The sequence below is a fragment of the Pieris brassicae genome, chromosome 2, assembly GCF_905147105.1.
Source record: "Pieris brassicae chromosome 2, ilPieBrab1.1, whole genome shotgun sequence".
Lineage (NCBI taxonomy): Eukaryota > Metazoa > Arthropoda > Insecta > Lepidoptera > Pieridae > Pieris > Pieris brassicae.
The window spans coordinates 15,874,064-15,946,152 of record NC_059666.1 but is presented as its reverse complement, the minus strand read 5'-3'; the positions used below and the strand labels follow the sequence as shown (position 1 = coordinate 15,946,152).

Sequence of the window (72,089 nt, the reverse complement as noted above, 5' to 3'; positions counted from 1 at the left end):
TTCTTACCTGCTGATTTTTTTCGCTCTCCCGATATTTTTCAACGTAATTTATTGAAGACACGTGACTCTGCACCTTTTATGCTTGTTTGTATGTATTAATATTATGAAAAATCGTAAATTTATCATTTCGTTTTTACATCTGTGCTCATTATCATACATTTCTCATTACTGTTAAATTATCTACATTTTAGGTTAAGAATAATATCACATATCATAGTGTAACAAAACTGGTAAATTTGTTCTTCTGTAATATCTATGTATACTTATTAATTACATACAATATAAGCATCGAACACATTTTTTTTCTATGTGTGGCCTTGTAAGTGTGGATATAAATAAATAAATTACACGAACTTACAAGCGTAAGTAAAACAAATCGACCTTTTTAAAACTAAACAACAATTAACTAACTGATTGTTAATATGTAAACGTAATAACAATAGGTTGCACGCACACATGCATACTCGATTTTAACTACAATCTCAAGTTTTTGTATAACTCGGCTCGGAACAAGTTCCTTAATTATAGGATTATATATGTGGAATTAATAATTTATTTGTATTAATAGATAATTTCTACATTATAATCAACGTTGTAACCTGTTTTCACATTGTATACAAGGTTTAATTACACAAGCGAACCTTAAGAAAGTGCACGCCAAGATGCGTACTTCAAAGTTGGCGGATGTAGGCTCGGAACTCTTTCTACCAGCACAGACTAATTAGTTCCTCTGACTGTCAATAGCGATTTTTAATTAGCCAATGTGAAACCTTGTTGAATAGCAACCTCTTTGAAACTGCAATTTTATGGTTATGTTTGTGTTTTAACTTTTTACGAAAGGTTTGTTTAAAATTGAGAACAATTAGAATCCTAAAAGTAAACAACGAATACAAGGAATCATTTTTTCGCTTTTTTAAAGGGAATTTTTTGGTTATGAAATTACGTCCGTTATTATTTAATTAATAAATATTGTGTAAAGATGTTCGTAATTCATGTAGGAAGAAATGCCGTGAAAACTAACTTGCATAAAAACCAAGTATCGCAACTCAATACTTCTATTAATTAGGAAAGAAAGGAAAGGAAATTTCAGAATTTTCGAGTGAAGATATTAAAAAACTTTAACCATACAAAACATCCGGTAGTCAAGCCTTTTTAACATCAGGAGGAAGCCTTGTCAATTGTTACACCAACCTAAAGAATCCTCGACCAGTCCACCGACTGGCCTGAAGTCCCCAGTGGCTAAAGCCGAGATGTTCATATTATTGGCCGGAATAACTCTGTTAGCGCGTTTCAGGATATGACGTCATCTCAGTGATTGTCGTAGATTGCAGGTGTCGCTACACGTGTAACATCGTATAAACTTTCGCATGTAAATCCAAAACGTAACATAAAACTTGTACAATACGTCATGTCGCTAGACTAAAGCGACATTAATAGAAGTCGTTAGTAAGTCGCTAAGACACGGAGCTGCGAACTTGAGCTAATAATAAACCTGCATAAGCTGCAAAACTCCATTTAAACGTGTTACAAGTGTCACAAGTGTTACAGAAATTGCACAGAAGTTATACATTCGGTACAGTCGGCTTGTCACAAAAACTTAGACGTAGAAACTTGCTAGTTTGCCGCGAAATTCGAACGGAGGTCTATTCCGATGTAGCGAACTTTCGGATACTGACAATGAAGGCTGCGAATTGGTTTCGTTGTAGTAGAACATGAACCGCAAAATGTGTAGGCGTTTTTGTAACGTTTCTATCAATATCTGATCTGATTAGGCTTCTTATTTATATTAAGTGCTATGCTTAGATGTTAGTTTTGTAACATCATTAATTTATATAAATATATAGTATTTACACTATTCTTTAGCTAGGAAGTAATGATAATTAAAATGGATACAAAGAAAGATTTAGTTAGTTAATTTAAAAGCATATAATACATAAAGCTACCGAAATGAGAACTTATACGTTATACACCGCAATTTAATCGTATAATAATACATTTTCTCTGTGTCCTAAATTATTCAACTAGCTATATTATTAATTATAGTATAATTAGTAGCCCTAAAACAATCACTTATTTTCTCTTCTTACTACAATAGATATCATAAAATGAAATATATATCGTTTACTTAAGGAATAGCCACCTAATACAGACTAATGTTACAAACTATTTGAACTAAACTGCTATTAGTGAAATCGCTGAAGACCTCTGTATAGGAATTTTAAACTTGGTATGAATGAGCGATAATTAGAGAAAACACCGTGCTCAGGGTCTTACATTAATTTGCTCTAATGAAAGTTAATTATTATTTAAAAAGACACAGTTATGAAATACATACTTATAGAGAACACATGACATACAAAAACATAATACGTATGTGAGCCATGACTCGCGAATATCAAAATCCAATACATTTTTGATGTACAGGTATGTCAACAACGAACGTCAGGATTTCATCACATTTTGATTTTATTACCGCAAGTAGTATAGTGACAAAATTGGCATACAGGGTCTAACGGCTTCTGAGTTACTGAGTTTTTTTTCAATTTACTTATTTACAGTCAGTTACAGAATAACAATCTAAATCGTGATCAAACATTTCAAAATGACTGTAGTTTGTTTTTTTTTATCGAATTTCTTAATCTTGACGTACAGGACTGTCGTAGATACATCTCCTAATATTCCTAATATATTTAAATATATTTGTATTCCTATTTATTATTCACATATATATATAACGTATTAGGTGCTTTTATATAAAATTAACCACTAATATCTCCTCTTTGGTTAGGAATTCCAATTTTATTTTTTACAGCTATTTGCTCGTGCATTTGTTTTTTGAAAATAATGATTCATTTCATTTTCCCTTTTTAAACTTGCCCCCCCGACCTTGCTTCAACAGATTACCATTTTTATGCCTTCAGAGATTCTACCAACCTACATTATACTTTGAGTAATTAAATTTATTCTAATTTTAGAAGATCTACTTTTTGTTCATTCTATACAAAACGTAAGTATAAAAGTAACAACGAGAATTTACAACAATTTAATTACTTAAATCAATTCGCATAAATTTTTCGAACAATATTGTTAACGTAATAAAATTCCCCACGAAAAGGAATAATTTTTATTTTAATATCCCTTTATACCCACTCATTAAGTTTTAACGAAGCGTCCCGTGTAATGTGAGAGTCATTAAGTTATTTCCTCAACCGCTCCAATATACAAGTTAAATTTCATTATTTTCATATTATTCGTTAATTTGTACAGAATTGTCCTTTAATATGTTTATTGCGAACGCTTTTTAATTTCAGGCGGTAACGGTTGTTAAATAATTCTTTAATATTGGTTTTTAACGGCTAACGGCGTACTCTATGCTTTCAGAAAATGGTATCCGAAATCAATTGTCCCTATAAAAATACCTAATGAAATATGACTATACAGTTACGCACAACCAAATGGGTATCTAAGTGCGGAAACTGAGCCCACACTACATGTGTACATACATACATAATTTATTTACGTTCTCATATAAATACAATTCAAAATAATTGGCAGTGGTTAAGCGTGACGCCCTTGTGTCATACGTTCAAACCCTGGCTGTGGCATGAATATATAAGTCATATATAGCTTAGTGACAGTAAAAGAGAAGAGAAAAGAGAGAACCACCACGATTAAGACCCATAAATAGACGTCTGTCAGGCACAGAAGGCAGATTATACAGTAAGCATGCCTTTACGACGAGATGTTTGATGTAGTTAAATTTAAGTATATAGGTCTGTTCCAGTAATTCAACAACACAAGTTCCGACGTATCTGTTTCGTTATCATTTGTTTTTTTCTAATAGTAATAGTAGCTGATCTTATTATCCCTTATTATTATCTCTTATATATCCAACAAACGCCTTCTATTTTTGGGATCTTCCATGCCGGATTCCCCGTGCGGTGCCTAACACACATTAAATACACACATAAAAAATTCCGTTGGTGCAAAGCATCCAATCGACCTCCAGGGAAGACCAGTGAAGCGAATCGCACGCTAAATTGCTTAGGCCAACACTGCTCAGTACTCGCATATATCAACTATAGAAGAAAGTTTATTAACATCCAAATGCACTTAAAATCATTACCAACCTGCAACAATAAACACATAACTTAGAAATAGACATAAAATTTATTGCATAGCTGTTTGAAAAACTTTGAAAAATACTTTGATAAATATTTGAAAAGGTACAAACAAGTATTTCAGGTGAGCGAGTAAACATAGGCGGTAAATCACCAAGTTTAGATATATTGTTACAACACAGTTGCAAACTGAGATACCGATATGTGCACATTATATTCACCGTATGAATTTATATGGATATATACGTGTAACTCTAACGGACAATGTCCAATGCTTGTTTTTTATTCTAAAGGTTCATCTACTCCTTTACATTGCACAGCATGGAGTGCATGCATTTCATATTTGGTTTGTGTTCTGGGAGCAAGTCACACAGCATCCATAACCAAGGTATAACATGACGTAAAGCCCAGAATCCTTAATATTACATATAATATATAATTATTTCCAATAAATACGGTATGAAACAGAAAGCATTCTTATAACTGAGGGAAACCTCAGTTCACTTGCCAGACAAAGAGTCTCGATCGTATCTTCTGGAGTTTCTATGTGGGGTGTCAAAAGATGCTGCAAGCTGAAATTGTGTCATGTGTAACTGTGTTTGGCTAATTAAGATCTGCGGAGAAAAACAAAATTAAACAAATGAAGATAAAGTTTGTTAATGCCTTACTGCTAAAAGTAGTTTCTTCCAGACAACCCAAACATAAATATTATTTACATTAAACATTAAATACAAGACAGCAGTTAAAACTAAACTAACCAACTCAGAATAAAATAACGTATACAATGTTGTTAGTTGTTTCTTTAATGTAAATTTAGTCTGCGAGGTCTGCACGGCTACAGACAGCATTCCATAATCGAACGGCAGTATATGGACAAAGAACTATACGATCAAGATGTTTGCCGTCTACGCTATAAAGAGAACTGAGTTTCTACAACCTTTTACCAAATATTATGCGTATTTTTTTAACAATTACAAAAGGTCAGGTAGAACTTACGGAATAGCATATATTTACTATAAATGAAAGAGCCTACTATATTTCAGTTTCATTTCATTTTCGGTTTCACTCAACGCATATTTTTTCTTTTTAAAATTAATAATTAACGAATTGAAAGTGCTTTGTTTTTGTATTAATTTGCTTTGACTTTGGTATATATATATCGTATGGTTCATTTCCTTTTGTCGTACCCTTTCCACCACTCTATTAGTCATGTTTTAAGTAAAACAAACGTGTAAATTCACGCAATGTTACCAAACAGTGTACAGTTTTGGCACAGAAGCCGGTACAAGTAGCAATCTCAACTAAATGCTGCCATTAAACCAACTTGCCGCGATTTCAAACTGAATTAAAACGATGCTTGTTTCAGCGAAATTGGCTAAAGAGGTGTTTTTAAATATTTTGTTTGTGAAACAATTATATATTTATACATAAGTTACCAACTGACTTAGCTTTGTGTGTACTTAAACACACGTAGATCATGAACACAACATTATTATTATTTTAAATCGAGAAAATTTAACAAAGATTTCAATTTTAAAAACGTGTAGTATGGATAGAATATTTGTGTATATAAAAACCATTTTATATTTCAGCGATTCATGTTTATGGCGAATTAAATGTTAATAACATGTTAATTTTTTATTATTAATTTTGTTAATATGGCAGCAAAACTATAAACCGTTTTGTATTGAATCGTTACAACCACGGAGGAGTATCTGGACTCACAACTCAGGGACCAGCTTAAATTATTAATCAACAAGTTCAGACTGGAATAGACTTTAGAATATTGTATATTTGAGAAGTCAGAATGAAAATCTAAATCTTGTTTTTTTTTCAATTCAGTAGTTTCTAAGATCGTTTGAATTTTATAGCAAATTCAAGTAGGCTCTTCGCGCAATATTTTCACAGTTCAATATATTATGATATAAAGGCAGCTGAATGAAAATTTACACGTCTCTATATTGTTGTTTATGGCACTCTCTGGTCTAACAGTGATCTGTAGCCCGCGGGCGTGATCATAATATTCTAAACAATATTTAATAGACTGCAAAAATGGAAGGCTGGATTTTTCTACAGAAATAATAGTCATATATATGAATATGACGTGACAGCATTTCTAGCAGCAACATATCCGTATAAAAATGATGGATCCTAATATATTTCTATGTGTGCACGCAGTTTCTGTATACTGAAATAATATTTCATGTTATTGCGGTACGACGTGAAGATATAGCCACAATCATTTCAAAATATACCTATTTTTTTATTTTATATTAAGTAAATATTTCTAAATTCTAAAACGCAAGTCAGAGAGTAGCCTGAAGGACCTTCCCTATAGCTGGGGTCTGTAAGTGTAATGTAAACATGCCTAGGGGTATAAAACTAAATTTGATTTTAATTCTAACCTCCCGTCGAGACGCTGTAAAATAAACAGATTCTCAGATAACTGGCAACGTTTTACTGCCAATAACATGTTTAATAAGTTCGCCAGTAAAACGTTTTTATGTGAAAAGGTTCGCCATGGAGGCATTAAGCGATACATTCGTTCCTATTTGTCAATGTGTTTTTTCTTTTATGGCTGCTCAATGAAACATTCCAGTATTGTATATAGCAAGATTAGTTGCTCGCAGCATCACTCCCCTTTTTTGTGCACTTCGTTTTGCGTTCGAAACCTGTGGCAACAATTAAATTATTATGAATTTTTATTTATAGATTAGGTATAGAGTGTGACTCAAAAATTTGACGGTGCGTATCAAACCATCTATCTGATCATCTACTTGCCATTCAACAAAAAATATAAAGAAAGCAAGTACAGAAAGACCGCTGGTATAGCTGTGCCCATATCACAATGCTCTTTAGAACTTACACCAGTCTATAATTTATGCCAAAACAATTCTTAATTTATCTATAACTGTAATATTTCATTCTCCCCAATAAAACGCCTAATTAAATGTCTAGGATAGAACAATTTTGCGAGCCGTAACCATTTCGCCACAAACAATATAAAAATATTATTTGGCAACTACGCCGACGCCTGTGATAGTTGCTATGATTTAATATAAAGTATTTAAGTTCGTCCATTCAAAAAAGCAGAAATTTAAAAGGAAACGCCGCTCATAACTTTGATCAGGAGCCAAGAATAATCCGTACCTGAAAGGTTCCCAATTCACATCTTTTGGCACGAATTCTTAAACTGTCCCGAGTGAGGTTATAACGTATATACGGTATGCTGCGGCGTCTTACTAACTTTTCTTGGTACTGTTGGAACTCGAACCAAATGTATTCCTGGGCTTGTATACCCAAAGCCATTGACAATACATATATACATCGGATGATAAATGTAGCCCGGGTCGCTTTTTAGTAACATACACGTAAAGTGTTTTTCTTCTGGCGCGTGTATACAAATACCAGAACTTTAGTGCGTTGGCCTTCCAGACGCTTCGATCGACCGTTATATTCTGACTGAAGGAATAGAAACGGGACTTGTGTATATCCATACACTTGTGGACTGTACGTACATGCTACTCTAAAATCGAGAATTAAATCTACTAAACTATTAATGTATCATTCATTGCTTTATAAGACTTAAAATAATATAGTCGTAAAATTAGACTTTAATTCTAGCATATAACATGAACTAGAATTCGATAAATATAATATACGTAGATATCAAAAACAACATTGTATGTAATACCAAGGCTCGAGTTTTCATAGTAATAGTTTTTCAAAGGAATAATGTACTGGAAATTTTGCCTACAAGTCTGCCGTCAGGTAGGCGCTCAGGCACACGTTAGCAAGCGAAGTAATTAGTCGGCCGAGACTTCACTGCCGTAAATAAATTACACCTAAGAAATCGTTTTACGTCTAAGAGATTTAACGGTTGTAAGAACCTTTGAAAATGAATCGTGGCTTACGTTTTGGTAAGCATTATTTGAGCCCCAATTTCAATTCTAAAGCGCGTTTAAATTTTTAGGTTATTGCGAGGGACTTGCGAGGGGTGAGTGAATGAATGAAAATTTTAATATATCTTTGTTTGAGTTTCAACGTGTCGAACGTTTAATAATATATAAATTATGTTTATATTGCGTAAAATTTTCAAGTTTTTTTTCTTCTATTGTGATCATGCGTAACAACAGTTAAATTAGAGAGAGGGTTAAGAGTTTTACGCCACGCATCAAACATGACCTTGTTTGTATTGTTGTAGTCTTTATTCGATTTCCGCTGCTACTGTCATAGAAGAAACAGCAGGCACCCCATGCCTCATTGAGGGTTCATATTATTTGGAACAAAGCTATGCTGCACAGTAAAGTTTGAATAGATTAAAACAAAAAATATTTTCTGAGAATATGTTATTAGAAGAATAATTATTTTTATTTATTTTGAAATTGGATTCCTAAAGTGTATTTAAATTTTCAAACAATTGGTACTAACAAGACTTTCGCTTCTTTTTAATTTATTATACAATGATAAAATAAATATGAGCTGTACATTTTACTTTAACTTTAAATTACTCGTCTAGATATATAAAAGCTTTCATAAAGGATTCTAAATGCTTTAAAATTCAGAACCTTTAGTTATCCGTTTTTTACCGCCCTCACTCTGCCAATAAGAACTGGAGTTATGTCATCAACTGATTGATCGAAGACTCATGTAACGAAGCCAAACATTTGCTTTGAACTATTATTTTATATCACAACTTAGACAAAATATATTTATCATGTCCCCGAGCCACTGTACATGATAACAAATAATGCTCGCAAAAATATGAGGGTATAAACAAACACGACGCAGTATTTGGTTCTAGTTGTTATAATGATGGGGACTTCTTTCATCCAAACCAGCCACGAAGATCGAAAGACGCGTCACTGTCACACAAATTCAAACTATTGCTAGAGATGCCTGGATGATACTGTAAGAATTTGGTATATTGGAATTTTATTGTATTTAATTTTCTACATCTCTTTTGTTTAATTATTAATTAACTTAGTAAATTATCCAGCTCTTTCTTTCTGTTTTTATTTGTTTTGTTGGCCTCCTAGCAGCGTGAGTGTCCAACGTGGTCGACGGTATAACTAACATCAGGTAAGCCTCTTTCCCGCTTGCTCCCTGTTCTATAAAAAGGCCCAATACCAAATGAAAATCATTACATTTCAGTTCTAAGATACGTAAATATATTTATAGACAACCCATCACATGTGTTTGACGTTGTAATCTATTGTAATGATACACGTTTACCACTATCATCGAATCCGTGTGATCCCATGGGATGTAAGCTAATCAATCTAACCGGCCATTACAAACCAGCTATTAATCTAAGCCAGCATTGACTGAACGCAAGTTATACCGACATTTATTGCTAAGTATCGACGGATTTTGTGGTAGACAATTTGTGTTAGTGTATGTAGTGATAACAAATGGAAGAAAATGAGCGATCGTAGCTAGCATACAATCTTTTTTACACTAATGCTATAATGTATATGACAAACTTAACCTTATAATAGGATGAAGGTGCTACTGGATATCATAGGACACTTTAAGCACTCAGCCAAACTTTTTTGCCAACTGAGGCTTGGCAGAGCCCGGCCGTATGGTCACCTGCCAAGTCATAATTGCTGCCTGGAAACTGAGCCGGCTTTATTGACAGTTTCTTGGCAAGAGCCAATTTAATTACGTGCCAATTTTTATAGTCACCGCAAGTCTGGCCAAGTAGGAACTTGGAAACTTTTTCAGTGATATAAACAAAAAGACACAGCGCTGAGTATAACCTTGTAAATATAACATTAGATTAGACTGCTTAGATAGGGGTCCTACTTTCTGAGAGTCAGGCATGGAAGACCCTTTAATAAACTCAAAATAACTTTATTCATATAGGTAAACAAGTACACTTATGAACGTCAGAAAAGAAGTTAAATTCATTGTAAATTAACATTTACTACCAGTTCGCAAATCAAGCGGGCATGAAGAAATCACAAGAAACGTTTTGCCATAATAATAATAGTACATATTATCTATACTAAAATCTCAAATAGTTTAATCTTCTGCAAAGTAACAAATGTACTAAAACATTATTTATTAGGCAAATAGTACATATTTATTGGTTAATGAACGAGAATGAAATCAAGAAAAAATAATTCAATGCTGGCAATGAGAAAGAGTATTTATACATCTATACTCCAAAATATTAAGTATATAAATGGAACAAAAACATTGTATGGAACAGTATTGGCCCAGTAGTCTTAGGTTTGAAAACGGGCTGTGCACCAATGGACTGTCTCTGTGCGCATTTAACATTTGCTCGTACGGTGAAGGAAAGCATGCCTTAGACCCAAAAAGTCATCGGCGTGTGTCAGAAAGCCTGATTAGAACAACGCAATTACGAAACAGATACAGAAATCTAAAGCCCTGACCTAATAGCGCGTTGCAGCGCCACTGGTTTTCAAAACGTGAAACGATAAAAAATTGAACAAGTCCACTGCAAATTTGTTTCTGCGATAAACTTAAAAAACGCGACTCGGTTGCGTTAATTTAACATAAAGAGATTGTAAGTATACGCGCGATATAATATTTTTACACAGGGCTATATGATAAGCGCCAAAGCGGAGAATACAGTTTATCGCGCGGCTTTGTCCGAAGTTGTGGGGTTGATACGAGTTTTATGACATAGTCGCGGTTCTGCATGGTACACAACGCTAACTAAATTAGCAAACATATTGATTGATTTTTCTGAACCATGCTAGATAAATGATATATGCATGTGTCTTTAAGGTAAGCAGCAGTATGCATTTACTTATACTTACCATAACATTGCAGTGATTGATTTAACATTTGCAAATAATTGGAAGGAGAAGATGCCGTATTTACGGAACAAACGGAGTGGACGTCCCCAGGCTTTAGTCATGCATAAAATTTAATACCTTAATCTGGACTTGTTGTACTATAGTATGTGTTAATCAAGATCCGGTTCTCGTGAAGAAAGTTTTCATAAGTTATTTAAGAGTAAAACGGTACTAAACGGTTATGCACTCTAAAGAATAATTTACAAGTATTATATATGTGAATGAAATACAAAAGGTGTATGTTAACCAATATATTAAGCATGCTATTCCCAATTACATAATAAATGAAAATATGGTTATTTGTTATAAGTAAATTTTCATTATGTTTCAAAAAAGGTATGGTATATTAAATAATAAAACAGCCCAGCTCTTCAACAACAGTTTGATATTACGGAAATCAATAATTTAATCCGAAGATAGTTTAGTTCCCAATTAAATTTTCGAAATCTTGTGCAATCCAATTTTGGAATACTCTATCATTTTGCTATACGCTCGTAGCGTCTGTATGTATCACCCCGCCTTCCGCTGCACACGCTTTAGGTACGACGACAATGTATGTTACATCCCAAACATGCTTATATTAATGAAACGTTTATCAAAGTTTATATTGTCTGCTCTAAATTGCTTTTACAATGTACATAAAGATGAAATGATGGCTTAATCTCCCAGCACGTACAAGGATAGAAGTGATGAGTCGTTTATATATCAAGTATAAGTTACCACTAACACTACAATTGCTACAACTATTTGAGTCTGGGTCTTAGATTTATGTATTTATTTCGTGATCAATTGTTTTTTCTAATAGGCATGTGATCAAGCTACTGTGCCACACGTCGACGACCCTTTGGAACTAAGACATGGCGGTCTCCTCACGATGTTTTCCTTGACAGTACGAGCGAGTGTTGATTGCACTTAGACAGAAATATCATTAGTGCACAGGCGAGGGTCGAACCTACAACGGATGAGAGTCGCACGCCAAAGCCACTGGACCACACTGCTCTACAAAATTAACATAAAACATGATATTGAAGATGATCAAAATGGTCTTCATGTAAAATCGAAACAAGGGATTTATTATAAATTTGACTTTATATTATATTTGACTCAATTAAAATATATGTATAATACTTAGATACATGTTAAAAAAATTACCCTTGAATTAAAATCAAATAACATTTCATTTAATAAAAAAATCTTTAATATTTGTGTAAGGGCTGTAACCCTTCCTAACGATTTTCTTGTAAGTCAAAAGACCTAAAGAGTGTAGGTGAGATAAGAAGATATAGTGATAGTTTCTAGTTCATTCACCCTACTTCTGGGTAAAATCCTTGGTCCTATTACATCAATAGTCCTATCCCACTCCGTCATATATTATTATATAATATAGTTATTTCTGCCACATAAGTTATTAATTACAAATTATTAATATTAAATTTGATATATTTTTATAATAATGCCAGACACAATATATCTGAAAAGGTTCTATTGTTGTGTTTTTAAGACACTTCTTTCGGACCCAGGATCTCCGTAAACCGTCTAATTAAAATCATCGTGGTTATGTAACACCGATAAATTTTAATTGTAAATGGCTTATATCATATTTTGAAACTAAGCGAACACTTCTGCAGGCTTTAGAATTAGTACAAACTTATTATCAGAGCACCTTGATATGTCTCGTATAATGCTAAACAAAATGTTTTGAAACATTATTATTTATTTCAGCGAGTTATTTATGAGATATGCAAACTCAACATCTGTGGGATTTCAAAAGTATCATAAAATACACTAAACAGAAAACGTATTCATAAAAATTAGGGATGTGGACGTCTTCCTGTATATCGATAATTGAATTCTAAGTCGTTCTTCGACTTCGAGACTCGAGCACTTTATATACTTTGATTAGACGGTCTTTCATTACCCATATGTATACTTCGTTAGTCACGGTTGTATAATTAAAAAACCGATAAAAAGTGACATCATTCCTTTAAAGTTTAAAGGTTCCTGTAAAATGCCAACACCAATATTGATCGCCAAGATATTGGCGACTTTGTCGTGCAAGAATATCGTGAACGAACATCACTAATAGTAGAAAAATTCAAAGATACGTTTTCGCAGCGTCTGCGGCAAACGACAGCTAAATATGTTAAGGACGGGACGCTCGAAGACACCAGTGATGCTATACTTTGCATCTAGAGTGGCCAGTAATGTAAGCTAGACGAGATATAGTTGAGCTTGCAAATATTCATGAGTAACTGATTTGTACGTCCCAAAATTTGTTTAAAGAATTTTATGAAGTGAACCTTCTTAATCGGCGTTGGAAAAAATTTACCGTCACATTGTTCGGTTACGCGTCACATTTTTCCGTTACGCGCCATCTTTTTATTGTCCCTACCATGGTTGATTCGAAGAGATTCGAAGCCATTAATAACAAAAATATATAATAACGATAGCAATTATAGTAATAGTTCTATTACAATTAATGAAATTCTGGAATAGTCTTAGTATTAATGACTATGATAATAAAAGCCTTTTGTTCAACTTAACCTAATTTAACTTCATTTAACCAATCTCTGTAAAGTTGCATATAGTAGATCATTCTTCGAAAAATAAGGTCATAAAGAAGTTTCACTTCTTACGTGTGTACACTAGTACACGCATGCATTTTTTTTACAAAGGATACAATATTTAAGCGAATTCAGCCTTTGTTGGGTTTAACTTAGTCAATATTAGAAATGCCGTCATCGAAGGCTGACTTCGCTTAAATGTTGTATCCTTTGTAAAAAAAGTTGCTTCGATACAGTACTCTCAATATCTAAAGATATCGCTTATGATGCAAACATGAAAAAAATGCGATACGGAAACCTTATATTTACTAATAAGGATCACTACTAGATCACATGGTAGCTTTACGTGTTGAGGAACGCGGTAATAATAAAATTACAGACGTAATAAAAAAATAAAATACAGTTATTATTTCTATTACAGAACTTGTGTTCTCAAGATCTAAATAAATACGAATACGATATTCTTTCTTCAGCAAGTAAGTGAATAATATTTTATTTGTTGCTTAAACTAAATAGCTATTACAAGCTATAGTTTACAAAATTGTTAAAATAATAAAGTTTTAAGATGACCCGTTTTATTTGGTTTCATTAGATATGTAAAAACCATACACAAATATTCAAATATTGTCAAAATCAATTTATAGAAGACAAAAAATATCATAAAAGTGAAACCATTATGTAGAGATAGCCTAACCAATTCTCGACACGATTCGTATAGCAATAGCGATCGGGAATCCATTGAAATTCCAACAATAATGATAACATGATCCCCGTATCCGCGGATAAGATTCTGGAGCCGAGCCACACGTCCCTAACGTACGAACAGGAAACATTCGCCACCGTGACCGGAAACACAAATCGAACTTGTCACTACTGCTAAGACGCTTATGTCATACGTCTTGCAGAAATATCTATGGATTGTCTTTGTTCGGATATTATTATATTTGTTTAATTTAATTAACAATTTTAAAGCCAGCAATTTGTTTTATATTAAATTAATTACAAACTCAAGAAAAATTACTTTCTTCGAAATGTTTATCCACCTTATTTCATTTAACTTGTTATTGTTAATGTCTCGTGAAAATCTTTAGTCACCAAAGCAAACTAATGGGGAAAGTCGGCTTTAGCTAGAATAAAATATTAATATACTTTCAAGTTGCGATTTCTTCGAGGTAGGTATTAACTTTCAGGAGAGAATAAATAAAATTGCATTTGAATCTAACCATATTTTAGCGGAAAGCATTTCAAAATGGCATCCGCTCTGGCATAATCTTCTTTATATTCGTTCATCGTGCCAGAGACGGGCTGGACGGGGAAATGAATGCACTGTCATCGTGTGCTGCGGTGAAAAATGCTAGACTATTAGCAACGTGCCATGGCACTGTCTGGGGTATCTCTCTAATAGTACTATTATGTGGGGAGAATGTGAATGATATTATATTTTTCTTTAAGGCTCTTAGACAATATAATGGGACTCTGTACGTTACCATAAGTTGTGTGTCGTACTTACCTTTGTAGTTTGGATATTTCTAATGACATTTACTCATTTTTATTATGTAAATCTTGCTTTTACCGTATGTCGTCCTTATACCATGGCGTGTAACTGAACTGTGAACACAGTGAGACCATTTCTAATACTTTTTTTTCTAACATAATTTCTAATTTGGACTGTGAAAACACGCCCGAAAAACAAATCTGTACACGACAATTAAGTCGAAACAGCAACAATTCTCAAATTCTCGCGGCAATTACTGACTTTTTCAGCGTCGAGTGCCAAGTGGCGATGTAGGTGGTGTACATGCTGTAATTAAATCCTCGCTTGCCAACTGACTCTAGACGATAATATTAGTACGGGCTTATAAGTGACATATTTTATGGAAAGTGGTGTTCCAAAATTAAAAATTTGCTTAAAACAAAATATAAAAAAAACTTTGGTATCCTTTATTAGATACTATCAATGTTATCATCAAATTCCATAAGGTTACATGAAAAAGTTTGAATTGTAATAATTTTGCTATCGTAACAAAAGTATTCTTACATTTTCTAATTTTCTGCGCAACTATCTTAATTTCTAAGAACCTTCTCCTTACAATAATAAACACATCAAAAAAAGAATTAGCGAAATTGGTCCAGCCGTTCACGCGTGATGCCGTGACCAAAGGAAATAGGAATTTATTTTCATATGTATAGATGTTTTATCTTTATGTTTAAATGTGCTATCCGTTTTAAGCTTTTGTGTATAATGTAATTGTTTAGTTATTGTATAATAAGTAGCTGTATGAATGCTCAAAAGCAAATAAATAAATAATTTGGGCCGTTATTAATAAAAATTCACAAGTATCTAAAATACAGACAAGCGTCAAAAACAATATGTTACTTTGACAAGCAAATTGCATTCTTTGTATATAACTTAAAACGACTGTGTAATTTAAGTAATATTAGTTCACGATTTATTTTAAACCCCGGCACGCAAAGACCAAAGAGCACGTAATAAAACGTTACTTTAAAGAATCCAATTTAACTCAACAACAATACGTGTGATAAATAACTCTTTTAATTAAACTCATAACATCTTATTGCTCTGTGCACATTGCTGTGTTCTGGACAAGCGAAACAGATTAAAAATATAAATTTAAAGTAAAGCACGGACGTTATTAGAAATTAAGGTATTGTTCCACTACCATACACTACACAAAATAACAAGAGTTATGTAAGAGACACACACAATGAAAGGAGTGGAGTCTTATAAGTGTTCTCTTCCATATAATTAGTTTTAGGGGAAATTTTAATTTATAAAAAACAGATAATATCACATATTGTGTGCGGGCAGCGCGTGTCATGAGTCCCTTTAAGTCAATTCTTTGGTATTCCTATTCCTTTTGAATTGACAATTTAGTCAATATCATTTTCAACATGAGTAAATATAAGTTCGCGTTTTAGTAGTAATTTTTTTCGATTTACGCCACATTTATTCAATTCAAAACAGTATGGTAAACGGAACATTATAAGTTTTCTATTGTACTGTTTACATGAAACATGTTTGAGCATACAGAGTAATACATACAATACAATACTCTTTATAATATGTCTTCTTGGAATTGTTTTATAAAATAATTTGCATAAATACCAATATTACTAATAAAATATTGAAAATATATAGTGCGATCGGTGCATATAACGTATATAGGTAAAACATTTGGTATGCTTCTATGAGTGTGATTTCTATCATTAGTAAATGACAGGACATTTCCCCTCTGTTTAGTTATATAAACTGTGGCAATACCGAAACTAATTAAGAGACAATATCTGTACCTCATTAATCAAGGCAGTCCATTAAAGAACAAAAGAGTTGAACCGATCAATTTTGTATTCGAATCGCTGCGGAATTTCACTTCTTTTACTCAAGTCCAAACAAATTTGTTCATGAACTTTTTCACTTAATTGTCTAACTTCTCAATTATTGTCCTCATTGCAAAATGTAATGCGTGATTAAAGCTTTAAAATTCACTCGATGGGTGTAATGTTAACACACACTACGGCACTTGCTTTGTTGTTATTTATTGTTTTAAACAAAAAACCTAATATAATATATAGCCCTTCAACCCAAAATATTTATTCTAGCTATCAAATCCATGAGCTCTGGTCAAATTCATAAAAATATAACGTCGTAATCAAGGACGTAGTAAACACTTTATTCGCACATATACGAATACATTTTATATTGTATTGATGGTAAATCCTTACACTGCCATTGACCAAAAGGTCCAAAAGGACCAAAGGCAACTCATGAGTGGGACCATTGAGGAATTAATATTTATTGTTCAATTAATTCATTTTTTTATACATATCTTTACTAAGACATCGTGGAACACTACGATCTAGCCTAGCTTAAAAGTAGTAAGTCATTTAAATCTAACCTAATTTACTAATAAGGATATTTAACATAAGTGTCCAATAAGACTGCTTACAGTCTCTATTAAAGGGAAGACACTAAGTTCTTGTGTTATATTTTTTTCATTCATTAATAAAAATTTATAGTAAGACTAAGGTAGTGCTAATTTAATGTTTTGGAAAGGTTTATGTTGGTAAAAAAGAAAAACGTTTACATATAGATTTATTTTAAAAACTCATGAAAATGCCTAAAACAAAAATACTACATACATTGTAACTAAAATTAAACGGAATGTTGTTACCAGCTTCTTTTTAATACATATAGATCACAAACCTTGGCTTTAACTACTCATAAAATATATTTATTATAAACAACAAATTATTTACAAAATTTTACAACTTAGTTTAAACCTGTCAGAAATACAATAAAACAATTTGGACTCTTATTAAGACAACTTTTGTACTATATACAATATACATACAGAATATGCGAAAGAGTTACGGACGCATTTTTAAATTAACAACACGAATTATATGTTGGCGGATTTGTCATCTATTTAGAATTATCCATAAGGAAAAAAATATTCACTCACAAAATGTGTATTGGCCTAACAGGAACTTACCACAAAGTTGATTGAAATGGAGAAACAAATTTATTTTTAAATACAATTAACATAAAACGCTTTATATTTACACGTCCTACATTTACTATGCTACAAACAGCAAAATTCACACCCACATATTTATCTTTAAAATTCTATCACAAAAAACGTCGAAAAAATTTAGATTCCATATAAAACTGGCAACGAATATAATTACGGGGTAACTTGCCATCTACATAGTATTGAGAACCATTTTCTTCTCAGTGGCTGTAAAATGTAATACCGCAGTAATTGCATTTAACATATGCTTACGACCGGCGTCATCTGTGGACATGAGGTACGCTAACACAACATTCTTGAGATATTCTAGATTAGCGCCCTCTCGCGATTGGATGCGACGTAATCTGAAATTAAATTACGAGAACACTTATTTAAAAATTACACAACACATACCTACAAATTAAATAGCATAAAATTTACAAGAGTGTGCAACATAGCGAATACAACAGTGACCGAATAAAGTAAAATAACAATAGTATCTATACCTTATGCAAAACAAAAAAATAATAATACAAAATTATGTCTAGTATGTAAATATATTTGAAGTGAAACTTCTTAATCGGCGTTGTAAAAAAAATTACCGTCACATTTTTCGGTTACGCGTCACATTTTTCCGTTACACGATTTCTTGTCCCTACCATGGTTGATTCGAAGAGATACGAAGCCATTGATAGCATAAATATATAATAACGATAACAATGATAGTAATAAATCTATTACAATTAATGAAATTCTGTAGTAATAAGGTAAAATGAAATAATTGTATTATTTGTATTCATGTCTATGATAATAAAAGCCTTTCGTTAAACTTTATCTAATTTAACTTTATTTAATCAATTTCTGTAAAGTTTTATATGTAGATCATTTTTCGAAAAATAAGGTCATAAAGAAGTTTCACTTCTCACTAGCACGCACTGTACACTAGCACGCACTGTACACTAGCACGCACATATTTTTTATATATAAATATTATGTGTTTTTAGTTCAATTTCTTCTAAACGGCAATTTGAAGTGTTTATTTATTTAATTCGTGTTTGCAGGACAACCTCTGTCGGTTCCGCTAGTTAATGTATGTAATATGTATATAATAATAAACTATAGATGATGTTACTGTGAAATACGCAGTTAGGTAAAACAATTGGTGGCAAACAAAATTCCTGACATTTTCTGATTGTTTGTATATTACAATTAATGAGAAAATGACCATAAATTTAATTCAAACAGCATGCAATGATTATTAAACAATTTTCAACCAATTAATGAAAAGTGAGCTACTGAGGCGATACAAATTACATTTTATACTGTCAATATTTTTGTCAAAATGAAAATTACGTATTGCCAATTTATGTTAAACAACCGACATTTGCGTCTTATTTGGTCCGAATGGATTCATAAACCGTTAGTCGGTAACATTAAGACCATTCTTTTATGCAACATTTGGCGTCGTGTTGCGGACAAAAATGAAAACTAGATGGCGCTAGTTGTGTGGTAGCTATTATCATGTCTTTTTTTCTTGAAATATATATCAAAATATCAACACAATGGACACAATTCGTAGCTTTTTTTTTGAATGCGTATCAATTTTATTCTTTAATACCTATCAATTTCCTCCTTTAGGGTCCTTATAACCTCCTTGAATCGTTCCTTGTCTATTGTCGCATCCCGTTGACACTCCCTATACTGTCCCTCGAGGTGATGTTTTTCACGCCGTAATTGGGTAATATCAAGGTCCTTACGGGCTAATTCGTGAGCGTAATGCAGCATGTGTGGTAAGGCGGTTTTATCCTGCTGGTAAAATTAAATTTTATTCAACGACACACAGCATATATAGTTGATCTTTATCGGCAACATCTCACAACATATATTTTAAATATAGTCCATAGTCGAGTAACTAAATTGTTAATAAATTGAGACATAAAACATTAAAATAAGCGGAAATGTATGTACGGGATCCATTTTATGAGACTGTAATCTATTCAACTAACACCGTTATTTTTAATGTGTTCTTACAGTTAAAACATGGCCATCCTTCCATCCTTCCTCCGAGCTAACCTTCCGGGATCTATCTCCTCTCGACCTGATCAAGTTGTCTGTCTCTTCTAGCAAAGTGGAGTATCGCTCACGTTGGGTCTGAACGTGCTTTTCGAGATTTTGTATGCGGTTACGCAAATCAGTTACTATCTCCGTGTGGTAATCCTTTTCACTTTTTAATTTCTGATAAAATATACATAAACACAATATATTAACATTAATAGTTACGAACGAACGAATATGACAAATTTAGCCAAGTAAAAATATGTAAAAATATTTTGACAAGAAAAATTATTAATTTTAAATTTTGCATTATAATTACATTGCAAAAACCTAATAAACATTCAAATTTATCTACAATTTTAAAAGAATTAAAAAAAAAGTATTTCCCGTACCGGGAATCGAACCCGAGCCTCCTGGGTGAAAGCCAGGTATCCTAGCCACTAGACCATACGGGAGATAATGAACATAACGAAATTAGTGTTTGGAATATTGTTTTTAATTGTGACTGCATATATGTAAAATCAAAATACATATGTAGGCCTATTTTCGTTAACCAAAAATCCATATAATGTTACAAATTTAAAGAATTTTAGACAAATTTTCTTAGTGATAGAAAATAATTTATTGTGAAAAATTATTACTACTTACTACTTTTCCCACAATAACGCATTTTATTGTGATTATTTTACGTTCCTAATTGTTTAAAGTGAAACTCTTTAAAATAACCTATTTAGATAAACAAAGAAATGTTAGAAAAATCATTAAACATTAAAATCAAACTAATCATTTTGGCTATAAGTATTAACAAAATAACTTCCATAACAAACCTCTTCTTGCAACTTAAGTGAATCCATCTTATCCTGTTGTTCTTGCTCTAACATCAGCTTATATGTCTCTACCTTATCATTTAATACAGCTATCTCACTTTTCAATGTTGCTATTTCACTCTCCCGATCCCCATTTACACTACTCTTCACACTTACTCTATAGTTTTCAAACTCTTTTCGTAATAATTCATAATCCTTCTTACATTTTGAGTGCACATGCTCAAATGCCTCTATATTTAAAACGGTAGTCAAATCTATGGGATTCCCTTGTTTATCGTTTTCGGATATTAGTTCCTTTTTCAAAATGTGTATCTTGTCTATGAGTGTTTGTAGATACTCTGTGTCTGCTAGCTTATCGTTGTCTGTTTCGCTTACTGAAGAGTCATCTGTAAATATTGAGAAAAATATACAAATCTGTTTCCATATATTTGCATAAATTTGAAAAATAATGAAAATGGATTTCAGATTTAATCTAACAATAACAGCTAGTTAATTCGGTACAGAGTGTACTTACTTATATTATGACATATAACAACATACCTTATGTTTATAGTGTTAAATTTTAAGTAATTTTATATACAAATAATTAAGCATAACATATTGTTAACTGACATAGATTAAAAACATTTTGACACGTGCTAGGCATACGATCGATAAGGGAATTGGTGAAAGGTTTAGCAGAAGCTTGCCTTAGGACTCCCAAGGGCCACTCCAGTGATTTTACCTTACGAAAGCATATCGAGCAAGGAGTTCATACGCCCGATTCCTTCTTCTTTAATGACGGTACATGGAATATATGGCATACCAAATATTACGTTTCAAGTAATTTGCAAGTTAAATAGGCCTTTAATACTACATGTAAAGGGCCTATTTGGGCACATCAATTAGTGTTATTTTATCTGATTCTGTTGTAAGAACTAAGCCATGTTAGCCTTGTGGCTTCAGCGTGCGACTCTCATACTTAAGGTCCGTAGGCTTCAATTCCTGTGCACCAATGGACTGTCTATGTGGGCAATTTAACACTCGCTTTTTTTTTGTAAAAACTAACCTTCCAATCTACTAGTCATTCTCTCTAACAATCTCCCATTTACAGAGTCCCGGAGCTGTCGAATGGTGTGCTGGTCTCTTCGTCGTTGAAGATCGTATTCTCCTATTGTGTGTGAGAGTTCCGCAAGTTTTCCCTCTAAAAGAGCGACCCTCTCTTCTTGTCGAGCGCAGATTTTTCGTGCTGACTCCTCAGCGCGCTTAACTTTAATTTGCTCCTGGAATTGGAGTTTAAAAATAACATCCTGTACTCGAATCCCTTTGGTTTTAAGTTTAACAACTGTTTCTAGGATGTACTATTTATTATGATTCTTTTTTTTATTTTTCCTACAGTATACCTCCTCGTTACCTCGCTACCTCGTTTATGCATAACATTATAGTTGTTACAAAAGTAACATTCATATAATTAATAGCAGTTTTGCATCGTTACCATAAAAATGGCAGCTAATTTTTTATACTCCAGTAAAACAAAACTTTGTAAAAACTAACACTATTTTTTTCCTTATCGGTTGAACGGAAGACGCAGGAATCATTGGCATTGAACTACTGACCGTATTACAAGAGCTCAGCGTCATAACAATTTAAATTTGGAACTGTGTTTCCGCTTGTGCCTAAGTATTTTATGAAAAAGTAAATTGAACAACACACACGGCTTTGATGAAGAAGTTTTTTACTGGAGAGTATAGAAAGAAAAATAAACTTAAATACCTCTCGTATTGCAACAGAGTGTGACTGTTCCAGTAAGGTCAGTTTCTGCTGGAGTCGCACAAGAGAGGCCGGAGTCTCTCCAGAGCGGGACTCAGCTCGCGCCAAGCGACGTTGGTTAGCTTCCAAAGCACTGCTCAAGTCACGAACTCGCTTTTCGAGCTCTGCTTGAGACGCTGAAATGTCATAGATTTTTTTTTAACAAAAATTATAGTTGACTCCAAAATGCACCAAAAAGGATTAAATAAAAATATTGTTTATTTGTATTGATTGTATGAAAAACTTAAATGTATAGTTTTAATTAGTTCATTTATATTAAAGTGGAATATTAGGCTATTTTCTAGATGTCAGAATAAGTTAAGTTTGACTTAACTTATTCTACATACCTAGGGCTTCCAAACAAGACAAGTTGATTGTAATCAATTACAGATTTTTTTCAAGTAAGTTTCAAGTAAGGACTAAAGTCCTTTGATCCTGATTGGTAAGAAGATAAGATTTTTTTTCAAGTGAATTGGTTTCAAGGTTCCAGGAAATTTATTATAATTAGTTAATAATGATTATTATCAACATGGCAGATATTATTTATTCAATAATATAAATAAGTCAAAAACTAGCACTAATAATTTATAATAAAATTACGTATAACCACCTTGTGACTCACTTGTTGTAACTACTTTGTCTTCTAATTTTTCTTTATATTTCCTTTCTTCATTGAATTTCACATGAAGTTCTCTGAAAGTTGGGGAAATAATAGTCAGCTACATTATATTATTTATGTACTATAATATTATGTATGTATTATTTCTGTTAAGTTAAAAATTACATTTAATATTATATTGTAACTTATATAACATATGAATATATAAAACCGTTTTTGGTAATGTAAGTATAATTTTTTGTTAATGTTTAATATGTTTCATGTGACATGTGTAGTCATCACTCGCTGCACTCATTGAGATAAGTACTGATATCCATGCAACAATAAAATTTTATTTTTACACACTTACTTCAACATTGCCAAATGGTCTGTCCTCTCTTTCTCCCGTTCTTGAATTTCATATGCAATTTTTGCTTTTAAATTATTAACTTCAGTTAGGTGTTGCTGTACCAATGTTTTTGTCTCTTCTCTCATAGATGCTATTATGTTCTCATACTGCAAAAATGAAAAATATATAAATAGGAACAAGCGATTCCTAGCTGTGAACTGTTAGGGGCACTCAAATCAATTACTTACCTAACCCAAATCCTATGGAAAATACTACTAATCATATTTTTAATATTTGTTCTTTATAATATTGTTATTTAATCAATTATTTAAAACACATTACTTTCAAATAAGTATATGTCCCCATATAATTGTAAAAACTGTTCGGTTGTAATCTATCTCACGAGATTGTGAACGTAATTTGACGGTTTCACTTTCGGATGGTAAATTAATTGTAGCTATTAGAGCTACACAACACCAAACGCTGGAGATATGCATGAATGCAAAGATAAGTTCACTTCCAATTCCATAACTTTTGATACTATAATTTATGCATCACAGAAAAGAATCAAAGCTAGTTTTTATAATAAAGTCTTAACTTGTAATGTTCAACATACCTTTTCCCGGGTAACTTTTTTATCAGACTGAAAAGCCTCTTCCATACGTGATTTTTCTGTAGTAAGTGTAGACAATGATAATGTAAGTGCGGCCACAGACTCATTTGTTGAAACTGGAATAGAAATATCAATAAAATACAATTTGTGTACCACATGTTCACCCTACTCAAAACATTCAAATGATTTAATTTAATGTATTTAATGTATTTCTACAGTTTTCCTTAAGCACATTAAATGTGAAAATACTATTAAATGTATAAAACCTTTATTTCAATTTCATGCTTGTTTTAAGTGTAAAAAGAAATTATGTCTTGATTCTTTACCTGTAATACTTTAAAACTTTGTTTACATATATGTACATACCATCATTATTATCAGATTTATTTAAAGCCTTTAGGCTTATATCTAACGCCTCTTTCTCCTTTACAAGGCCCTTATATGCAGCAACAACATCTGGAACGGTTGAAGAAACAGCTGTTATTCAGTCAGTGTAAAAAAATTATATTTAATTTGGAAAGTAAAAAAATGCTGTAACTATTGTAACTTGTAAATATAACTTACCTCTAAGTCGGGCTTCATATCGTTTTATTTGATCAGCCTGTTTAGTTATTGTGGAAATCAATTCATTCTTTGATAACGACTCCATAGCTTGTAACAAATATCGCAATTCGTTCAATTAACTGCTGTAGCCGTACGATACCTGACATTAAGCCATTTTCGTGTGTATAAAGTGTTATAATTAAAAATATATACAATTATTATCAATTAATATTATGCTTTGAACTATTGGAGATATGACAGATTTATTATTAGGTAGATAGCGTATAATTTATAAATATAACAGCTGACATTTGTCCACAGACTAATAAGAGAATGAAGAATGTATGTGCACAGATATATAATATGACAGCATTCTCTCGACTAACGGTTACTTAAACTTCTTTGAAGGTTTTATACCTTACTCATGGTTTAAAGTTAATAATATACTAAAATTCGTCAAGAGTTTTATTAACTCTTAACAAATTTCAAAAATAATAATATGTCGTGAGCGGGAGGAAAGAAAAACGTCTATGTCTGCGATTTATAGTTGTACAAAAAATGGCGTCGAATTGTAATATATATATTTGAGTTTTTCGCGGTTATTTGCTACGTCCTTTTGTTTTGACATAGACATATACGACAGTCAAAAACTTAAAATAAATTCTATAAAAAATAGAACCAACTCCATGAAATTAAACATGTTAAACGATAATTATTTATATACAGATAATGATTATCCTATTAGGTTTATTTTGGATTACGATGCTTTTATTAGCCCAGTAGGATCTTTATAATTTTAGACCAATGAATACAAATATATTTTCGCGTCGGTTCTAATTTTGTTAACAATTTCTACAATAGTCGTAGACGTTATTACTAGTATTCGAGTATTAAGGTCCCTTTACTATGAATTAAGTCTATATCATTCGTAACAAAAACTGTTCAGTCACCGCAGTATTCGAATTCGAAGATATATTAGAGGGTAACAATTTAATAATTATCATATTTTACACACGCCCCGAGGATAAAGCGTTATTTTCTATCCATTAGTACCTATACCCATGTAATTTTATGATTTTAAAAGCACTTTCAATTGTTTTTTTAGTGTCTCCGTTACTAGCACCAAATAATGTCAAGTATATATTATATAATGAAGTTGCATTATAATGAGGATTTAAAAAAAATTAAGCATATCACTAGGGAAACGATCATGAGACAACAAATCTGGCACATTGATCCTCCCCGTTGTATACGCAATGTATCAAGTTCAATGAACTCGTGGGGTGAATTCACCCCTCGACAATATTCCTTTAATAAAATTGGGCCGCCGAATATCATGTGTTATTTTCGCTTCTGAATTTTTGTACAAGTCCAGAAATATTGTTATTTTAAAATCAGTTTCTGTAGTATTAACTCTTTAAAATTATAAAACATTCAAGACATTTGCAGTTTCATTTGCTTTTGGCTAAGTTTTGGACTGAAATTAAATTTACAAAATAATAAGCGAGCTAAGTAAAACTACATATTTGATTTGACGCATTGATACAAATTAGTATCGTTCGAGTATATCTATAGAAAAGGCTAAGGGCTACAAAATAAAAGAATATTTAAATACATTATTGCTAATGTCAATATTTAATGTCTATATCAATATTAATTTCTACATCAGATTACATTCGTTGACATTTCAATAATTAAGTAAGCCAATTAAAACCAACGCATTACATACCGACGATTTGTACTGTTACTTATTCTAGCTAACCTAGGCCAAACCTTACTGTACCCAAACCTGCCCGGAAATGAATTAAATAAATCTGGTTAAATATAAATAGTTAGAATACATAAACACTAAGGTAAAAACACTAAAACAAAAATAATTAGCACAAAATACTAAATCAGAACGAAATTATAATTTGGACAGGTCACAGGTGTTAGGAATCATCGATCGCCATTTGCAGAGCTTTCCCCGCAACCGTGCAAGCGAGTCTTGAAATCCATGAATACAACACAGAATTGAAATTCTATCTTATAGGTAGAGGCAGTACTTGATAATGGGGCGAATACTTAAAATATTAGGTGGGATACATTATAAATTATTATTTATTAGCAATTGTAGAATTTGAATAAAATTTGAATTTCATAGATATTAATGTGAGCAATTAAATGTAGTTTTAAAAACCTTTTGTTTCTAAGGACTCTGTCATCATGATACTTTTGAATCAAAGACTCGCTCGACGTAAACGATAACGATATCAAGGAAACCTGCCGACAGATCTTAATATAAAAATTAAATTCGACATTATCATAGATATTAATATAGCCTCGATAACAGTCTTTTAACGTCTTCTTGGGGCAGGCTTCCTTTTTAAGATTTTGAAACCTTGTAACTAAATGAGCCAGCATATAGTTCTACCCCGTCGGAATTTTTAACCTTACTACTTAGGTACATTTTTATCAGGTGGTAAGTATTAACGGACGACACAATGCATACAAATTACGAGCAAGGCTGTTATGAATTTTTTAGACTGTAACTGTAATAGTAAAGAATGAATATATATAGAAGAAGGTAAATGAAGGAATTTTATGATGCTAACTAAAGTATATAATATCTGAATCAAATGTAGTAATATGAAATTTCTTATAGAGTTTCTTTACATAATATGATTCAGTATTCTTAAACAGAATGAAAGTTATGAAACTAAAAAATTCAAAACAGTTTCACAAACATAACGGATACAATTATTTAAACCTGTGACTAGTTTATACACACCATTTGTTCCTGTTTGTGTATTTTTTTAGACTAATATTAAAGAAACACCACACCAACATAGTTTAAATTCAAATCCTAACCAAATATTAAGTTACAGAACACAGAAATTCAACTAAGTAAATACTTAAGTTTAGATAGGTACTTAGCTTAACCATTGCAAAAATTATATAACTGACTAGTTTCGTGTTGTTAAGTATTTAAATAAATAATAATCATAAACCTTAATGAAAAAATTATCCCTATCAGTAGAACTTCAAAAAAAATATGTAGTCCAAATGCATTTTACAAGCCCCACATAATATATTATAAGATAATTAGAACAGCTCTTTACTTAAAACTTATATTAATAAACCAAAATATATGTGGCAGTTAGTTTGCAATGTTTTAAGTAAGTAAGTTTATAAAACCAATTGGAATTATTGTAAAAATGGTTTATTAATATAAGATCTTTAAATACATTATGATATGCGTTCACATTTATCTATAATTTCTCTAAAAAGTGAAAGATACTACACACATGTATAGTCTGGATTAAATACAGTCACAAATTTATAACATCAAGTTGTTGAGTAAATTTATAAGAACTAATTTCAAACTTACACTTATGAGATATAATATTATGAAAAGAAATCTATGATAATAGATCTATCAACTAGAATAAATTATTAATTATACATTACTTAAATGTAATAATAAATAGTGATTATACAAATTAATAAGAGAGACAATATCATATGGATAATTTTCAATATGCATTAAAAGCCGAGGCTTCAGCTTGTGTTCTATGCAATAAATTTTAAATTTAGTTTAATATTATGTATTGCTAATCAGTTTCTTCTGAAAAAGTATTCTATATAATCAATGTGATTTTTTCATTAATTTAGTCAATAGAAATTATTAATAAAATGTTGATCAATCATTAATACACTGATTGTCATGGTGTCCAAATTTCTTGATCTAGTCAAAGTCTCATTTGAAATGAAATGGCAAAATATTACTAGGTACTTTTTACAATTAAACAATTTTTTATTAGACCTTTATCTAATGATTTTGTGCATGAGTCAATTTCAAGACTATAATAAATACTTTTTATTAATTAGATATCTATAAACGGACAATCCCTACTGTTATAAAAAATTTAATGGAAGATATTTTGCTAGCCATTATAAGTAAATTTTATCTAGCATTCTGTTGTCTTTGGTAATGGGTATGTAATTGAGATTTATTATATTACTTATGCTTTTTAATAGATATTGCCGTATTTTGAATATAAATAAGTGTATAACTGCACATTATACATAATATATTTTTGCGTCTGTATAAGTTTACTTATAGTAAATTTTAATATTGCACTGTCAATTAGGTTTGTAAAAATAGAAAATATATTGCTTATATTTTGTGTCATTTCCATAAAAATCTTGGTAAATATAAACCTTAATTTAAATGTAAATAGGTTGATCTTGATCTATCAATGGTGTTAATTTTTAAAATTTTGATAATTATGCCACTATGAAATTACCAGTATTAAATTTTTACAGAAATTTGTTAGCAATCATTGGTTGAAAAGAGAACTTTTCAGCAATCCTACACAAGATATTCAGTTTTCATGTCTTTTTTATATATAACTCATTGTTATAAAGATACCTATTGAGATGATAAAGATGGTGGTTTGTACATATTATTGTGAATACTGGTTAACTGTCATGTCATGATTTGTTACTTATTGCATAAGTACTATAGTAATTGAATATGTGACAACAAACCATGACAGTTATGATCAACATTTTTGCATTAGCTACAATTTATTGACTAGGTTTTGAAAACACTTAGGATTTACTCTTGTTCGTTTTGAAGCTGACCTGCAGAACTTGGCCATTAAGTGAATAACCATTCAGTGACTGAATTGCAACAACAGCCTCATCATAGTTGGTCATAGTAACAAAACCGTAACCTTTACATTTGTTGGTGGCTGGATCTCTGATGATTTTAACACTCTGTACTGCACCAAAGGGGCCAAAAAGCTGCCACAGGATGCTCTCCTCAGTGTCAGCACCAATGTTGTAAACGAAAATGCACCAGCCAGAACCACCTAGGGCATTACCTTGTATGAGAGGGTCAGCTAGGGGTGAGTATCTTTGAAGACCTTTATTAATAGCTAGCAAAGCCTTACCAGCAGGGCCAATGAAGCGACGAGCAGATGCAGGAGCCAGGTATGCTGCCAATGGAGCTAGGGCCTTGTTTTGATTGCTTGGATTGTTTGCACATTTAACAGTCATGGGCCCAGTTCCTCCAGGTGGAACAGTGCCATTTAGTTCACGAATAGCTGCTTCTGCTTCACACCTCTGGTCATATCGTATAAATGCAACTCCTCTTGAAGGTCCCTGTAAGCCTCCTTGATCTTCTAAGCCTGCTTGCATAAGATGGCCCACATTGACATTCTCATGCAGAATACGTGAGCTGATGATGGTACCAAATGGGCAGAATAGCTTTTCTAATTCTTGCTGTGTCATATGTTTAGGGAGTCCTGATACATACAAATTTGCTCCTTTGATAGCATCTGAGCTGGGACGGGCATAAGACACTTTAATGATCTTATTTTGCAAACGGAGACCATTTAAAGTGTTTACTGCTTTTTCAGCATCTTCAGCTTTGTGATAATTCACAAATGCATAGCCTAAACTTTGGCCATTGAGGATGTGATCGGGAAACACCGTCACTTTGTCTCTGATCAGCTTGCAACTCTCTACTTCACCCACACTGGAGAATAATGACCTTATCTCTTCTTGAGTCATTGTTTGTGGTAAATAATTAACTATCAAGTTTGTCTTAGACTCATTGTGGCAGGGTTGCAACTTGCTACCATTTTGTGTGGGCTGATTGGAGTTTACCGTGTCCATCGAGTTGGCCATCATTTTCACGAAATTTCGTTTCACCAAAAACTGAGAAATTCACTTGTTTTAACAGTTTAATAGATTTATCATTAATATTTGAGCAAGATCATTGATTAAACGGTCCAGGTATTAACTTAGGCTCGCGTTGGTTGAAAGCATATGCATAGAAAGAAAATCAATAAGATGCTGTCCACTCTCGTACTTATCCTGTTTTCGGCTCAATTGTGTTCGATCCGTTGAATCAAATTGTGGGAGTAAACACAAATTAACTCGAGTTTATTAGATCTTTTTAAGAATATCAAAGCAAAGTGAAAAGGAAATCAACCAAAAATCTATGCAACTTGCGACCTATTCTCGTAAATTCATTTCTTTCACTTCAATTTTTTGGAAATGTTGCCATTCGCTAATCGTGTGTTAAACTCCAACCAATGCTATATTTTCCCAATCACTTCTGTAGTCTGTATCATGAGGTTAAAACAGTGGGGTACAAAATTCCAAGAATTTAATTAATTAAATAAACCTGTGCGAAAATTGTTTTGGTTTATTAGTTAATGTTTAAAGTAAATGCTTATTTTAATAATAAATTCATATAATTAAACAAATAGTCAGTAGTCCACAAGGGAAAACAAATTATTAATTATTAAATATACAATTTGAGATTGGATGTTTTTTTACAATACCAGTACATTAATTACACTACAGAAATTATTTTATACTATCTCTTAACATGAATATAACTTGCTTAAATAATTGCGATATTTTTAGTATAGTAACATTTTACACATATGCCAATATACAAAAATTATACTAGTTACCAACATAAAGACATGTTTATTCGTTTAGAAACGTGATTGGGTTTTGAACGACAATAATATTTTTATGTTTTTAAAACTATTATGTTAAAAACTGTTGCTTTGTATATAAACTTAGTGATCAGATACTTATTTTCAATATAATTTCAATTCGTTTTAATGTTTATCAAAATATTAAGTAGACGTTCCACAGTACTTTTGCAGTACAGTTGCGCGTTTTCCGCGAAAAAAATACCCTTTGTCGCTACTCCTCTTTTCGAAAACACTCTTCTTGAAGCCACAGCCAGCATCGGAATACTTGGCGTTGACATATCGAACGACGTTCAGTTTCGCGGTCATTTGGAGGGAAAGGCTAAATTAGCCTCCAAAAAGCTTGGTGTGCTCAGCAAGGCGAGACGGTACTTCACTCCGGGCCACCGCTTGCAACTCTATAAAGCGCAAATACGGCCCCACATGGAATACTGTTCTCACCTCTGGGCGGGGGCTCCCCAGTACCAGCTCCTTCCACTTGACCGTATCCAACGAAGAGCGGTTCGAATCGTCGATGACCAATCCCTCTCCGAGCGGCTCGATCCTTTGGCGTTGCGTAGAGATGTGGGGTCACTCTGCATCTTCTACCGCATTTACCATGGAGAGTGTTCAGAGGAGTTGTTCGGATTAATACCTGTAGCTGAGTTTCAGCATCGGACGTCGAGGCAAAATACAAAATTCCACCCGTATCACCTCGACGTCCGACGCTCCACGACTGAGCGTTTCTCAAGGCAATTTTTGCCGCGCACCACCGCTATGTGGAACCAGCTGCCCACTGAAGTATTTCCGAACCAATTCGACTTAGGGTCCTTCAAGAAAAGAGCGTACAAATTCTTAAAAGGCCGGCAACGCACTCGCGAGCCCTCTGGCATTGAGAGTGTCCATGGGCGGCGGTATCACTTAACATCAGGTGAGCCTCCTGCCCGTTTGCCCCCTATTTTATAAAAAAAAAAAAAAAAAACTATTGACATAGTACTGGGTGGTATGAAGCAAACTATACTAGGCTCGTAAAAAACTTTTTTATCTTATTTGAAACATATTTTTTACTTTCTTCCTTCGTTTTTTCTTTTGCATTGTTCCTCCGCTTGCTTTAGGTATGGACTTACTTGTTAGTTATATACACAATTTTTATTGCCTACGATAAAATAATAGCAAAATAGTTAGTAACTATTTTGCGGTGGTAGTATAAAGCGGTAGACGGTATTTGCTTCAACAATACCACTGTACGAGCAATGTCGCCAAATACCTTAAAAATACGTAGTTCTAGTTATTGTTTTAGGATTATTTCTCAAAGATTCATATCTACCTAAAGCCAAATCATTATTAAAACATATTTTTTATGTTGGCATCGATTTATTAAACTGGTGTAAACAAACGGTCTATAAACTTAAACTAATCTTGAGTCTAATCATGACTCAAGATTATTTAATTGATATATCATAGGTATCTTTATTTATATATTTCACGAAGTCCGAATTTTGTGAAATTAATGAAAAATATTGGGTTTTATTATTTTATCTGATGGCTGCAAGTTACTATTATTTATTACATAGGTACTCAATAGTGATACTGATTATAAACAATGGTAGGCAGCGGATGTTCTTCAAACAAAGTCCCTTCGTAACATTACGCAAATCGCAATATAACTACTACTGACTCATTCAATCCAAACGAAGGGCTCATATTAGGCGCGTAAGAGATAGTTTAATAATTGATATATTATAAAATACAGCCATACTAAAGAAATAATATAGGTCACCACGTATATCGTAAGGATTTTATATGAAAAATACAATTTTTTATTACTCGTCTATTTATTTGTAGATTTTTCTTTGTTAGTCGCTTAACTGTTCGATGTTCACGACTGTTGCTTAGATATGACGTTTCGGTTCCAAATATTAGTATGCTTTTTTCTTATTCATATTTGGAAATTGTTGGACTTCCCTCATATGTAAACTGTATTACTTCAATTATATAAGATTGATAAAAATAAAATAAATATAGATAGAAAATGAATATACATTTTAAATGCGGTATACCTATTATAATTCTTAATGTGAAGATATTATATGTTTGTGTATTTGTGTGATGGTGACGCCGTTTTCAAATTCGGTTGGCGTTGTCCTGTCATGCTTGTTGCACAGTATTCAATATGATTTCCGACCCCTGTACGCTAAAGAATATATTTTTGCCGTATTTGTCAGTGTTATGCCTATAACTTGAACCACCGTTCTTGGTCGTACCGGGTCGATGTCAGTGCATTTAGTACACGCGCACTTAAGCCGCTTTGTGAAACAAAGTGAACGATTAGTAAGTATATATTGAGTAACTTATTTATAGGTTGAGTGCTTAAGTTAAACATGTATCTGTGTCAATTTAAATAATACTCTATTAAGAAGCCTACGATTTAAAATGTCAAATTATAAAAAAAAATATTGTTATTAAATCATTAATAATGACTACTTCTAATAGCCAAGGTTTAAATTGGGGTTCAAGTTTTTTCACAAACCTACATTTCCTGGTTAATAATTTAATTTTTATTAGTCACATAAGTTATGTTACCAGTAATCTTCAATAGGAAAAATAGTATATAATATAATTTAAAATACTTTTAGAAGTCGTTTTTGGAAGATAGAAATTATTATTTTATGATAAGGGTTCATTTTTATATTAATATTTTATTTTTTAATGATAATTATACGGATTTATTGTCTAACAGGAAATAACGTCAATTTACAACAGCTTATTTCGTAAGAAGTCACATTGTTTACATGCGTCATAAGTCATGCACTGTTGACAATAATGATTTGTATGCAAGCGTCAGAATAATTCCTTTCATTAGGTTTCTATGTTCTTGAACTAAGACATAGCGATATAAATTTTACGCTTTAAGAGTTTGTTTCCTTTCACTAACTAAAAAAACTCAAATCATCTTAAAACAGAAGTACAGTTATGAAATACTTTCATTTTAGTTCTTAAAAGAGGGGATAAATTGCAGTATATCTATTACGGAATACTTGAACGGCCCCTTACTTTATTAAGAGGTAAATGAAACAAAGTTTCAAAAGGATTAATTAAATTTCCTTAACAAGCCGTTACTTCTGACACCTCTGGTTCCGTTAATCGCATTGACCACGCAAAAATATTTAGTGGTTTTCTCAACCTCAATTAATTATTATTTATAAGATTGTAAAATTTGTCGTTAAAACTTTAAACTTTATAGAAATGGTTGACTGGAACAAGTCGCATATTTGGAATTTTGATTTTGGTATTGTGTAGTTTTCAACTTCTAAAGCAATCGGTTTCGATGTTTAATCGGATTAATTATAAGTGAAAACACTGTGAGACTTTCGGTAACTTAAAGAAGCAAAGATTTTTTTATTATTAGCTAGTAATACAGTTGACGACAGTTCTTCAGTAAGACACAGTCAACATTTTTAGTTATTTCAGTGCGGGCTCGATTCCTTTGTTCTTCGATGTATGAGTTATGACTATCATTCTGCATTGTTCCCGTTTAGGCCGAGACAAGCACTTGTTATATTTTTTCCTTTTTCAATGCATATACGGGTAGCTTGTTTTCATATGTCAAGAGTTGCTTTTGTCTAGTAGGTATTATATATATCTCCAAATATATGTTGACTCCTTAAATGCAACCCTCTTAGTATGTTAGATAGATGAAAAGATTCCGAAAAATACAGATTTTATTATCAAGGTTTTTCAATATCCCAATCCCTGAAACAGGAACTGGATCACATCAGAAGTCAACATTCAATTTTCAATATAATAGCGAAATAAACATCCAAAAAGGCCTTTGTTCGGATTAGTGTGATATCCATAATAACAAAATATCACAGTCCAGTATAAAGTGGTATATTAGTGTGTTAGCTACATACCAATTGAAGGCTTGGAGATAACTGATACTAAAGCATGCTAACAAGGAGCAATTGGTCCAATTGGTGTCAGCGGCCGCGATTCAATACGATGCATTCTTTATAGTATGTACATGCCACGTGTGTGATTTATGGTCAAAGTATGCATTTATCGTACTATATGTTACATATAGGCACATATATATTTTATAATTATTATAATATAGATTTCGGATTTATGCAGTTGCAGGTATAAATTAAGGTTGTATTCGTGAATTTATTAGGTTAGGTTAAATTTCTTAATGTCATAGTTTTATTAATGTATTATTGTAATATTAGATTATTAGTTATAGTAATAGTTACTATAACTAATAATAAGGAGCAGTGGTGGTCTAATGGCTACAGCGTGCGACTCTCATCTCTGAGGTCGTAGGTTCGATCCCCGGCTGTGCACCAATGGATTTTCTTTCTATGTGCGCATTTAACCTTGCCTGCCTGCCCAGACCCAAAAAAAGTCGACGGCATGTGTCAGGCACAGAAGGCTGATCACCTACTTGCCTATTCGATTTACAAATGATCATGCAACAGATAAAGAAATCTGAGGCCCAGACCTAAAAAGGTTGTAGCGCCGTTGATGTTTTTTTTAATAGTTACGAATATTGAGAACTTTATTGTTAAGTTGAATAATGTAAAAAGAGACATTGCAGCCTTTTTTGGGCTCTTAAATAAATAAACTTTATCGGAATAAGTATTATGTTATGGGGTTATCGATTAAAAATGGGACGTATTATTTATATTACTCAATTACAATGACAGTAATGTACATATGTCTTTCTGTAGTCTGTCTCGTTTGTAGTTTATTAATCCTAATAGATTAATATTGCTCATGTACAACATTGTTGAAACTTGCAAGCCGTGTTCTGTATTGAATATAGATAATTATTTCCATGTCCATTTTATTAAGTCTAGCCATTCCACTATAGGTACCTATTTTCAAACATATACAATGTATCTAATTTAGCAATTTTATAATTTAAAATAAAAATTCAAACAATATTTAATGTAATAAAATAGGTTATAATAATAACTTTTCTAGTTTCTTGTGCAAAGGCTATGTTGGTTTAAAAATGTGATACCAAAAGTTACGACCAAAAATAATGAAACAAAAACGAATGCCTCCTGCCATCGACCAATCATCTTGACATCTATTTAGCAAAATATTATATGATATGTGCATTATTGATACTCCACAATCTCATATATGAGTAATAAATACATTGAGTTTACTCGTGTATGCTAGGTTCAAAGGTTTTTCTTTGTACTGTAAGGATGATTACAATGAATCATCATCATCAATCATTTGCTGTAAAATTGAAGTTGATTGAAGACTCAACATGTACGAGTACCTATGAAGAAGCAATGCTACGAAAAGACCTTTACAAAGATGGAATAGTGGCATAGGTTAGTAGCCATTAAAAAAGGTCACGTGATTTATATATTGGCCTGAATTTATATTAATCTTTAATGTATAATTAATCTCAAAAAAGATTACAATAATCGCTTAATATGACAATACATTCAAATATAAAATATATTTGTGTTTCTATGTGTGCAGTGCCCTTGTCTGTGTGCATCTGCCAAATACTCTCCGTATTTAGTCATTTTTTTTAGTATAGGGGGACAAATGAGCCTATGAATCCCCCATAAAGCGCAATCATCGCATGACTCGCTCATCACACATTTTAGTGGGTGCGTTGCCGGCCTTTGCGAGGTGTGATTGTGATTGTTTATGATGACGTACCGTGCTAACTTGTTTATGGAATGTCGTATCACTATATAAGTTCTATTTTATTATTTAATAAATTACTCACAGTAACAGCTGAGGTCTAGAAATATTTAACGTGCCTATTTAATTAACATTTTTTTCCATCTAGTAATACGATTTACTATCACACGAAACCCAGTCGACCGATTTAAATGAAATCCAATATAGGCGTTGTAATCTCAGCTCAATTTTGTATAAAAACCCTAATTTATCTGTATATAACTTTTTGCTTTAATTTATTGTCTGCTTTATAGTACGTAAAAAAATCTGTGGAACTACAACTTTTTTGAATGAATCTCGCTGTTGGCCTTGACAGCTCAGCTCGGCCTGTTTTGGCGAGACTTCGGACTCGGCTTGGGCCGTCACGGGGTTGTCAATCATCTGAAGGAAGGACGGAAGCTGAATGAATGAGCGGAGTACGATGTGAATGTCTTCCCTGGTGTATCAGATTTTTTATCCAAATTTCTGATTTGCTTTACTGCGCGAGCGGCTTTTAATTAGCTATTGTTATTTGATCCGTTAAGACATGTCGAGGCGTCCTACGAGCCTTTTTATCGGGAGGAGGATCTGCTTATGTATTTTTAATAGAGTATCTATCTATCTAATATATAGTAGTATTTACCGTCGTTCATTGATTAATAATTTTAAATAAGTTATTGATTGCTCCTATCACATAGAATAATATTTATTTGTATTGGTAAAGTCAGCGGTTAATGCACTTGGGTTGAGAGAGAACTAGACCAGTACATTTGTATGAAAATTTGTCGACACGAACTGTTATTTTCATACAAATTTAGTCTTCGACTTGCTACATACACTACTGTTAAGGCATCTTGACATACTACATTTTTTTTAAGTTAATAAAATTATCATAACAAAACATACATTACTAAATCTTCAAATTGTGTAATACAAAAATGGTTGCGTGTGTACCTTCCTAGCATATTCAATGTCATAATAGCACTATACACGCACAGACCAAATTAATTTGTTTTATTAATTAGACCATATGGAAAGTAAATAATAAAGAAATTAGAGTAGATTATATTACCACGTCATGCTGGGAGTACTATGTAAAGGTTTACATAGGTATCTTCATCATAAAATTTGTAGTTTTTCTTCGAAATAAATCAAAAGGTTAAATTGGCGATGGGCTGATGATGAACTCAAGATGAGCGAAGTAATTGGATAAAAAGTTTTTAAGTGCTTCTACTTGAATTTAATGATCCATATTACAGAAAAATAACTGCTAAGATTACAAATTTAATAAGAACAAAATTTAAAGAATTATAAATTGTTTTTTGCTATTATGAAACTTAATTTGGATTAAACTGTGTATATCCTCATTAAGAACGAAACATTTTATAAATTAGACCTATTAAAACCTTTTTTACCTCTTTTACATTAGTCATTCCTATGCTTTTGTGGGCCGGCCACATTTGAGTTTGCAAAGTGTTTCCGCTTCCATCTGGCTTCAACCATTAAATGGTGGCAAACAAATGAACCTTTCTTGATCTAAGTAGAAGAAAAAACCTATGCATTTTTTTGTTTTCAAAATTCTCAATAAAGTTGTTTAAATAAATAAAACCGTAAAGCCTCTTTAAAGTATTTTTAAATTCGTTATTATCATTCAAATTAAATATAATGATACGCTTACGACTTTCTGTATGCAAATGAACTTTTTAAATGAGATCCGTTTTTTTATTTTATTAATTTTAAACAATGAATGGAATGTTCGTGATGTTACAAACAAACAAACAATTTAACAATGTTTGTAAAATGTGAAGAAGAATTTATGATATTCTCTGTTTCTTCTGATTCGTCCTATAGCGTGGTATTTTATAAGTCTGCAATTCCATGTGTCTCTGTAATGTTTATTATAATAATAACGACCTTAACATATAAATAATACAATTCAACTGGTAACAATTCAACGGATACTGCAGATACATATTAGGCGAGAGTACCTACTATTGAGTCAGTACTCAAGTAGCGACTTGTAGTAGCGTAGTTTTGATTCAATTAATGTTTTCTAGGTAGGGAATTCGAGCGTTTGCTTTAAGCGCGATTTGGCATTCCAAATTTAAATTCTTGTGTCAAATCCGTCAGTCTTCTCTGCTATTGAGCATATACAGCACACTGTTTGTTTACTTCTTTTAACAAGCGATTTTGGTTAGATGTGGACTTGGTGGATGGAACATAATCACAATGATATCACTAGTCAATTGGCAATAATGTATTTACTGAAATATTAGGAATATTTAATTGATGTTATGTAGTATCTACTGTACCTACGTACGTGGCGGTAGATAAAATATGAAACTAGTGCATATGATGCAAATCTGGTTTAAAATTACAGAAATACAAAGTAGGTTATCATAATATGTTCTAATTGTAATGTCAATACTGGATATATTGTAGTTATGTGAATGTAAACAATTGTATATGTTTCTTTGTTGTGCTTGTTTAGTTGAAAACAACTATAGTACGGTGGTTATCATCGTAAACTTAGTATTTAGAAATCGGGTAACTCAAATATAACTGTTTTCAGATGTCTGGATGTTTCGAAAATAAATTTAAATATTCAACGTAATGTGTATACCAATTTACGCAGTGCATAAAGCCCTAATAAATTATAATATTTTCTCTTTGTGCTACGAGTGCTACGCTCATATTATATTGATCCGTAGGCCGTGGTACCTCGATCGGTCAGTGACCTTTACGGGAAACGTTGCTATCGGCTCACTGAATCTTCCACTAGTGCAGACTTAGATGTAAACTCACTGCATCTAATGTTGTCTTTTCTGTTACTAATTATGTTATAAATAGGTGGTTGAAAATACAATACACTTTCAACTTTCGCCTCTTTCTTTTCACTTTCGTGTTTGTAAATTATAGATTTGTTTAAATAAATGACGCTTTTCTAAGTTTTCTTTAATCACAAATAATTTATGATTTGACGATTGAAATGTTTTCGCTTACTTCACAAGTATCGCATGACGCATTTAAAATATGTTTATAAATTATATCTGGAATATACCCAATAAAATTTTGTTTTGTAATAATGTTAATGTGATTACCACAATTCTTTCTGCATTGCACTGCGCTGCAAAGATCATATCAGTATGTATTTGTTATGCACACGGAACTACGTCACTGTAACTAATATTTTATAAACGAGATATTTAAATTCAACCTCAATTAAAATATATAACTCATACAATGTTTTAGGTTCGTCGTCCGATACGTAAGTCATATTGAAAGCCAGTTTAAAAACCTTTTGAGTTTTTTATGGAGTTTGATATTTTTCTTAGTGGCTAAGGTAAGATAGTAACAAAGGGATTTGTTTAAAAAAGTTACTTAAACTTTTTTAATGTTACTGATCTACGGGCATCTCACGAATAAATTTTTCAGAGCCGAGTCTGTACTTGTATTTCCTTCTATTTGTAATGGTATTTTATAGTTTCCAACAAATAAGTCGGCAGAGTATAAGAAGCGCCATTATATGGTCCAGCACCACGCAAAACTTAGCTTAGTATCGTGCCATAACAGTAGTAACGTGTGTTATACTCTAATTCCATTATTATTTGAAGAGACTTTTTTATTTGTAACAACATTTCCATCTCCTTTATACCAACAACTACTGCTAAAGGTAAAGCTGCTGATAGTTTTAATTATATTACTTGCCTGTATTTGATAGTCACACCGGCAAACAAAGAATAGTAATTAGAGTACCGATGACTAATAAAACATAATGTATGCAAATTTAAATAATCTAGGGTAGATTAGACTGAACGATTGATAGGAAAGAAAAAACGTAGTTAATGTTTTGTTTAAACATAGCATTAAAATAGGATAACTATTTACTGAATCCCATCATTATAAACACCTATGCCCGCAATGCACGAACGAATTAAGAGTAATAGTGAACCACAGAGTGTAGATTGTCCGAATCAATGTTAGAAGAGAGCGCACAAGGTTGGTTATCTCTTTCTCCGCCAGTACACACGCACCGAGAATGCACCGGCGTGTTTTGTCAATCGGTACTTTCGCGTTGTGTTTGAAATTTTGAATCAGTAGTAAGCAGTATCTTCGAATTAAAAGTAAGATAACTATATTTCTTGTTATATTTTCTTCGAACTTTATATCAATAATATTCATTTTTAGCACTATCACAAAAATAATTTAAAAAATTATTAAAGTTATGAGAGATGAATAAGTTTCCTACGTCATGTTTACTATCGTAACATTTAAAACTCTAACATTTAAATGTACCTACTATTTATAATTATTATAATTAATTCAAAACAAAAAATAAATTGAGTTAATCCTTCAATGCGGATATATACTTTTTCATTTAATACCAGAAATAAAACTTGATATTAAAATATGTATGTATTACAAAAACTTGGAAACAAGCGGCTTAGCCTGTCAAAAATAAAAAGCGCCTAAAAGCCGATTGTTTGATTGACAGCTGTTTGAAAGTGCTCCTTACGTCACATAATTAAAATCGATTTGCAATTGTTTTACTAGCTAGACGATGTCGAAACAGGCTATGTATTGTATACATTATAATAGTGTACAATGATGTAGTCTTCCATCGGAACTCGAATGAACGTTCAGATGCGCTGACTGCCGAGTTCGTTGATACTTTGTTCTATCTAGTGTATAGACTATAGAGTATTGAAATATCTACATGTCTAGCATGAATGTATAGCTAGCTATACAAGAGCGAGAGACCGCTGTCTCTACTTTCTGCAATCTGTTCAATGTTCACGCCTGTCTTCACGTCAGTAAAACAGAAACGTAGTTAGGGTATAGACGTTTTTTGTTTCGTACTTCACAAAACAATAAGCAAAATCTGGTATCCAGTGTGCAACTTCGTTAGATTTCTTGTGTTTTTGTACTGTGATGGTGAGTTATCATCGCATATTGTGGATTTTATTTTTTTGATAGGTGAGTTGGATTATTTAAACCTTTATTTTAGAATAGACTGCTATAATTTTATTATATATGAAAATATTTATTCGATTATACATACATATTTGTTTATATTAACTATCATATTCTAAACTAAAATAAAATTAATGAAATTAATATATGTATTTATGGTAATTATACTAGTTCAATGACAGACTACTAAAATAATCTAATAGTATTTAATACAATGTTGGAATTATTTTATTTCTTGAATGCAATGTAATAAGTGCATAAAATAATATATTAATTTAATTAATGTAAGTATGATGGTGTTGCTTATGTTTAGTTTATGCTACAATTAAAAATAATAAATCTACATGCACATTAAATACTATCCATAAATCCCAGTCAAATTTTGTAAGGAGCAAGGTAATAAAATCTTTACACTAAAACTGGTTTATGTTGACTAAAAAATTCCTACAAGAGCATTGAACAAAAACAAAAGGTATGATAAAGAACAGTATGAGGATAATTTGAGTTTTAATTTTGTGTATTTTAAATATATGAATGGGACCCTTACCTTATACAAGTACATACATTAAAGGTTCTTTACCTTTTCATTAGAGTGACCTTAAGAGATCAATTTTTGTACTGGTTTCTTAACATACCATGTTGTTAGCAAAAAAATATATTTTGCAAAAGATTTTAGGTATCTTGATTTTTAGGTATAATTAAAAAGGAAATTTCTATTACTAAATATTAAAATGTTTATCTTTTAATGTATGTAAAAAACAAAATTTTATTATATTCTCATAGCAACAACATTCAGCTGATATGACTAACACTAAATAGATAAACATCTGTTATTTTGTAGCTTATAATCAATTAGGAGTTATTACTTAATTATCCTAAACAAAAAAAAAGATATCATAATGTTTAATGATCGGCTTCAATTGTCCATGTTATGTCATCTTTTTTTAGATAGTTCGCTTGGAAATTGACTTGAAAAACAACATTACAAATTGGCCATACATCACTAGTGTACATTCCAAATTAAATTATGTAGAACTCAAAATTAACAGCCAACAGATAATTTATGTTGGATGATCTACATAAATTACCAGTGATTTCTCATGTTTCTTACTTTCACTGGATTTAAAAACTTAAGCTGTTTATAACTATGTATATATATTTCTGTTTACGTGTTTTCCATTTCCCTCTGAATCTCATCATTAGAAAATATATGCTTACGTTATCTGTCTGTTTTGCAATAGAATTAATATTACTGAATGAACGATGTACTGAGTTATCCAAACGTTATAGTTCCCTCAACTGATTCAAAATTCCTGGAAACAGATTCGTAGGAACGTAACGTAAATACTTGTCTAATTTCGATTCTTTTTATAAGAGTAGTCTTTGTTATGTGCATAACTTTCTAAACTACATTAGAAAATTTCTAATTCGTAGTCGTGTTTTAGGTAAAATTGCTACCTTAATGAACTATAATATCATCCCTGTTAAATATTTTATTTTGAGCACATTGTGTAGAGCACTCTTAAAAAGCTATAAAACTTTTTATATATCAAAATTTATTTTATGGCTAACGTGAGCGTAAGATATATCCGTCTATCTAACCTCATGAAAAGTCGTATACAGTATACTATACATTATAATATATATTTATTTATAATTACATGCAAATATGTATATTATGATTTGTATTAAAATCCAACCCAAACACTACTTTAACGAGATTAATGTTAATCAAAGTGTATTTTCTTGAAAAAATGTTATTTATAAAACTCGTTGGAAAACCCATGACGCCTCAATGTTTTCGTTAGTTGTTTGGTCTAAAAATATAACAGAATCTAATGCTGTAAGGTGTCGTCTATTTCAGTCGGAGTTCGTCCATTTGGAATTTATTACTTATTCTCAACTCTTGCTACAGGTTTAGTTAAATTATTCAAGAATTAAAGTTCAAAGAAACAAGTTTTAAATTAATAAAAAAAATATCTTCCGATCTCCGATTTTTTATACGTTGCTTTATGTAGTAAAGTAAAATATCACTATACTGTATAAGGCACATTCCTTTTAAAAGTATAATTGAGGATATACCTTTTATTTCGTAAATTAATTAATTGTTATTTGTTGTTAACAGATTGTTATAAAAAATATACAAGACTTTTTTATGTAGAATATAAAGTTCAAAGGCTTAAACATCATCTTGGAGAATATAAACGGCAAGCTTGTTCATGGTTTTCTTCTTAAATAATACAAGAAATACAATGTCTAAAATAATAACATATTAATGACCATATATTATTAATTATTACGTGCACATTGATAATTTATAATAATATTTTTTATTGTATGCCCTATTTTTTTAGTAATTCTCATTCTATAAATCGCGATAGTAATTTGCGTGTGACATAATCAAAGTTCATTATGGTCTACAGCCCGTTATAAATGACTCAGAGATTATCCAGTTATATACGGAAGCGAATTGCGTTCCTAAACAGAAGCTTAACAGGTTTCATGTTATTTCTTTGTTACGTAAACCAATACCTCATACAAGGCTTCTCTGTGCTGGACATTACTTAAAGAATAGTTAATTCGCACTGAGATCTCATGGCTGATCAATGGAGCTATGCAATCAATACTCGTTCAAACGTGAAGGGAACACAGATATACTGACCACCTACTTCACTGTTAAGAAAAATTATCAAGGATAAAGGTACAGATTTTTGAAGAGTTGTAGCGCCAATTAATTTTTATGCGGTCTGTGCTTTCTGATACAAGGATATGTCGTTACCTACGTTATTTAAAAAGTAAACAACAAGAGTATAATTAAAATTTATAAGTGACATTATTCCCATGAAATATCAATGCTCTTGACACAGTGAAATTTTTTAATAACTTTTAATTTTTAAATTTGACTATCGCCTTCTAATTACGAATGAATTATCATTGTTAGATTAAAGACTAATTAAGTAGCAAACTGATATTTTTTAATCTACCAGATAGCAGTGATTACGTACACAGTTACAAGAATTTTTAGGTCTATATCGTGATATTGTCTTTTACGTAAATTCCTTTAGCTAAGAGTTGTTGCCAACGTTGATTTGAATAATTTAGTTTACTTACCATAATCCGTTTGCCTAAATACATTTACCCGATTAACGATTGAAAATTTATTTGTAACTACAAATAAACTGATTTTTTTACTAGCCGACCCAGCAAACGTGTTTTTGTATGCATTGAGGTTGTAGGCATTATCTACAACTTTTCTCTAGATATATGTCGTATATCGTCGTTAAGGAGGCGTTGGTAAGGAACGTTCCTTCGTTTTTTCTGCGACGTTCCTAATCTGATTTCTATGGAATGTATATGGAATGGAATATTTCGGGTTATATAAGCTAAAATAACGTGACTTGCTGATGGTTAAATAATCAAAATCAGTACCGTAGATGCACTCTGCCCTCCCCTCCATCTTTACAAACATTACCTCTTTTAGTTACATGTATGTGCCACGTTTTTCAGATAAAATTACTGAAAACTACTAAATTAAGTAAGTCAAATGCCCCGTATAGAGCGAATTGCGTCCCAATAAAATTGACCTACTTCATATCTTGCACTCTTAACCTAAATGCCAATTAAAAGCTCTATGTAACTTTTATTTCAGATTATTAGTAATTATACCTTTTATACGTTATTATAATAAATAATTCCTTTCTTTATTAATGGTGGTGGCGTACTTCGCATGTACTGTTTTGCATTTTAATGGTATGAAAGCAAGAAATAGGACTACAAGATAGGCTTATCGAAGGCTTAATAAGCCTAAAATTTACTACCCACGTACAAAGTAAGTGGATTTCCACCTTTAATATAAGAATAGAAGTCTGCATTAACATTCCAGGATAATATTCGGAAATCCTTCTTTATGTAAATACTAGATGGCGCTGCCATACAAAACGCGCTAACAATAACACTCACCAAATTACGTAGTCATTGACCACGACGTATTAGGTTGTAATAGAAATATTAAATCCAATATTCGCAACATCAATTAGTTTCGAATAGTTTTCTATTTGTAGACATATTTCATTGTTCCCCTGTTTACTTTGATAAGATATGTATTGCTAAACACTGCAACCTTTGTTTGGTACTTTTTCTTTATTACGTTTGCGCATTTCCTGTTTCCATCTACGTCATGTTTTCTTTTAATGTAATTAGTATATGTGTATGAACAAATAGTTTCATACTTTCAAATATCTCTTGACGCATAACAACATTTTTAAATTAATAATCGCTTTTCAAGACAAGACTTGTGCAATGTGTGGGTTATACAATATAAAGAATTAACGGTATTCTTTTAGGAATCCAATTCCAACTCTAAAATACCTTTTACATTTTTTAACAACGAATTGCTCGAGCATTGAGCATTGTAGGTGATTTGTAGCGTTATTTAAATAAATCTAAATTGTAAATAATATGTCGTTAGACTACGTTTTAATACGGCCAAAAGGTATCTGGACAGAAATTGTGATTTATTATGACAAAAATATATTTACTTGTATTTAGTTACTCATTACTCACAGTTTATCGTTATACAAATATTTTTTATGTGAAAGTCTTTGTATCTGGAATTTGTTCAGTCAAGGGTATTGATGTTTCAAACATATTTTAATCTTAGCACAAGTTTACATCTATTTTTGTTCTAGTTGTTTATGTTACCGGGCTCCTTTTATGAATATATCACTAAATACGATGACGCGTTGGTTCGTATTGTAATCTACAAAATCAGTTCGAGCTCCCATAGGAATGTGGTGGCAGTTTTTATGAGATATAATTAGTGATAGAAACGACAATATAATCCCGACATATCTTTTAGTAGCTTTGTTTTGTTCCATTATTTATGTCTAAGTAATTGTACTATGTAGTTTTCACTTCTTGCGCTCCTCTTATTAAATTATTTTCCCCTCACAAGGGTTGCCTGAAAGAGCTCGCTCGATCGAGCAGAGAGCGAAAAAGCTGACACTTGCCCTCCATTGTATTTAATTTTACATGTTTTTGCAACGTGTAAATAAATAAAATGATTTTTGTAAAACTATCAAATACCTAAATTGTCTCCAGCTCCAGATATCAGGAATCACCATCATACGCGAAAATGTACGGAAGCTAAATGGGAACTATACTTAATTGAAACAGGTAAAATAAGGTTTCCACAATAAGAACCTTTACTTTACATATTAACATTCGAATGGTAAAATTAACGACGGTGGCAAAATATTTTGATCACGATTTTACCAATGAATCACACACATGATGAGTGTGGGTAAATGAAATGGGCGGAATATATGATTTCCATAAACTGAACAGTAACGCTGCAGAGTTCATCTGGGAATTAAGGATTGAGTATTGGTTTTATAGCCGCTCTTCCATACAGCACATGTCTTTGTATTAAAGTTTGTCGTAGATTTTTTTATAATAAAATCTCAATAGAACCGAAGCTCGTTGGTTGCGAGAAACAACAACACAAAAAAAACAAGAAAAATAATAATCAAATCTAAAATAAGAAATGTTACCATGTCAATAAATGTTACTATGTCAATAAACACAGTACTTCAATTAATCTTTTGTGCACGTTTCATATAAAGGCCGTATCATGTTTGCAGTCACAGCTGCCACTAATTTTAAACGTATATCTTGTAATTTGAAATATGTGTAATGTTGCCAGAATAAAATACAATTACTAATTGAATAAAGAGTGTTAAGTATAACAATGACATCTGAGAAAACAATGAGTGTCATTAAACCATTGTTAACTGTTTAATCATATTAATCTTTCTGAATGTATATGATATTATACGCTTGAAACATCTCTTTTTATTAACTTTATTAGAAATTTATATCTATGTGTAGGAAAACATGATATGTCTAGTTATTATTCATAGTTTTGAATTAAATATAAAAAATAAACACTTAAAATATAAACAGTGGCTATTGCAGGTATATCCGACTTAGGGGCCTTTAAGAGAAGAGCGTACCACAGCCTTAAAGGCAGGCATCGTACTTGCAAACCTCCTGGTGTTGGCGGCGGTAAGCACTTAACTTTAAGTGACCCGCCTGCTTGTTAATGGCCTATAATAAAACACTATGAAGAAATATTTTGCAGTCATTGTAGTAACAATGAATTTACTTAAATCTATTGATGTATGAGAGACAATTTTGAGACTTCATAACTTAACAATCACGTAAAGCAGCACATACAAAAAGGTTGTCGTTGGATGTCGAACATACCTTAGTCCTAGAAGTTGAGGCGCTTCTATCTAGACATCGGTACCTACAACATGACAACATCAGTTGTCTTATCATCATTATCACAAAGCAGCTGCAAGTAATTAAATCATATATATTTTAAAATGAATACTTTGTTGTTAATCCTTTGACTTTACTCTGACCGATTATTTATTTATATGATCGCAATCTCTGATAGTGTTCTAACCTCTACTACGTGAGCATTTATATTTGCTAACGTTCCGTGCATTTCAAATTAAGAGTATATTTTTTTCAAATAAATTCAATATTTTGACAGATGATCCCCTGGATGTCGTGTCCGATTCTTGGTCGGCGCAAATTTTTTATTTTGATATTACAGAACAACAATTTCTGCGGCAATTGTACTTTGATAAAAGTTACACTGTTTGATACTTGTACGGGACATAAAGAAAACATGAGTCTTGTCCTAAACATGCCTAGAGCCAATCCAAAGTCCAAAACTCCAAAGTATAAATGGTAGACTATAATTTAACTTCTTAAATCATAAATTATGAATTTGCAAAGTGCCTATAATGGAGTATTTGTTGCTTTTCCATTTAGAAGTTTCTTTAGTAAATGTTTAAGAAACGAACAAAACAGACATTATTGGAATTCATAATTAATGTAAGCAAAAAAATTCTTGCGTCATCGATAAAGTATAGGCAGACCGAAATAAGACTGCAAATCGTAATAAAAAGGAAGTTGCTGCTGTCGAGACTTTTGACCTTGAAGCATGGTCCCTGACTTGGCAAAATCTCGCAAACATAAAACACGTATCCTTATAGGATTTGGTTTAGCATACTATGAAGATAACATGATTTAATATGTATTTCCTATATTATTTTACCGGCCCTACCGCGTACATATAAACATTTTATCCCAACAATATGATAAGCCTTCAAAGTGTGATATATATTTTATATAGTTTTGTCATCTAGAAAAGATTCCATCAAATAATCTAACTTTCGAATAGGATTTCTTGACGTTTCCAAAACCTACAAAAAATAGAACCAAATAGTATTCAAACCCAATTTTAAACACGGTTCTGTTACTAGAACCATAATCTTTAGAAAGAGATGAAAGATGCCCTAATTTACGATTCTTTAAATAAACAGCCTTAGTGTGACCTAAAAACCTGAAAAGCACTACAAAATTTAAATTTAACACTTAGCAACCCATGTCTTAATATAAGTTCCAAACAGTATTACTTATAGATATACAAATACAAATATACAAAGTAATAAGTGTACAAAGTGTTATGTTCATCCTTCTGACAAGAAGAGGCCTCAATGATATTAACGAGGACATATTCGTCTTCCTAATAAGCAAAGGTTCAATGTTTGTTATTCTAATCGAGTAAGCCGACAGTGAGTCTGTTGTTTATTAGGAGGATAATATCTACTGATATTTAACAACTAGAAGGAATTTGCTCGTTAAAGCTTACAATGTGCTATGATACGTAAGTAAATAATTAATACGATTTCCTTTAAATATAACAAGGGGTAAACGGAGACGAGGCCTAATGTTAAGTTATAAATACACATTGCATGTGCGTTGCCAGCCTTTTCAAGTGTGACGTGCACACACGAATGTGTTTTTGTCCAAAACTAACAAATTCGAGAAAGAAAAATTATGGGGCAAAATTTTATTAAATATATTTCATACATTTTTACACGTGTACAGTAACAGTAACAGTAACAGTAAAGTATTATTGAGACTACATCGTATTCAATTTTTTATGAGAAAATCGTAACTCTTTATAAACTGCAGAGCTTGGTAACAATTTATTCGTAGGCTGATCTGTATCGATCGGGTTAATACCATTATACCAGGGTGGATCGTTAGGTACGCGAGTACTGGTTACATCACTGTTTTATAAACCTTGTATAGGGGTTGACAATATGCTAATTAAGCTGCTGTATTACATAGAACACGGCATATTTTCCGATAATATATGTATGCCATTCAATAGTCTTGTAATGATTAAGGCTAAGGATAAAAAAATTATTATGGAGAACCTCAAACATCAGCTATGAGAGCTATGCAATGAGGTGCCAATTAACAGGACTAAAAAACCCCGAAAGTGGAAGTGAGTGGGCCATACGCCTTGTGGCGCAAATAATGACACTGCACAGCATACGTTGGAGGATTGTCCGCAGTGGTCTCAGCTGCGTTGTAATCTTTGTTTTGTGGTGGGTGAAACCTTGCTTAGCCTTGTGTTGTAGACAAAATGGTCGGCAGTGACGAGGTATGGAATGCAGTGGTATCCTTCTGTGAGCATGTTATGCTACAGAAGGAGACAGCAGAACGAGAAAGGGAGCGCTTTAGGATCAATGCTACGGGTAGAAGACGGGGAGTAAATAGTAGAAGATATTCCCAATTCCTATCTCCTATGTAGTGTGTACTGCACCGAAGGTTTGTGAGGGTAACATGCCGTTGAGGTCCCGGTAGAATGCGACACCGATCCCTGAGCCTCTGTAACGCGGCTTTGTAGGAACTAATTGAGGTGGTTTTAGTGGGTATTGTTCACACAGCCTCTGAATAGCAGAGATTTTGGCGTGGGTCCCACATACCCCTGCAACCTTTGAGAGCAGGGGATGCGCAAATGCATTTCCACCTCGAATATCAAAAAAGGGCTTTTATCAGGTAAGGTAAAAGGAAACTTGCCCGCCCATCCTCAACTTGTAGGTCACTGATGTTAATTGACTTTAATAGAAATTCTGTTCTATTATTCACCTACAATGACCGCGTTCTTAGAAAACCCAATCGATTTTGTTACAATGGGAAATAAATATTCTTTTGCGTTTTTAATGGATATTACAACAATGATTAAAATTAACAATCAATTATTATTGCACTATAATAATTTAAAGTTTCATAAAAAAATAATACTTATTTATTAGAGCAGTGTTGGCCTAGAGGCTACAGCGTGCGACTCTCATCTCCGAGGTCGTAGGTTCGATCCCGGGCTGTGCACCAATGGACTTTCTATCTATGTGCGTATTTAACATTCGCTCGAACGGTGAAGGAAAACATCGTGAGGAAACCGGCTTGCCTTAGACCCAAAAAGTCGACAACGTGCGTCGGGCACAGTCGGCTGATCAACTACTTGCCTATTCGTTATATATATTCGTATATTTTTTTGACTCCCTAAACTTCCTAAATGAAATGACACGGAACTTAAATTTTCACTTTTAAAAAAATAACATACAAATATAGAGTATTTACAATACAATAAAAAAAATATAAATTGAAAACTAAAACAAAATTAAAAAGTTTGGTTCCTGTGTCAAATCACCAGCTCTGGTGTCCGGGTCTATCTCCCAGATGCAAAGGAAATGAAATCAAAGTTGTAGTAAAGACTTTTATATTTTTGCAGTTAATTATTTTCCGCCTGCCTTGCGGACGCGCAAGCTTTTGTGCTTGTCCGTGGGAAATGAGACGGGGCTAACGTATCCAAGTATGAACTACAATTGCTAGCAATATTCAGATAAAATTAGATTATATGCATTCATTATGTGTCGTTTCGTAGAGTTGTTAAGGCGCTTTTTGCGATACACTACCACTATGTTATTTATTTCATTATATATAACAATTACTGTGGCACCCATCGAATAATTAAATAAATAACCTGCCTGTTGAGGTTATCCTAACCAATACAATTTACCCTAAATCAAGAACGTACATAACTTTAAAAGGCCGACGACTTGAGCCATCTGTGAGACCATTGATTGATAGTTCTCTGTTAATAATGTCTCATATTGCTGAGAATGGTTATTTGGACTGGCCACTTTGTTATGCTAATTTCATGCATTGCTATTGTATAAATAAAAACCGCATTACTCGTGCGGTGGCTGCGGTTTGAACCAATTATTGCGGCATCGTCGCATGAATGTTCGTGATTGATTGTTTATATGACAAATGAATGCAATATCTGTAGTTTTGCTCTGCGTTAATAATTTTCTTTACGTGGCCTATATATAATTCGAATCAAAGACATCTTTCAGCCATTACGGGATTAAAAATATTTTTATAAAATAAATGTTTTTTCATGAAATGATAGAATGGAGATTTGTTCATCCAAACGCGAAAAAATTGTTTCGCTGGGATCTAAATTGACGTCACGGACGATAAAGCAACTGAGAATCTATAATATTACGATAAGCTTAGTATTAAACCTTCGCCATGAACTGATTTGATTTAAATATGTGATATTGATATCGTGTTATTGCCACGACGATAATTATAATTATGAAGGTTTTGACTCTAGCAACCCTCCCGACATTGACTTTCCACAAAATACAAGGTCAAGAAAAAGCTTTTTTAGCTTTTTGATTTGTAAGTTACAGTTACTTTTATTTATTCTAAATTTATAACGGTTGTACTTATTAAACAATTAGAAAAAGAAAACTGTTAAATTAATTTAAAAAACATAACTCACTGTTAGTGGAATCTGTGAAAAAAATCTCTGCCTGTAATTTGTCCGAAACGAGAGCTACATCGCGCCATAAACCAATTTCTGCCAGTCATAAAATTAATATTCAAAGATTTTAGGTATTGAAATATTCTCATTATCAAATACATAGTAATTATCAGGCGATATCCTAAATGGAGTTACTAAGCCGGTAATTAGATAGAAATCACTGATTATGGATTACGCAGTGCTTGTAAAAGTATTCAGTGCAGTGGTCGTTTTTAGTGATGTTAAAAAATAACCTTCGAGTAAGTTCAATGCGATTTTTAGGCAAAACAACTAAAGAATAAATACCGAAAGCGTGCTGTCGGTTTAAGTATTCATACTTAATAGATTTTCGAAATCGAAGAGATTCTACTATAATTGGTCAAAGCCAGTTTCAATCTATTATATTACATTTTGATGAGAAGACTTTTTAGTCAGTCAATAAAAGTTGCTAAATTGTTTTAAAATATGATTATACAAAAAACTGTATTTGTCATTTTTCTATACTCAGTACGAGCGCGCTTATTTAATAAATTTCCGTTTTTTTGTGTAAAGCATTTATCGAGGAAGGCTTTTTACCATTACGCTTGTAACGGAGAGTATTAACAGGTCAAACTGCAGGAAACTCCTAGTTAGTTTTAGATCATATATTTGGGAAATTTTGTGTAAAACCCCATAGAAAGGCATAAAGGCTCATAGAGTATGGGGTAAAATTGATAACTATTTGAACATTATTATTCTTATTGGTCCTACTCTTTATACTTTTATTTTACGACAGAATTAAAATTACGATGTGCATGAGTAATTTGGTATGTAGACACGTTTCCGCAATAAGAATACAGATACGGCTTACAAGAATCATTCCATTGTTCTTGTAAGCCATTTTTTGGAACATCTACTGAAATTAGGGTAGGGTAGGGTAGAATTTTAGGGTGTTTTGCTAAATTGCTTTTATGTTACCTAAATGTAAAATCCATAGAAAAAACTAAACTAATTACTTTCCGTATCGCATACGCATTATTATTTCCAGATGTGTTACATGAAGTACATACGATTACAGCGCTCAACGCGAATATTAATATATTTAACTGGGACAGGCTAGTTCAATAATTAACTCATAGCCAAAACATTGATACCATCAAAGATTATATCAATTATCTAGCTGAAATTTTCCTTTGGATCACAAAGTTGTAATACGTATAAAATTACTTCAAGGATATTAAATGTTAAGTGTATGTATATCAGAGGTTTGCCCGGCCGAAAATTTTAAACACGGTTATTCACCTTTCCATGCAAATAAATGCTGGCCTTAATAAACGGCAGACAAAATCTATGTTTTCTTTAGTTAACAAGGTTCAATGGCCTGCCTTTGAATTGAAACGTACTTTTTGCACCCACTCACGACTTAGAAGACTGCAAAAACTACAAGGATCAAATCAATCAAGTTGATTCTATAACGACCTCGCGTTGAAAAAGAATATCCAATTGTAAAATTGACGACATTGATCATACTCAACATAGGGATTCGAACGATAATAACATTATATTGAAGCCACGAATAGAAGTATTCATTTGAAATATATATATTTATAATATTAATAAAATTAACAATAGACTCATTCTTCTAAAAAGAACCTTCATTATGCTTAACTTCTTATCTTCAATGAACATTCACTCCGAAGACTCATATTAATTTAACTTTTTACTATCGCTATGATAGCTAAATTATAAGTAGTAATTTAAAAAAAATACTAACTTATTTGAGAGCTCAATATATAACTATGTATAGTAATATTAGATATAATATTCACTGTTAGATTCAAACCTTAAGTATAAGAATTGCATCTCGTCCTGAAAAAAGAAACAGGTTTATTAATTTGAATCTAAATTGTAATCTGTACCAATTCCAGTTTCTGCTAATGTCTGTGACAGGACTGGTTTTATTTTTAAATGTTATCATAATTAAGTCAATATTAGCCTTCAACCCTCCTTGGCAGTCGGGTGACCTAAGACTTGACCTTTTGTGTAAGAATATTGTGAATATATGGAAATTATGCAGCTGTGCGACTGATATATTTTGTAACGTAATATAAAAGCGAGGAGATTTACCATGTGTAAACTTAGGCCCGACTTTCAGAATGTTAAACGAATTTCTGTCTAATTTTCTCTAAACATTTTTGCCGCTTTACGGGATTAGGCTATAGATTAAAGCCGTCCTAATGTTTCGCTTGCTTTAGACCCTGAACGTCCTTCGTTTTTAAAAATATATGTTTTTTATATAACTTTTGACATTACGTATTCGCAAAGATATAAAATAAAAACGTCATATTTTTTGTTAGGTAATAGGTAGTAAGTAGTACAAGTTAATAGTACAGAATGAGATAAGACGTTGGTTCTGTTCGAAACACGACATCAGTTAATTATGGCTTTGCCTTGACTCGAATCTAGATCGACTTCAATTAATCTAGTTATATGCCAGCTTAAAACTCAAGAATTAACTCAAAGTTTTAATAAGATAATCAAAGCTAAGGTGCCTCCAGCTGTTTGTTGAAGTACTTAAGTTTTAAGTAATTTCAAGAGGGATAAAGATAATTGACTCCAACTAGTTTGATTATATTAACGTTTAAAGAACATTATCCCTCATAACATAATATTTTTTTACTTAAGAAACTTACTATACCATACGAATGCATGTCGCTATTAGGCAGCCGTTCTAATTTTAATCTACGAGGCTCATTAAAATGTGTTTCTTAGATGCCCTTTTGAAATTATGTAACACACTAATATTTTAAATGTTAGACAGTTATTGCACACCCTGTAATTTCACACCCTGTAATTTCACACATTGAAAATTTTAATTAATAAAATAATGTGGAGTGATACTTTTCTTGTAGTTAAAGAACCTTCCAAATCTATATGTGCCTAGCCGCCTTTTGGTGTGAAACTATATACTCTAACCTAACTCTTATTTAACCTGCCTAATTACTTTTAAAGCCACTTTGTTAAGAATAAAATATAACGTAGGCTGCGCCCACGTTAGGCTTATACAAAAGTTAATAGCACAGATGCACTTCTCCCGGATGGCAACGTGGGCGAACACTGAACTCATTTCAAATCCCCCTCATAAATGTTAAGTTTAGAACAATGATCGTAAACCCCCACCTTCGTGAGGTTACGTAAGACCTTACTTAGGTCGACTCTTTTATACTAATTGGCTATTCGTGACTAATGACGACAGGGTATATTTTTGTTCTATCATAACGAATCAATTGAGTCAATATTTCATATAATTGTAACTCATTAGTGCCGTGTAGATTTCAATTACTGGCAATGAATGCCATGAACTCATGAAAAATACTTCGACTCGTTCGATAAATTAATGTCAAAGACAACGACAACAAAGTAAATTAACAATGAAATTAAGTTCAAGAGTTTTCAGTTTCGATGTATCCCCCCGATGTATTCACTTAAATTTTATTTGCCTCGTTTCAGAATTACCAGGATGATCTGGCAGCGATGACGTCAGACAAGAAGATGGAGTCGAAAGGCACCCAGATCCACTTGCCGCTGATCAGTCGCGGTAGCCGCGGAGAGATTAGCGACAAAGTCACTTTCTCACAGGTGAAGTCTCCGCCGGAACAGCTCAATAATGGACAAGTTTTGGGGTCAGTATTTAAATATTTATTATTTTTTTCTGGACCGGATCCATAGCGGAGTGGTATTACTTCTACGGCTAGTGAGACAGAATTAATTTCATGATGGATTATAACGAAAGTTTTCAAATGGTACTAAACTTTTGTTCAAATATCCTTTTGCATAAGGAAATTACACTGTCAGGTCCGCTAATATTCAATGTACTAATAAATATTGATAGATATGACGTAATGCGAGGTAATTACAATTAAAGTGCGAGGTAAAAAATATTTTTTAAATTAATAATAATGCAGGCAATAATAAAAATATGACACACGCAATTTAAAACAGAACCTTCTTATAAGGATGTACTGAGAAAATTAGGGCAGGACGTAAACAATGCTTCGCGTTTTTATTGTTTACCGTAATAACGGAAGTTTTTAATAAACTAACTTCAGCCTCTTCAAACAACATCTCGAAAAAAATACAGTTTACTACCAAATGGCCTCAGGTAATACCAAAAAAAATCTTATACATTCATGAATTTGTGAATTATGATGATTTCGGTGACCGTGCTGCTATAACGGAATTTGCGTCACCTAGGTAATTTTAATATTTAAAGTATGTGATTTTGTTTGACCTTTTCGCGGTGAAAGATAACCACATTTTATGAATACCGTTAAAATTTGCGTGAGGTCAATCATTCATTTCTAGAAACAGTGGACGTAAACCCTGTCTGGTCCATTATCACCTTTGAAAACAAAACATATTTATATTTTTGGGAAATCGAAGAACATAGAAAAATTTCAGCAAGTTCTATCGTCGTATGAATAATTGTGCTTAATATTTTTTATTAATAAAACATTTTTATTTGGAATAAATGCATTGACATCCGCTCACCGCTTTTAGTTTTATCGAAGCAGATTTCCATATTAAGAAAATATTCTGATATACTTACGGTAAAATATAACAATTTCATTAAAATAATTGGATTGCAAACGTCCATAGACAATAGTGATATTGGCATTGGCAATCGTAAAGAAATACACATTGTGAACAGAATCTATATTGAATTATGAGACTTCGCCTGGAAATATTGTAAGATTGTATAATTTGTCAACGAGCGAGTTTTATTAAATTTCAAACGAAATGTTATTATTCGATATTAAAACGGATGAGTAATTTTTTTCTAATAACAATAGTAGTTAAAAATTCCAAAATATTCTATTCTGGTGGATATAGAATCGAATATTTTAGAATTTTAGATATAGGTAAAGATAGCGTATAACGTCACAGAATAGAGCACACAACATTTAATGACAAGTGAGATCTGTTCGCATTCTAACTGAAAATATCGTGTATACTATAAGATGATTTGAATAAAGTAAGAGTCGCGATGTTGCTTGATAATTACATTTAGTCAGAAATGACTTCACCCGATAAAACGCTCGCACCAGTCCTTGCTTGACGTACGTCAGTTACTTTAATATTAATTAAATTCTTATGTTGCTATATAATTTTAAGGGTAGCGTAGAAAGTAATATTAAAATAATAACAGAATAACATTCCATGATTATAAAGACTCTTATTTTACTCATTAATTGGTATGAGGGCAATTGGAACTCATATAACACAAACATATTTAGATAGTCAGCTTCTGGCTGGAAACTGACAATGAGATTTAACTCAAAATAGGGGTCCGTTGCACTCGACATTTTGCTCGTACTAGGTTTGTGAGTACTGCTTTAACCTCGCCTCGGAATAATCATAAAATCCTAGGACATTCTCGCACTACTATGCAATTACTAACTATTTCGTTGAGAGGAAACGTAAATTGTCAATACCATAGTATTGTTATTTGCACAACGGTGTGGGCGTATTCAATTACGTTTAGAAGACGTCACGTGGCTACTACGTACTGAATCTGGCGGTATTGAGCTTCTACGTCACAATGCGGCGTGCTCCAATTTCTTCTAGACTTGATGCCAGACACTAGATGACTTATTTCTCGTCTTAGTATTTGATTATTATTATCACGTATAGATTCTGTTTATATACCTTTATGATACAGCTTAAACCAGTAGCGCTACCTTTGAAGTCTGGGTCCCAGAATTATGTATCTATTTCGTTATCATATGTTTTTCTTTTAGTGGGCGATCATTCTTTTGTGTCTGACACACGCCGTCGAGTTTTTGGGTTTAAAGCATGCCGGGTTCGTCACGATGTTTTCCATCACCTTACGAGAGAGGGTTAAATTCGCACATGGACAGAATCTTCAAAGTCCACGCATACATATAACCAAGATAAACAGTATTTAACTAAATTCTTTTTAAATAATAGAATTCTATCAGTTAACGGGTCGGATAGTCACAAATTTGAAGAAATTTGCCTTCGAGACAGGTTTGTAGTGTTAGGTAATTTTTTGTATGAAGACTTGCGTAGTCAGCGCATGTCGTATCGATTTTTTAACTCCCGACGCAGAAAAGAAGGGTGTTACTTACTTCATTCGAGCATAGTACGTGTTAAAATAATAATAGGTAAATGTTATTCCTATAATAGTAGTGTTTTTGTATAATGTTTCGTAAAGTGATGATTGACCTAGTTATAGTTAGTTTTTAAATGTAGAAAAACAGGCAATCTATTATAATGACATCGAAGGGACTACTCATATTTAGTCGTAACAGCCGATGACGTTGTTATTGAGCACCTAATACTTTTACCCGCGGGACCTTTGATTTTGATCAATATAACCGGTATGTTATTCTAAATGATGTAAACGTAAACGGTTTTGACTGTATATACAAAAAAAGAGATATTTTGTGTAGGAATTATTATTGACAAAATTTAGTTAGAATCAAATTTGTATATATTGGTGAAAGTAGCTATCGTATCGTAGCTACATCTATTTGTTTGATTAACAGCATCCTGGCAGGTCGATTCGTTTAGGTGCTACGATGCCACAAACAGATACACTAATCTAATCTCTAAGATACACTCTCAAAGATCATTCCTCGATACATCACCATTGGATCATGTTCTGTCTAATAAACATTTATTTACATTTCCTCATGCCGACCAGAAAAGACAGCTATTTACTAAACTCTCTAAAAAACCTCTTAACCTCTTTAAAATTGGGGTAGTGTTTTTAATTTCTCTTGAACATCTTCAAACACATGGAATAACATACCATTAAACACGTGAGCGTGTTACATACATGTATGTACTATAAATACATTGCATACGTAAGGTTGTACCTACATGCGAACGATGTTGGCTTTCTGCCAGCTCTCAGTAGTTCATACTATACCGTCATGCTACATTTCGACATGGTAATAAGTTGGAAAGTGATTATGTTTTATATGCAGAAACAAAAAAACTATCGTGCACGACTAGACGCTGATGAATTTTTCTTTGCAATTAACTCGCTCGAAGATTAACATTGTGAGAAAACGGGCATTTTTGGTATAGGGCTCCCACGTCAATGAGATGTTTTAAATATTCGTTATTGTCACTCTATATTTACCCCTCACGTACAACAAAAGAATTAATAACTATGAAATGAAATGCCATGCTTATAATGCTGAAGAGCTATGCTTCTAGCTATACTCTCGGGGCGTAACTCCAACGATGTAGATAATCGCCACGCTTTTGAAACTAAGAAAGACTCAATGAGCAAAGTGTACAGCATTTATTCGTTAGTTTAGTAATTAGTAATTATTCTTCCTTTAAAATTTCTTTTGTATTCTTATACTCGTAGTTTGTGATTGTATAAATATGCATTTGATGGATATTAAAATATATACACACTTTTTTATTTTTAAAGCATTAAAACCTACTAATGTAACATATTTGTATTGTTTGACTCGGAGTAGGTTTCTCTGATGTATTTTAAAAGAACATTTTGGTAAGTATGGAGAGTTAAAGAGACTATCAAAATGCGTCTAGGAGGAAAATAAAGAACAGTCTGTACTAGTCCAAAAACCTAATATTATAGGTATTGTAGGAAATTATTAATGTCTGTTACTTTTAACGGGTTAGCCTTCTACGCGATCAAAAATAAATATAATTCATTTTCAGTAATAATGCAGTGCTTGTCACCTCTGACAAACACTTTTATCTAACATACAACTTCAATTAGCACGAACTTCTATGTTAAATAACATCCAATTAAAAATATACCAAGAATCCCAGCTATTTCTTAAAGAATGTTATGTAAGCATTTCTCCAAGTTCAAGGCTAAGCAGCCGCACGTGCCTTGTAGCTCATATCAAATGATTTGTGAGACGCTATTTTATCGTATTCCGTTTATAAACAAGCATGTTACTCATGCTGTATACATATTTTTGTATTCTTTATCTTACATCTTATAAGACTTATTAACAATTCGTAGTCGGCAGAAGAAGCGTTGAGGGATTTGAGGTCGCAATTATCTTTTTTGTTATGTTAGCAATGCCTGAATATTTACCCAGGCCGGCTTAATTCAAAGATTAGAAAGCTTGTTTATATCTTAATATTTGTATAGGGCTCTAAATAAAAATGGTACCTACTGTGAATTTTATATAAAAACAAACTCAATGACCTAGTTAATTCAAATGACAGATAACAGAAAATTATAACATTATGCGACGTATATTTTAATTTAGATCCGAATATAAACCTTGAATTTAACGATTGGAAATTCTGGTTTAGTTCAGAACAAAAACGGGACTCTCATCGAATCAAACCCTCAATTAGAGTCAGGCTTGTCCAAATCCACCAAATCGTATCTTTGGGTAAACCCCATATACGGAGAACACACATACTTTGTAAAAACTATATATTGGTGGATATGCTCTTAGATGCTCATTTTTTATTTACCCTTCAGCATGAGTGGTGTAGTTTGTTTAATTTATAATTTTTTTTTAAATATAAACATACTTATTCTAATGAAAGTGATGCCTAATGTGAGTGATGATGATTCTAGGGGCTCACAAATTAACTTGTGTAACGGCGGAGCTGGAGCCATGGCTCTGGTCCCGAAGATTCCCAATGGTTCAGCGTGCCAGAAGAAGCCAATGGCCACCCTCACACATCTGCCCAAGCGACCGCCGGTGGACATAGAATTCTCAGATCTCTCATACTCAGTCAGTGAAGGAAGAAAGCGAGGTTATAAAACTCTACTGAAATGCATCAATGGTACGTTCAGGTCCAGTGAACTGACAGCCATAATGGGACCATCGGGTGCCGGGAAAAGTACCCTTATGAATATTCTCGCTGGGTACAAGTAAGTTTTCGTACATAAAATTGTTTCTATAAGCATGATATGGGTGCAGTTTCTGACAATTTGCTTGTCGAAACAAAACTTGGCCATGGAAAGAGAGGCGGAGTTTGCTGCGGCGGCGCCCACTCTGCGCCCTTGATTTTGGGACTCGTAGTAAATGTAAATTTAGAACTCCTATGTTTATATATTGACGACCATAGTACCAATACCGATAAATGATTTTATCATTCAATTATGCACTAATTAAATAGGCAAGGTGTAAATGTAATCAAATTTAAAATTGTACCATTTTGTATGTAGACCGTTGCGCTGATAGATATATTCGTAATAAAATATTACTAATTTATGTTTTTAAATAATCAGCGAGCTGTCGTTTCCGTTCGAGAATTTGCTAATTAGATGATAATATTCAAGTGTCTGTTATGTTTTCAATACAATTGATCTTTTTGTTTTTATTATTAAGAGTGATATCCCGACAATAATGGTAATAAAAAATTGGTAACAACTTACATCGTGATAAAAGATGAATTAACTTCTGTTACTTATAATATTTTTTATGGTATTTCAGAACCTCAAACGTGAGTGGCTCAATTCTGATCAACGGTAAAGAAAGAAATCTCCGACGCTTCAGGAAGTTATCCTGCTACATCATGCAGGACGACTGTCTCCTGCCTCACCTGACAGTCCGAGAAGCAATGACGGTATCCGCAAACCTCAAACTCGGCAAAGACATGACCGTGAACGACAAGAAGATTGTTATAGACGAAATCCTCGTCATGTTAAGCCTCAAAGAAGCGGAGGACACGCGAACAATAAACCTGTCTGGCGGTCAGAGGAAGCGGCTTTCCATCGCTTTGGAGTTGGTTAATAATCCTCCAGTGATGTTCTTCGACGAGCCGACGTCGGGTTTGGACAGTTCCTCTTGTTTCCAGTGTATATCGTTGCTAAAGTCTCTAGCTAGAGGTGGAAGAACCATCATATGTACGATACATCAGCCGTCTGCGAGGCTGTTTGAGATGTTTGACAATTTGTACACATTGGCGGAAGGGCAGTGTATATATCAGGGATCTGTTAGGGATTTGGTTCCTTTCATGTCGACGATGGGCCTGCATTGTCCCAGTTACCACAATCCAGCTGATTACGGTAAGTTATGTTTTTTTGTTTTAAAGTTTGTCTAAATGATTTTAACTCGAATTTATAAGTAAGACATGTTTTTCTCTAACCGCGATGTGCTAAGTAAAAAAATTTAAAAAAATTGTTATCAGTTTCGTAAGTTTTATTTAGATTATGCCGTAATAGTCCTGTCAAAGCATGGACATGATAAGAAGCTAATATTATTTTAGCTTTAACAATTTAATGAAACTTATCGTAGTTGTAATTGTCTCTTAATAGTTTGTACTAGAGACGACTTATTTGTAATATAGAATCGCAATTCTTTACGATTTTTCATACATGTTCTTTGTCTACGACATTATGAGTTAAAATTTCAATCCTCATGTGGTGAAGTAGAACATCGCGAAAAACCTTGCATGACCTTGACTTGAAATTCTTTCCGATATAGACACACATATGTTACTTACTCGTAAAAACAACGTATAAAGAAATTGTGAACAAAACGCACGAGGTTGTGGTTCTACTGGTTGTATGTAAATCTATTATAATTTTATTATCGTTTTACAGTTATGGAAGTGGCGACGGGTGAACACGGCGAGTGGGTTCATAAGTTGGTGCTAGCCGTGAAGAAGCCTGAACGGCCTCACGCCTCTGCTTCCAACTGTGTCTACAACAACCTCGCTAAGAACAACATTCAGAAGGAGGCCTTGGAGATTGTTATCGGTAAGTAACATTTACTCTATAAAATATATTCATTTATTTATTTACACAATAAAAAGCCGTACTATAATTGTAATATACATACTAAATCATATACTTAAATTGTATTACTATTTAAAAAAAGTCTTACATTCGTCACTCGACTTCCTAAACCAAACATGGTTCTGATGCAAAACTGAGGAAATATATAATAATTATTATTATTATTTATTGCAGCATATATACAAGGAATATCCATAGAGCAGCATCTATAGAATAATCCCCTTATTCAAATAAATAAATCCAACCTTTTATTTAAAGTACTCATGTCTCTTTTCATCACAGCGTAAACGTAATTTGACAGAAAGAGACGGAGCAGTACTTGAGTTAGAACGTTCAATAAGACTGCTTAGTGTTTAAATTTAAAACCACAAGAGACACTATTGTGTACTACGCATGAGTCATCTAACAGTTGCGGCAAGAATTAGGTTGTTGACCTGATGTTGCGTACTTATTAGTAACACTATTGCGGTTATCTATTCATAATTAATTTTAGTAATAATTATATTTATTTCTTGAAGTGAAGCTTCTTTATGGGCGTTGGAAAAAAATTACCGTCACATTTTTCGGTTACGCGCCATCTTTTTCTTGTCCCTACCACGGTTGATTCGAAGCCATTAATACCAAAAATATATAATAACGATAATAATGGTAGTAATTCACTAAATCACGTAAGAAGTGAAACTTCTTTATGACCATAATTTTCGAAAAATAATCTACTAAATGCACTTTACAGAAATTGATTAAATAAAGTAAAATTAGATAAAGTTTAACAAAAAGCCTTTATTATTATAGTCATGAATACAAATAATAAAATTATTTCATTTTACCTTATTACTAATAAGATCATTGCAGAATTTCATTAATTGTAATATATTTATTATTATCATTAGGCGCGTAACGAAATAATATGACGCGTAACCGAAAATGTGACGGTAATTTTTTTACGACGCCGGTAAAGAAGTTTCACTTCAAAAAAATTGAATTTAATTAAATAAATATTAAAAGCTAACAAAAGTATAGGTAAACTGTAAGTTAAGGTACAAATCTGTTGACTGACCTTTATATTAAATAAACAAACGCGAATTCGCCAAAACATACAATTGCGTAAAATACAACACATACATAGTCATAGTTGATCAGCCTTGCCTGACGCACGTCGTCGACTTTTTGGGTGTGAGGCATCCCGGTTTCCTACGTTTATGTGCCCATTTATCATGAAACAGTTTGTAGCCTTCGACACCCGGTGGTTCGGCATCCCATGGAATATTGTCCCAGCAAATTAAACTACATATACAGGGAAATATAAATTAAGAAAAAAATACGTAAATAGACAGCCGTGCACTGGTGGCACACCCGGGGATTGAATCTACAAGCTTAGGGATGAGCGTCGCTAAGGACACTAGGCAAACACTGCTCTTGAAGCTCACGAAACAGAAATCCTCAAATTATCCTAAATTTCATAGCTATTAAATACATACATTGTTTATTTTGCATAAACTGCTAACATTTTCCAACCACTTCCAGACAAGCCTACTTGCACAGTGCTAGATCTCTCAAGCTCGGAACCAGCTTCCGAGAAACCGCCGATTCCAAATTCGAACAACCTTGCGCCAGTCACCTGCACCACGTCTCTTCTCGATTCAAACGAGAGCTTCAACAAGAAACCCCAACACACCGGCTTCCCAACATCGGGTTGGAAGCAATTTTGGATCTTATTGAAGCGGACCTTCAAGAGCATTATAAGAGATCCAACACTCACACATTTAAGACTAATTTCGCATACAGTCGTCGGCTTGCTTATCGGAATGCTGTATTATGATATTGGAATGGATGCTGCAAATGTTCAGAGCAATGCTGGATGTATTTTCTTCACTGTAATGTTCACAATGTTTACTGCTATGATGCCTACTATTTTAACATGTAAGTACTCCTCCTTTCTTGGCGATTCCTTTAAGGTCTCTGCAGTTAGGCTATGGAACTCACTTCCCGTCCCTATTCGCTTAGCTCCTTCTCTACCTTTAAATTTCTTCTGTACAAACATTACCTGTCCACATCGTATCACTAACTTTCTTACTAACTACTAACTACCGTGAGACTCATCTTAAATTATCGTGATTTATGTGTCTTTTTACTTTCTATTTTTAATGTATCATCTTTTTAGTTTAGTTTGTTTTTTTTTGTTCCAGTTTAGTTTTGTCTTAATAAATGTGTATAACATGTATTTTTGCATAACTTGCCTATCTTATGTAATTTAATACATTTTTATTTTTTCTTTACTCACAGTGGTTGCCTGGAAGAGATCGCTCGTAAGCGATAAGACCGCCAGTTGCCCTCATTTTGATTTATTTATGTTCATGTTTTTTTATATATTATAGTGTAACGAAGTGCAAATAAATATATTATCTTCACTGAACTGTTCACCATGATTGCTAGAGAGAACGGGAATCCCCGTGGCTGTTATGGACGATATAATTCTTATTTTTACAAATATTATATAATTATTTTTTTTCATTCCTAACATAATGGCGTAACAGTGTTATCAACATCACGAAAAACTCTGATCTCAAATCCCACGATGACGGTTATATTTCCGTGTAGACTCTATAACGACATATTTCTAAAGATCTACAATTATTTTAATATACAAAGTTAGTTTTAGTTATCATCTTAATATATATAAATCTCCTGTCACGATGTTTGTCCGCGATGGAGTCCTAAACTACTTAACCGATTTTAAATTAAATTGGCACACCGTGAGCAGTCTGGTCCAACTTAAGAGATAGGATAGCTTAGATCTTTAATTATAGTCGCAATTTTATTTTATTGCAAATTATTTGTCTATAATTAATTGACAGTCATAATGATCTGTTAACTCCAAAATATTCTATCAGATGTCGATACGTCGATAGACGTCGACTGGATTGAGTAAGTAATCAATAGCACTGCTATGGTAAACCGACAATCGTGTCACATAAGCTACAATTCAATATCATGATTACCACGTGTTATTGAGGCTAAAGTATAAATTTAATTTATTTTGTAGTAAACGAAATACCGTGAAATTAAATTATTTCTACTTTTTTTAATTTTTCGTGTTAGCATAGCCAACCACGTGTTACTTAGACCGAAGTGTAAATCAAATTCAAATTATAGTGACGATAATACAGTGAAATTATTCTTTTGTGTCACCGTATTAAGGCTAACTAAAACCACATTAAGGAGAAACGAATTGGGGGGGGGGGGCAGCTGGTAGTTTTATAAAAAAAAACATTTAATCAAAAAGTACCCTTAGTTTATAGTCAGCTATTGTCATCATTTAATCTTGTAATAGATCTTTAAAAATCACGGAACTTTGTGTTATTTTGAATTCCATAAGAGGTAACAGGAAGGAGACACTTCTCACCACGATTTTCATAAACTTTAATTTACTTCTATTTTTTACTATATACACATCAAAGTATTTGGCAAGGCGGAAACTCAAAGGCTTGACTAATTCTAATATTTTTTTTCCTTCAACTCTAAGAAAGTTTTTAAATATAAAATAATGGGGAATAAGGGGATAGTTAGTGTAAAATACAGCTGGGCATTATAATACAGAATATAGTAATTAAACTTTCAAATTTGTATTTCAGTCCCAATGGAGATGAGTGTGTTTGTGAGGGAGCACCTGAATTACTGGTATTCACTTAAAGCGTTCTACTTCGCTAAGACGATAGCGGATTTGCCTTTTCAGGTATGCAAGCTTTTTTTAGTTGTTTTTTAATACTTACAGTTTATATTGAGAGAAACATATGATACGTTCTTGTGTACAATTTTTGGCATATTTTTCAAATGGGTATTGAAAAAATTAATTTATAAAGATTTGATGTTTAAAATTATTAAATAGATACTGAAGCTTTATATAATTTCAAGTCTAAGAAGAATAGAAAATCTTAAAATATATATAATAATTTAATAAGAAGTACCTTTTAAATATCAAAATTAAAATCTTATTGTCAATGGTTATTTTGCTTTAATTTTATTTCTCTAACTTTAAAACACACAATTAAATTTCAGATCGTGTTTAGTGGCGTCTACGTAATAATCGTGTACTTTATGACGAGTCAGCCGATGGAGTTGGATCGGATATTAATGTTCGCGACCGTTAATATCCTCACGGCGCTGGTCGCCCAGTCCCTAGGCCTTCTCATTGGAGCCGCTATGAAGATTGAAACGGGGGTCTATCTCGGGCCCGTGACTACAATCCCAGTGGTCCTATTCTCAGGTTTCTTTATCAATTTTGACGCCGTTCCCGAATACTTATCTTGGCTCACATATGTCAGTTACATTCGATACGGCTTCGAAGGAGCCATGCTATCCGTATATGGCTACGACAGAGAAAAACTCAAATGCTCTATCGACTTCTGCCATTACAGAAAGCCGAGCCAATTCCTTAAATATATGAGCATGAATGACGCAAACTTCTGGGTAGACATCGGTGCTCTCACCGTGTTCTTTATCGGTATTAGAATAATCTCCTATCTAGTTCTAAGATTCAAGTTAAAAATGATGCAGTAGAGCACAAACCGCTTTGTATTTACGGTGATAATTCTTTCCATTTTATCGAGTTAGCAACACTGCCGTGTCTGTTGAAACTGACAATTGTCATCTGACAACTGACAAGTCGGCTGACAGCTGTCAGTTTTATTGTTTACGCCGGCGCAATTAGTGGTCGACGTAGGTTTATATGTAGTTTTCGAAATAATTAGCTTTATAGTATGCAGCTCGACTTAGTCGATGGTTTATAAGTAATTAGGTTAAGATTTTATAGTTGATCGGGCCCATGACTTAATTTTAAGTTAAATATTGATATTATTTCCATGTAATCATTGCAATCGTAGATGTTTACGTACGTTAAATGGTACCTTCGTCTCAGTCTGTCAAAATCACATTATTGGATGAAGTTTCTTCAACACAAAGTCCGTTTAAAAAAAATACGGATTTGTCATATTACAAGCCCAACAAATCAATAAAGAGAACAACTAGAACAACTTATAATAACACGTTGAGCTAAATTGTATTTTAATATACGTTAGCTTCATAAATATACTTTACTATTACTTTAACATAGTACAATAGGTATTTGGTTAATCGATAGTATTAGTCGTTTAAAGTTTGTTCCCATTGAAGGTCACGCTCGGACATGTGACCAGTTCGTAACAATGCCATTGTGTATACGTACGTATATGTTTTGTCTCTTTTCACCATAGAGTAGATACGATGTGATTAAAGATTAATTAGACTAAGATGTGTAAATCCGGTAACAATTTGCCTTGTATTTTTTTGTATTCCATATTCATAGTTCTAGCCTTTAGAAGATTTGTATAATTCTGCACACGTATTTGATCTTTCACTCAATTTTTATATCTCAAAAGTCAAAAATCATATAGGTAGTTCATATATGTAACACAATGTACTTATGAACGCCAAAAAAAGAAATATACATTAAATGCTTCTAATTTTACATTTACTCCCAGTTCTCAAATCAGGTGTGTAGAGCGGAAGAAAAGAACTGGCAATAAACTCTCCGCCACTCTTTTTAATCACTAAGATTTTTTTTTTGTATTACACAACGTTTGTAAGTTGTTGCAACCATTACATCATATTCCACATATGAGTAGGAACTAGACAGAAACGATAGGAAAAATTAATCCTTTCTAGACATCTTTTAAGTCACATTAGAGCTTTAATGTGTAAACCTTGTGTGATAAAGAACCTAATATTTGTTTGCATTTATTTTAGTATGTACTACATTTACTCTAATACATCACAAATCTTAGAAGTTCCCTATTTGGATTATATTTCTCGTATTAAGAACAGGACTTGACATCAAATCACTCCTCGACAGTTGCTTCCTACTAACTAATGCTAAACTAAATTTTTATGGGAATGACATATAATAGTGATTTTGTCCCAAGCCCCTTAGTTAGCCCTTATTCTATAAGTTCCAATAGCGAATCCGTCTCAATAATAGGGAATTTACCGCACTATCTCAAGGTTGTGACGGATATTAAGAGTACTATATCAAACTTGCAAACACAATCGTAGGAGTCTTCATCGCTTTCGCTATAGGAATTTACAGAGTGAGAGCTCAGATATCGTGTTTAAGTTAGTACAAAACTTTGTCTGTTCAGTAATGTTTATTATCCGAACAGATATAGAAAAGTGTTATAAAGTCTATTTATTAAATATCTTTAGACAATACATTCAGAGTCGAGGCTTAGCGCTACCGCAAGTCAAAACGTCAAATCGTAACTCTAGTATGTCAAAAACGTATTTTGACATACTAGAGTTACGATTCACATTTGTCAAAATGTAATACAGTTTTCAGAGTCATAGTAAGCGCTCTCATAAGTCTCGTTTCTAAAGCTTATCCCTAAATCATAAATAAAATTGCAAAAATTATATAATAATTAGTAATAATATATGACAATGGTAATAATATTTGCATTATGGTTTTAGTTATGTATTGTATTAGTTTTAATATCACTTCGACTACATTTCTCTAAATGTATTACCCAATTTAGAATTTAATACTGTGTTTTGTTAGGTATTATGGTATTTTTAATTTTAGAATAAATTCGGACTTGTTATAAAACATGGACACGTACCATATTTGTTCCAAGTAAAATGGTTACCATGGTAACAATGGTATGTAGTTTAAGATTTATAATGAGGCCGGATACGTTATATGTGATATTTGGTTTTTTATATATTAAATTTAGTTATGAAATAGGGTGCCACTGTCGTGTTATGAAAATTTGTAGTTTTATTTTATCTTACAATACGGGGCCTACCATGAACGTTAAAACATGCGAAGTACTGGAAATGTTTTTAAAAAACTGGGCCTATACTTGTTGTTTAGTGATATCCATGGATACTTACACTGCCAAAAGGCTCGGCCTTTTAAGAATCGATAAATTATTTCCTAAAACTTATCACATTTTGTACTAGGAAGTGACTTTGCCTTGCAATTGGCCATATATTTACCGCTTACATCGTCTTTGACCTATAAAATGGTCATAATACGATATTATCTTACTGAAATAAGTATTTGTATTGGTTTTTAAAAACGTCGAAACGGTACGTGGAACGTCAAAAACCTTGTTAATGGAACGGGATTTCTGATATCATCGCTTGGCTTTTGAGGCACGTGATCATTACGTTGGCATGTTTGATTAGTTCATGGGTTGGCATTAAGATGTCAATGAAGAATGGCTTCCAGGTTCTGTTTTGAGTGAATAATGTAGAAAAAATGCAAGTGTATTAATGATATAATACAATATGGATTAGTAAGTGTATGAATTTTTATAATTCTTAAGTCAGTGAAGGAGTCTAATTGTTCACTTATGAAGTAATACACGTTATAAATGTTTTCTAAGCCTTCGCAATACATTATAGAGCTCTTCAATTTTAATATGTTCTGTTTCTCGCAAATAAATTTTCGATTTTGACAGACTAAGAACAAGAAATGGCAGGCGTACATATCTTATTCGCCGTTCACTACATTCTAGCTGTAATAGTTAAATTTTAATTATGCTATCTTTCATAATTCTCTTCGTCGGTATCTTAATTACCAGTATTTATGGATTATTAATAAACGACTGTGATTTTTATAGTGAATTGTTTGTTTTATTTTTGGTGTTTTCCTTTGTCTTTTTAAGCATTACAATTTTATTAAAAGACAAACAGATGAAGGGCGTCGCCGTTTGCTAATATAGTAGATACGAATTTATTATGATAAATTAATCAAAAAACAAGGATTGAATTCTCTAGGACGGGTAGGGGAGAAGCTGCCCAATGCGCATACTAGCCCCCCCCCCCCACCTTGCGGCATCACAGAAGCAGATGATAATCTTTATATATATAATATATATTCTATTGAAACTTAAAATTATTAAAAATGCGTTAGAATAAGGATGCTATATATCGTGTTTTTTGTACTTTAGTTTACAATACTACAGTTTTTTTATAAGTAAATTAAAGGAATTGGTTGTCATTTTTCGTTTCGATCTATAAATAACAATCAAATAGTTATTATATTTACCCTACCTACCCTAGTCATAAAAACTAAATTGCTCCGTACACTCAAGACAGTCAAGTACTCCTTCATCTTTTTCTCTCAAATTGTTTAAAGGCCCTATCCCAGCACGCATTGCTGTGTCAGTGTCTCAGGGTGGATTGGTACGCAATGAAGAGCTGGAGTGCTGAGGCGCCCCGGCCCGTAATAACAATTAGTTATGTAAAACATTAAATTAATGTAATTTTATCAATTTTTCTTCTGAAATGGATAACTTGGCTTGCGATAAAATATATCGTGTAAATTTCAAAATCATGTTCTATATACATTTTTATCATAAAATGGATTCAAGGTGTCAAAAATTGGCTATGTTTGGATTTTTTTTCTATCAAGCGAAGTTATTTAAATCGTGTATCGATCTTTCAAAATGGATACATAAACTACTCAACTCCACTGTATATTTTTTCCATTCGCCATACTTCAAGACACGATGACTAAAAATGGAAAGAAACAATGTACTTTTTTGGTGTTGTCCGACCATA

General features: G+C 32.5%; 3 protein-coding genes and 1 non-coding gene across 7 annotated transcripts; 1 reads left to right on the top strand and 3 right to left on the bottom strand.

The window, feature by feature from the left end:
- Positions 1–17,624: 17,624 nt before the first annotated feature.
- Positions 17,625–25,130, bottom strand: LOC123720486 (GRIP and coiled-coil domain-containing protein 1). 3 transcript variants are annotated; one of them, XM_045677110.1, is made up of 11 exons: positions 24,848–25,130; positions 24,650–24,739; positions 24,287–24,399; positions 23,692–23,837; positions 23,334–23,416; positions 22,688–22,860; positions 21,984–22,197; positions 20,936–21,321; positions 20,085–20,288; positions 19,672–19,859; positions 17,625–18,418 (listed from the first exon to the last, which is right to left on the bottom strand). In XM_045677110.1, the coding sequence occupies exons 1-11, from the start codon at positions 24,930–24,932 to the stop codon at positions 18,247–18,249; spliced, it is 1,854 nt and encodes a 617-aa protein (XP_045533066.1). In that variant the 5' UTR covers positions 24,933–25,130; the 3' UTR covers positions 17,625–18,246. The 3 variants fall into 3 exon arrangements, with proteins under 3 accessions (XP_045533066.1, XP_045533067.1, XP_045533065.1); XM_045677111.1 differs by having other exon boundaries at positions 19,672–19,862; positions 23,346–23,416; XM_045677109.1 differs by having other exon boundaries at positions 19,672–19,862; positions 24,848–25,129.
- On the bottom strand, positions 20,492–20,563 carry Trnae-uuc. Its single transcript has one exon. It is a non-coding gene; the product is annotated as a tRNA-Glu (tRNA).
- A 1,308-nt stretch (positions 25,131–26,438) lies between the features above and the next one.
- On the bottom strand, positions 26,439–30,846 carry LOC123720372 (ELAV-like protein 2). The gene is made up of 2 exons (XM_045676952.1): positions 29,767–30,846; positions 26,439–29,685 (listed from the first exon to the last, which is right to left on the bottom strand). The coding sequence occupies exons 1-2, from the start codon at positions 30,506–30,508 to the stop codon at positions 29,423–29,425; spliced, it is 1,005 nt and encodes a 334-aa protein (XP_045532908.1). The 5' UTR covers positions 30,509–30,846; the 3' UTR covers positions 26,439–29,422.
- A 10,930-nt stretch (positions 30,847–41,776) lies between these two features.
- Positions 41,777–71,150, top strand: LOC123706581 (ATP-binding cassette sub-family G member 1). 2 transcript variants are annotated; one of them, XM_045655867.1, is made up of 8 exons: positions 41,777–41,979; positions 56,213–56,385; positions 61,317–61,616; positions 62,182–62,756; positions 63,294–63,449; positions 65,013–65,408; positions 67,121–67,221; positions 67,545–71,150. In XM_045655867.1, exons 2-8 carry the CDS (start codon positions 56,237–56,239, stop codon positions 68,043–68,045), a joined length of 2,178 nt encoding a protein of 725 aa, XP_045511823.1. In that variant the 5' UTR covers positions 41,777–41,979; positions 56,213–56,236; the 3' UTR covers positions 68,046–71,150. The 2 variants fall into 2 exon arrangements, with proteins under 2 accessions (XP_045511823.1, XP_045511822.1); XM_045655866.1 differs by lacking the exon at positions 41,777–41,979 and adding an exon at positions 52,913–52,983.
- Positions 71,151–72,089: the final 939 nt, after the last annotated feature.

What these genes read in the sequence shown, in the direction of transcription:
- LOC123720486 (XM_045677109.1), bottom strand. Translation starts at nt 24,932, where the DNA reads ATGGAGTCGTTATCAAAGAATGAATTGATTTCCACAATAACTAAACAG. An exon ending in TAAATCTGATAATAATGATG is followed by an intron (nt 24,400 to 24,649) that starts GTATGTACATAT and finishes TTTCTATTCCAG; the next exon opens with TTTCAACAAATGAGTCTGTG. An exon ending in GACCATTTGGCAATGTTGAA is followed by an intron (nt 23,417 to 23,691) that starts GTAAGTGTGTAA and finishes CCCAACTTTCAG; the next exon opens with AGAACTTCATGTGAAATTCA.
- LOC123720372 (XM_045676952.1), bottom strand. Translation starts at nt 30,508, where the DNA reads ATGATGGCCAACTCGATGGACACGGTAAACTCCAATCAGCCCACACAA. An exon ending in TCGCTTCATTGGCCCTGCTG is followed by an intron (nt 29,686 to 29,766) that starts GTAAGGCTTTGC and finishes GTAATGCCCTAG; the next exon opens with GTGGTTCTGGCTGGTGCATT.
- LOC123706581 (XM_045655866.1), top strand. Translation starts at nt 52,963, where the DNA reads ATGTTAAAAAATAACCTTCGA. An exon ending in GGCCTTGGAGATTGTTATCG is followed by an intron (nt 63,450 to 65,012) that starts GTAAGTAACATT and finishes AACCACTTCCAG; the next exon opens with ACAAGCCTACTTGCACAGTG. An exon ending in GATGCCTACTATTTTAACAT is followed by an intron (nt 65,409 to 67,120) that starts GTAAGTACTCCT and finishes TTTGTATTTCAG; the next exon opens with TCCCAATGGAGATGAGTGTG.